Genomic DNA, 64,852 nt, shown 5'->3' on the forward strand with positions numbered 1-64,852 from the left:
CTTCTTTCTCTAGGATTGCAATTGAACTCACATGTAGTTTAAGTTTTTAATCTCTTTCTTACTTATTTTAATGGAATTTGAATTGTTTATTTCAATTTATTCTTAATGCTTTTAATTGCCTGATCACCAATTAAATTGATCTAGGAACCTAAACAAACTTGGGAAAGGGAGTTTAGAGTAAACTAAAATTGGGATAGCATATGATCAAATTAATTGATTTGCGTATAGGATAAGGATATACCTATAGGCCATATGTAGCCAGATTAGAGCTTGAACTTAATGAGTCTGTTGTAATTTCAATTCACATAGGGATATAGTGTTTTGATTAAAATAGATATTTTTAAAGGACGAGTCGGGAGACCCTTATAAATAATTTAGGACTCTAGGTTAGCAATTCAACCCATTGAAATAAGTTAAGGAAGAGAGGTAAGATTTAGATGAAGTGTGAGGGATATTGTAATCCTAGGTTTGTTTAATTTGATATTTTCTCAAGATTATTATTATTTTGATTTTTCTTATTAGTTTTAATTTCAGTTAATCAGTTTTAGTTAATTACTTAATTTTGATTGTTTGGATAAGATTGAATTGTTTTAATTTTAGTACTTAGTAAAGTTTTAGATCAATTCCTTGTGGGATCGATACTCTGCTTGCTAATATACTATCTATTCAATACGTATACTTGCGTAGTAAGATTTTAACTGACAAGTTTTTGGTGCCGTTGCCGGGGAATTAATTCTAGATTTATTACTAATACTAATACCAAACAATTTAGTCTTACTTCAAATTTTATTTTTCTTATTTTAATTTTAGCTTTTATTTTCTTGCAGATATCTTTGGTCATTGTATGCAAAGAAGAGACAACTTGAATCTTGTTCCTTTTGATCCTAAGATAGAAAGAACTTTCAGAAGGCGTCGAAGGGAGAATTTACAAGTTGCAGTTTTAAATCAGGCAATGGCCGAGGATAACATTAATAATGGTAATAATGCCATTAATGTGGTTCCCGAAGCAAATAGAGCATTGTGAGACTATGTAGTTCCTCTGTTGCAAGATTTCCACCAAAGCATTAGGAGACCTTCCATCAATGCATATAATTTTGAAATTAAACCAGCCTATATTCAGATGATTTAGTCTTCAGTCCAGTTTAGTGGGTTACCTAGTGATGATTCTAATGCTCATTTAGTAAATTTTCTGGAGATTTGTGATACCTTTAAATATAATAGAGTGACTGATGATGCTATTAGATTGAGACTGTTTCCATTCTCTCTAAGGGATAAAGCAGAAAGCTGGCTTAATTCACAGCCTAATGGGTCTATCATTACATGGGAAGAATTGGCTCAAAAGTTTCTCGCAAAGTTCTTTCCACCTGCAAAGACTACAAAGTTGAGGAACGATATCACCTCATTCACACAATTTGATGGTGAGTCCTTGTATGAAGCTTGGGAGAGATTTAAAGATCTACTGCGAAAATGCCCACATCACGGGCTTCTTGATTGGTTGCAAGTTCAGACATTCTATAATGGGCTTATTGGGTCAATTAAAACCACAATTGATGCTGCTGTTGGTGGGGCATTGATGAGTAAGAATGCGGCAGATGCTTATAAATTGTTGGAAGAGATGGCTTCAAATAATTATCAATGGCCTTCAGAAAGGTCGGGTTCGAGAAAAGCTTTTGGAGCCTATGAAGTTGATGCAATGAGCAACTTAGCCGCGCAAGTGGCTACACTGTCCAAAAAGATCGACACAATGGGAGTTCATGCAGTTCAAAATTCAATTTGTGAGATGTGTGGGGATGACCATTCAAATGATCAATGTCCATACAATTCTGAATTAGTTCAGTTTGTGGGGAACTTTAACAGACAGCAGAACAACCCATATTCTAATACTTATAATCCTGGTTGGAGAAACCATCCAAATTTTTCATGGAATAACAATGCAAGGCCTTCCAATCCAAAACCCAACATGCCTCCGGGATTTCAACAGCAAGTTAGACCACCACTTTCTGACAAGAAGCCCCAAGTGGAAGAACTACTTTTGCAGTATATATCCAAGAGTGATGTGATAATTCAAAGCTTTGGAGCATCCTTGAGAAATCTTGAAACTCAAGTGGGACAACTTGCAAATTCCGTCAATAGTAGACCTCAAGGTTCCTTACCTAGTGACACACAAATCAATCCTAAAGGTAAGGAACAATGCCAAGCAATCACCTTAAGGAATGGAAAAGAGATTGAAGGGGTGAATGAAAAAGTAGTTGAACTTGAGAATGAACATGTTGATAATGAAAGAATTTGTGAGAAAGAAAGTGAAGTTGAACAGAAAGAGAAGGTCAAGGCTGAAAATCAAGGAGTTTCTCAAGTCATCCATCTTCCACCACCTTTTCCCCAAAGGCTCCAAAAGCAAAAGCTTGAGAAGCAATTTCAGAAGTTCATTGATGTCTTCAAGAAATTACACATAAATATTCCTTTTGCTGAAGCTCTAGAACAAATGCCTAGTTATGTCAAGTTCTTGAAGGACATCCTCTCCAAAAAGAGAAAGTTATGTGAGTTTGAAATTGTCTCCCTTACAGAAGAGTGTAGTGCAATTCTCCAAAACAAGCTACCACCAAAACTCAAAGATCCAGGTAGTTTCACAATCCCTTGCACTATTGGTAATTTATTTTTTACAAAAGCTTTGAGTGATTTAGGTGCAAGTATCAATTTAATGCCTTGGTCAATTTTTGAGAAACTTGGTTTGGGGGAATGCATTGCAATTGGCTGATCGTTCTTATGTGTACCCAAGGGGAATTATTGAAGATGTTCTTGTCAAGGTAGATAAATTTATTTTTCCAGTTGATTTTATAATTCTTGACATGGAAGAAGATAGGCAAATTCCAATCATTCTTGGGAGGCCATTCTTAGCAACTGTTAGAGCTTTAATTGATGTTGAAAAAGGTGAGCTTACTTTGAGAGTTCAAGACCAACAGGTAACATTTAATATTTTCAAAGCTTTAAAATTGCCTGTGACATCTGAAGACTGTTTTTCTGTGAGTGTAGTGAACAATTTGACACATGATGTTTTCTTAGAAGAAAATCCCAATGATCCTCTTGAAGCATGTTTAATAGCTAACTCTGATAGAAATGATGATGAGTTTATTGAATATTCAAATTTGTTGAATGCTCACTTCAGATTTAGAACTAATCATCAATTTGAGTCTTTAGATATTTCAGCTTTTTTGGTGCCAACTTCTAAGCCTTCCGTTGAGGAGCCACCTACTTTGGAACTCAAACCTCTACCAGTACACTTGAGGTATGCTTTTCTTGGAAAATCTTCCACTCTTCCGGTTATTATTTCTGATGCTCTTACTAGCTTGCAATAGGAGAAGTTATTGCGAACACTAAGAGAATTCAAGAAAGCAATAGGGTGGACCATAGCTGATATTAAGGAAATTAGCCCTTCTATTTGCATGCACAAAATTCTTCTTGAAGAAGATCACAAAGCCACAATTGAACAGCAAAAAAGATTGAATCCCATCATGAAGAAAGTGGTCAAGAAAGAAATCATCAAGTGGTTGGATGCCGAAATAATCTACACTATCTCTGATAGCTCATGGGTAAGTCCAGTTCAATGTGTTCCTAAGAAATGAGGAATGACTGTGGTGGCCAATGACAATAATGAGCTCATTCCAACAAGAACGATGACTGGATGGAGAGTGTGCATGGACTACCGCAAGCTCAACAAAGCTACAAGGAAAGATCACTTCCCTCTTCCATTCATTGATCAAATGTTAGATCGCTTGGCTGGTAAGGAATATTATTGTTTTCTAGATGGTTATTCTGGCTATAACCAAATTGCTATTGCTCATGAAGATCAGGAAAAGACTACATTTACATGTCCTTATGGCACATTTGCTTTTAGAAGAATGCCATTTGGATTATGTAATGCACTTGCCACCTTTCAACGATGCATGATGGCCATATTCACAGACATAGTGGAAAAATGCCTAGAGGTATTTATGGATGATTTCTCAGTCTTTGGAAATAATTTTGATGATTGTCTTTTAAATTTTGCTAGGGTACTCAAGAGGTGCGAAGAGACAAATTTGGTGCTCAATTAAGAGAAATGTCACTTCATGGTGCGAGAAGGTATTATTCTTGGGCACAAGATCTCTAGTAATGGCATTGAGGTAGATAAAGCAAAAATTGAAGCAATTGAGAAATTACCACCTCCAATAAATGTCAAAGGTATTAGAAATTTTCTTGGTTATGCTGGTTTTTATAGAAAATTTATTAAGGACTTTTCAAAAATTTATAAACCACTTTGCAATTTATTGGAGAAAGATGTGCCATTTAAGTTTGATAATGAATGTCTTGTTGCTTTTGATGAATTGAAGAAAAGATTAATATCTGCACCTATCATAATTAGTCCCGATTGGACTTTTCCTTTTGAGCTAATGTGTGATGCGAGTGATTATGCAATGGGAGTTGTTTTGGGACAAAAGAAGGATAAAATATTCCATTCCATCTATTATGCTAGCAAGACTTTAAACGAGGCTCAGAAAAATTATACCACGACAGAAAAGGAGCTCTTAGCTGTGGTTTTTGCTTTTGACAAATTTCGCTCCTATCTCGTGGGGACAAAGGTGATAGTGTACACTGATCACTCAGCTATCAAGTATTTGATTGCCAAGAAAGATGCTAAGCCAAGATTGATAAGATGGATCCTCTTACTTCAAGAATTTGATCTTGAGATTCGTGATAGAAAAGGAACAGAAAATCAAGTTGTAAACCACCTCTCAAGATTAGAAATTGAAGCTCAAGGTAAGGATTCGACCATAATCAAAGAGACGTTTGCTGATGAACAAATCCTTCAAGTTGGTAAGAAATCACTTCCTTGGTATGCTGATTTTGTAAACTATTTGGTAAGTAATATTATTTCCCCTTATTTAAATTTTCATCAGAAAAAGAAATTTTTGCATGATGTTAAATTTTATTTTTGGGATGAGCCTTACTTGTTCAAATAGTGTAAAGACCAGATGTTCAGAAAATGCATCCCGGAGGAAGAGATTCAAAGTGTGCTTCACCATTGCCATTCTTTAGATTATGGAGGACATTTTGGAGGAACAAGGACTGCTGCTAAAGTCTTCCAATTAGGTTTGTATTGGCCTACATTATTTAAGGATGCTCATAATTTTGTATTGCATTGTGACAGGTGCCAAAAGGTGGGAAATATCTCAAGGCGACATGAGATACCTCTCAACAACATCATGGAGATAGAAATTTTTGATGTATGGGGTATTGACTTCATGGGTCCGTTCATATCCTCATATAACAACAAATACATTTTGCTTGCTGTGGATTATGTCTCCAAGTGGGTTGAAGCAGCAGCCTTTCCTCATAATGATTCGAAGGTGGTCATGAATTTCATCAAGAAAAATATTTTCACTCGATTCGGCACTCCAAGGGCAATCATTAGTGATGAGGGAAGTCACTTTTGCAACAAATATTTTGATGCCCTTCTGGCAAAATATGGAGTTAAACATAAGGTTGCCACTACGCACCATCCTCAGACTAATGGCCAAGCAGAAGTATCGAATCGTGAAATCAAGAGGATTTTGGAGAAAACCGTGTGTCCCACAAGAAAAGATTGGTCGAAGAGATTGGATGATGCACTGTGGGCATATAGGACTGCTTGTAAGACCCCGATTGGTATGTCTCCATATAAGTTGGTCTTTGGCAAAGCTTGTCACTTACCGGTGGAACTTGAACACAATGCTTATTGGGCTGTCAAGAAGTTAAATTTTGATCTACAAGCAACAGGTGAGCAAAGGTTGTTGCAGTTAAATGAGCTTGATGAATTTCGCTTTCAAGCTTATGAGAATGTCAAACTCTACAAAGAGAAAACGAAGCAATGGCATGATAAGAAGATATTGGCAAAAAGCTTTGAGCCAGGACAAGCAGTGTTGCTTTATAATTCTCGCTTAAAATTATTTTCGGGAAAGCTCAAATCAAGGTGGTCTGGTCCTTTTATTATCAATGAAGTATTCCCACATGGAGCGATCGAAGTTAGAGGGATAGATGGTCGAAAATTTAAAGTCAATGGACAAAGATTAAAGCATTATTGGGGAGGCGAAATTAATCGTCAACAGTCCTCAATTCACTTGCTTGATACGGCCTAGAGTCCAAGACAATCCAGCCGAAGACTATAAATGAAGCGCTTCTTGGGAGGCAACCCAAGCTTCTTAACTTTACTCAGTTTTGGTTTATTTTATTTTATTTCATTTTATTTTTATTTTTATTTTTATTTTATTTTTATTATTTTTATTATTTTTATTATTATTATTATTATTTTACTTTATTATTATTATTATTATTATCTATTCTTTTCCCTTTTTGCAAGTCAAAAAACCGATTCGGAGTGAGGGGAGTATTCTTGTCCCTTGTCTTTTATTTTCTTTTATCACATTGAGGACAATGTTCATTCTAAGTTTGGGAGAGTAGTTTAGAATTTTGTTAGTTTATTTACATGTTTTATTTGTGATTTGCATTGTTAGTTTATTTACATGTTTTATTTGTGATTTGCATGTTTTGTTGTGTTAAAAAAAAAAATTTGAGATAGTTATATCTTATTCTTGATTGTCCCAATCCTAGGATGATATTTTAATTATCTTTTGATTCTTAGCTTTTGGGAAGCATATAGTTATGATTTAATTCTATGTGATATTCTTGTGTTAGCTTTATTTTAGAATGTGACTTCCAATAATTTGAAGCACTATACTCTTTTACTTAGAATTTACGTGTGATTTAGAGAAATTTATATTGATGAAAAAGTATAGTAGAGTCAAGAATTCTATAATTTGTTTGATTCTCTCTCGAGGCGAAATCTTAGATAACATTTAGGATAGGAAGTTATTTAGGCAATCTTTGGATCGTTTAAGCTTTTTTGAGCCTACCTTGTTATATTTATCCTTAGTCACCCTTTTTGAGCCTAATTTACCTTTTCTTTGTAATCGCACAGTTATATTAGCCTTGGCCTATTTATTTAATTCCAACAATTTGAACCTCTCACCCCCTAAGTATGTTAATCATTCTAAAGAGTGATTTGAGCTTAAAGATAAATTGAGGGAGAGGTGTGAAAAAAAAAAAACACAAAAAGTGAAGCTTGTTAGTAAAATTACCCCTAGTCTATAATGGTCAAAAATAAGTTTGGGGGTTGAAAAAAAAAAGAAAAGAAAAGAAATAAAGTGTGTTGTACAAAGGAAAGTTTACTTCAAGTTTGGGGGTGCTATACAAAAAAAAAAATTTTGAGCTCTTTATATGATCTAGATTGATTAAGTGCTTAAGGTAAATTTGAGCCTAAATATATCCTTTATCATACCTTGACCCTAGCCTTACATTACAAGCTTGATAAAGACTTATTGATCCTTGAATAAGTGTTAATCTACATTAGTAGAGAGAGAAATGAAAAGCAAACCTATGGGATCCTAGTACTAATCTATGCTTAGAGTTGACATAAAACTAATCCGAATTGCATGATATTCTTTGTAAGAGAGCATTCACACACACAGAGGAAGTCCATTTGAAAAATAAGTTTTCACTTAAATTGATGCATGAATTTAAGAATTAGCTGTATGTTACCTTAAGTTGGAATTGGAGTTAATTTTTGAGGAAAAATTGAGAAATCATGATTTGGTATTTCTATCTCTCATTTAAGGATTTTTTTTTATGTTTTAGTTTTCTTTTTATAATTTTCTTTTACTCGAGGACTAGCAAAATCTTAAGTTTGGGGGTGTGATAATTCTATTTTATAAAATTATTTTACTCTAATTTTGTTATTAAATATTAGCTAAATCCTCAATTTTCAATTATAATTTACTTATTTTTAGTTATTTTTATAATTAGGTTACTTTTAAGTTAGTTATTTTAATTTTATGTTATTTCTTTTAATTTGTTTATTATTGATTAGTTTTTATATTTTTTGTAGGATTAAAGGTGATTTGGGCTTAATTTTGGAAAGTAAGATGTTGAAAGACCTAGAATCTACTTGCATATGTTTTAGTATTTTGGCCATATCTCGAGCTACAGAACTCCAAATGATGCGATTCTTGGACCAGTGAAAAGCTAAGAGACAGAGCTACAACTTTTGTGAGGATTACTTTGCCCAGTTCTTCCTCAAACATAGAGAAAATCGCATCGAAAAATAGTAGACGTACTATACCGGGAATGAAAATTTGTAAAGATTGACAATTTGAATTTTGGGCCTCTTATTATACTTTTAAACCCAATTAAACCCTAAGTCAGCTTAAAGAACTTTAGGTTTAGTCTATTAGTATAAATAGGATATGTTTGACAACATTAAAAAAGAGAGGAAGACAACCTTTGGGAGATTCAAGAAACTAGAAGTTGAGGCTGAAACTTGAAGATCAAGGCGGAGAATATTGTTTTGTTTTCTTCCTTAGCTTTTATCTTGATACTTTTATGGTTGAATTTTATACAATGTTATTTTATTTTGCAATTATGAGTAGCTAAACTTCTTTTTGTAGGATTGCAATTGAACTCACATGTAGTTTAAGTTTTTAATCTCTTTCTTACTTATTTTAATGGAATTTGAATTGTTTATTTCAATTTGTTCTTAATGCTTTTAATTGCCTGATCACCAATTAAATTGATCTAGAAACCTAAAAAAACTTGGGAAAGGGAGTTTAGAGTAAACTAAAATTGGGATAGCATATGATCAAATTAATTGATTTGCGTATAGGATAGGGATATACCTATAGGCCATATGCAGCCAGATTAGAGCCTGAACTTAATGAGTCTGTTTTAATTTCAATTCACATAGGGATATAGTGTTTTGATTAAAATAGATATTTTTATAGGACAAGTCGGGAGACCCTTATAAATAATTTAGGACTCTAGATTAGCAATTCAACCCATTGAAATAAGTTAAGGAAGAGAGGTAAGATTTAGATGAAGTGTGAGGGATATTGTAATCCTAGGTTTGTTTAATTTGATATTTTTTCAAGATTATTATTATTTTGATTTTTCTTATTAGTTTTAATTTCAGTTAATCAGTTTTATTTAATTACTTAATTTTGATTGTTTGGATAAGATTGAATTGTTTTAATTTTAAGACTTAGTAAAGTTTTAGATCAATTCCCTGTGAGATCGATACTCTAGTTGCTAATATACTATCTATTTGATACGTATACTTGCGTAATAAGATTTTAACTGACAAATTTTACTTACTGGAACACACAACAATGTAGCAACATCTGAGTCTGCATGTGGCCCTATGCCTGAAAACACTACCAGTCTCGTAACTACATTGGAAGAGAAAGTAGAAAATCTTTCAAAAAACTTGAGTAAGATACGTGATGAAATACGTGGGGAAATATGTGAAGAAATTAAAAATGCAATGGCAAAAAACATGAGTGAATTTATGGCACGTATGGAAAGCATGATCATGACTAATGCACTTTCAAAACAAGGAAATGCGGGACTTTCAAGCTAACATCTGGACAAGTAAGATCACATTTCATGATATGATGTCAATGTTTTACTGCTACACTTAGATACTTTTTAGTATAGCTGTTTAATAACAATTTTAGCTTTGTAATCATATGTGTTGAACTTTTTTAGATATTGCGTGTTAGGGTAATTTTGAATTGTATGAATTTGACTTTGAATTTTGGTTTTTAATGTGTGTTTCTTTTATATAATATGAAATTCAAATGTCGATGTGAATGGACATTTTATTATCGAAATGGAAATTGGTATTTTTTTTATTGGGAAAGCAATTTTTGGTAATTTTTTTGGGAAATTGGTAATCTAGTAAAATAATTTCCGTTGGAAAAACATTTCCAACGAAAAATTCCGTTGCAAATGCTTTTTTGAATATAAAAGAATTCCGTTGGAAATGCTTTTCCAATGGAATTTTCCGTCGAAATTTTTTTCCAACAGAAATCCAATCGGATACCCTACAAGAAGCTCATTTTTCCAATGAAAAGTATTACCAACTAGGCTTTTACCGACGAAATTTTTAATAGAATTTTCCGTTGAAAATCCGTTGGAAATAGGCATTTTCAATGGAATTTAGCCTTTTTCCAACGGAAAATTCCATTGGAAAAGGCTGATTTTTTTGTAATGAATGTCTCTTTATCTCTTTTTGGTGGAGGTTTAATTAACCTCCTAGTTATAAAATCTTATATGTCTTTCAAAAGCAAAAAAGAAAGGTAAAGCATATAATTAATTGTCTTTTTCCTTTTCATGTATACACTCAATTATAACCACTAATAATTTCTCTTGTATAAGAAAAATGTTATTTAACATATACTATAATAATTTACTGACTTAGAGACATTCATGGATTTTGAGATTATATTTATGAATATGGTTGTCTTTAAATTCATGAATTTGCTGAAGATATAGAGATGGAACAGTCCAAAATATCTACAAGCCTACACTTAAAGTGTTAAATCTATAGGCCTACCATCCCAAGAAAATGCCATTTTAACTAAAAAATTGACAATTAAATGAACCACTCAGAGGATGGAAATTAATTGCCATTGATGCTGAAATTGCAAAGTATCCAAAAGGCTAATGTTTCATACGACCATCAGGTACAGAGTTCGTCGTTCAAGTGTATGCAAAGGCATCCACACGAGAAACTGCAAACAGCTTAACCAACTCTTTCATGAAACTTGTTGATCAATTTCTAAGATTTGACAATTCTGAACAGTAGCTGTTTAATGGTTTTTTTATATAATATAAAAGAAGTCACATGACGTTGAACAGGTGGTTCTAATTTAACCAACTTAAGTTTTAAAGATGAATCAGCGCTAGAGGTAGAGATAGCTTTCGAGAATCTATACTAGTTTTATAATAGTAAAATTTGTCATCGTATTTTATTGTCATTGACATCAAATTGAGTTTTGCCTTTACTTGACATCAAATTGGATTTTATAACAATCAATAATAGACAATTAGGGTTCCAACCCAAAAACAAGAAGTTGTCAAAAAAAAAAAAACACCCAAAAGCAAGAGCCAAAGATAGTAAGCCCTAAATAAAAAAAATACCAGTGGCAAACAAAATAGGTCCCAAAGTGGTCACAAACACCAATTTTTATATTGAATAAGTCAAAGTGCACCATATTTCTTGGACTAACTTATTGAAATTTAATTTATCCCTCTCTTGATTCTTTCCCCTTTATTTCATTCCCTCCCTTTTCAAATATTCAATCTTTTTCTTGCAAAAAGAGAATCCATTAACCTTTAAATGCAATATTTTGCCAAAAGAAACAAATTAAATGAGATTGCAACAAAATATTTTTATTTACCAATCTAATCTTCAATAAAAAACATGCTGATTCAAAACAAGTTGAATCTTAAAAAATAAAACCCATTAACCCTTAAAACATATTATTTTCCCTATCTTCAATCTTGTATACAAAACCAAACACTACTATCCCTCTCTTAATTCTCCCTCTTGGATTGGTTTATTTTTGTTTGTTCGTTCTCTCTTAATTTTTTTTGTTAATCTCATTCAATTTAGGGTTAAAGTATTTTTATCAAGTCAGCATTTGTTATGTAAGAATTTTTGCCATGCCAGTAAATGCCACATCAACATAATCATGTCATGTCAACACAAATTCAACACCACGTCAGCATACTTAACAGTTAAATTTAACGGTGTTAGAGTCAAAAACTGAAATTAACAAATTGACAAAATACAAAGACTTGGCATATACAAATTATTGTACAAAGACTAAATCTATAGTTTTGTAAAGTATAAAGACCAATTACATAATTTAATCTTAAATAAAAAAGACACGCTTCAAAGAAGCATCTGAACTTGAATGTATCTAGGTAGCAATAGTTAACACTCTCAAGTTACACAATTCCTGTCGATTCCCCAATTAACTCTACTCACTAATCTGTTCCGTAAAACAAATATCTACAATCAATATGGACTATCACAAGTAAACCAAACCTTTCTTTTTTCTCTCTAGCAATACAAATTCCTTATTTTGGGATGATCCATGCAGTCCGATCCAGTGCTTCATTATTTGCATTTAACTTCTAAATTAATAAATCATCAAATATTTGACCTACAAAAGTAATAGTGAAACTAGTCATTTCAGGTTGCCAGTAATATCACTTGCTAGTAAGATTCAAAGACAATGTCATTTCTCAAAAAGCAAAAAATGCTTACATATAAAACATAGAGGAAATTGTGAGAAATGACCTTCATAGAAAGGTGACTTCAAAAATGACTGTCTCTATAATTTTAACTGTTTTTAGTCAGTTTTTGATATGACTTGACAATAATACGCTTTAAACAATTTCAAACAAATTAAAATGGTTTCAGTTTTCTCTCTCCCGCCATCCAGATAAAAATTTCAAAATTAAATCTCGATTTCTCTCTCTGCTCAAATATGTCTATTTCGCCATCCAATTCACAGATATAACATCAAGCTCTTTCTTATTGTGTTTTATTTTTTTGGATAGTGGATCTTGGGGTTCTTAAGGACGATGAACAGTGATTTTGCTCTTTGCAGGTAGTGATTTTGCTCAGGGAGAAAGAACAGTTAAAGCATGTTTGATGGATTTTATAGTGGTTCACGATTTTGTTGTGTCTAGGATTGGGATGATTGTTAAGCATATTTGCTAGGGATTTTGGATTTTTTTATGAGATTTTGAGTTGAAATTGTTTAGGGAATATTTTGTAAATAGGGTATATTTTGTTTTTGTATAAGGGAAGTGAGTAAGACCTCGTCATAGGGATATATTTTCTCTTGCTTTGGAGGGTTATGGAGTTTTGTAACCTATCTTTTATGAAATGCACAATTTCATGGCTTAGCAAAAAAAAAAAAAAAGTGTTTTACGTTCTTGAGTTTGTTGGTTTATTCATTGAACCCCAAAATTGAGTTTATTGGGTTTTAGGTATTGTGTAACTTAATCACCGTGTGACTAGTTTTTAGTCATTACGTGATTGATTTTAGGCATTACGTGACTAGTTTTTATATATTGCATGACTGATTTTTAAACAATGCCTAAGTCACACAATGCCTTACGAACTAGTCATGCAATGCCTTACTAACAAGTCATGCAATGCCTATCAACTAGTCATGCAATGCCTTATCAGAAACTAGTCACGCAATACCTTATCAAAAACTAGTCACGCAATGCCTTATCAGAAACTAGTCAAGCAATACCTTATAAAAAACTAGTCACGTAATGCCCAAAGTCAGTCACGCAATGCCTATTAACTAGTCAAGCATTGCTTTATCAGAAACTAGTCACTCAATGCCTTATTAAAAACTAGTCACATAATTCTAAAAAATCACCAAAACTACTAAATTCCATTTAACAAGATCAACAACTTCAAACAATACACCATATTCCATTTAACAACATAATTAACAAATATGAATGCTCAAAATGTTCGAAAGTTTTTCTTCATATATCAAAAATCACTCTAAAATGTTTAAAAATGCTCAAAACGCTCACAGGTTTTCTTCGTGTATCAAAAACTACTCCAAAATGCTCAAAATGCTTAAATGTTTTTCTTTCTGGTAAGAAATACTCCAAAGATGAATAGTCTGATGAGGAAAGCTCAAAAAATATGAGTCAGTTTGAGGTACAAACCTAAACATACTTGACCCGTTAATAGGTTTCGGGTTGAGGTGCAGAGCCTAGCGAATGGGTCGGTTTCATTAAGGATAATTTTGTCCAATTTTTTTTCTCTTGGTTAAAAATAGATAAAATTATAGGGAGGACTATTCTTAAAAACGTCTTATGCCTCAGGCCCATTTATGAAAAGCACTCTAAAACATACAATGAAGTTCTAGCAGGTTATGATTTGCTAAAACGGTTAAACTGCAAAACTAGCAAGCATAGTATCATTGTTTTCTTGAAAAGTGAATTTCATTGAAAAGGGAGTAGCTCTCTCTAGCAAGGTACAAAAATGAGGATTTAAGGTCGTTGTATGGCTAACATAACGACCTCAAAACCTCTACATTTTTTGTACGAAACACAGCATCAACAGATTCAAAATAACTCATTCCCCAGTCAGTCAAAACAGAAGAAAATCAGGCCAGCAGCACAGCACACAATGAACCCCGAAGCACCTATTCCCCGTCAAAAACAATCAACAGAACATAATTAAATACTAGAGACCAGCAAACACAATCAAGCAATAAAACAATAATGAATTCCTGCAATCAAAATGAGACCCCAACTCTCTCATCATGAATGTGTTGGTAGAACACCAGGTACGCCAACATCTAAGCAGCACTTCCAAATTAAATATTGCATGCTCTACCACTTTGACACACTTAGAGATAGTTTGAATAGAAATTTGTTAATTAGTTATCCAATTGAATTTTTCACAGCAAATAGTCCATATTTAATTAAGAAAATACTTAGGGTTTTATCATTCATGAACCTAACGTGATGTTATTGAGTCCTGGTCCATTAATAGCTAAGGTCCTTCATTAGATTCAAGCCCCCCAAATTAAGTTGTATAAGGATTACTGAATAAGTACGGATGACTTCATCAATGTTTAAATATACAATGTACAACTCATCCTTAGTCTTTTATTTCTCAACAACAGAATGAACTTTGAAAAGGTACATTCTTTTGGAAATAGTTATAATTATACTTAGCTATCATTATCACTTCGTGATACTTGCCTAATTTGGTTTACCAAGACTATACCATTATGATATTCGAAACTCTTGGGGCGAACAGCCACCAAATACCTCAAGCCTCTCTAGTCTCTAGATTTCCTACTTCTTGTGCAAGACAGAGTGAAACCAAGCCATCTGATTTTGAATGTCTGAAATTATGCACGCATCAATTCTTCTCATTTTATAGGAAATATATACAAGGTAAATTCATCAATAGTAAAAGGATATGTACTTATTACCTGCTGGTGGAAGCCTGATCTTTCTTTTTCCTTTTTTTTTTTTTGAAAGTTGGAATAATTCATTAACAAGAGTAACCAATGGTTAAACTCCAATCAAAAGTACAAAAGAACTGCAATTTTAAGACCTATGCACAATCTTGGAGGTGGCATAAACCTCAAAATTACATAAATGGGCAAAAGACAAGCCACAAACATAGAATTTTAAGCCAACATTTCCCATTCCCTCTCCTAAAAATGAAGTCTTTAAACTCACCCTTTCAGTCAGAGTTATCAGGCCAGTCTTAACTCCCCCCACACCCTATCTAGAAACCCCGTGGATAATCACAAACATCTTTCATAGCCATAACTAACAGCAGAACAAGCAAGCAAACCGCCTCCCTGTAACGACAATAAACAAAGATCACGCTAAAAGAAATCTTACTGACAAACCAACGCTTCCCCCACCTCCCTTCTGCACTAGAATGTCCTCCCAAGCATTCCACAAGTCCACTTCTCAACCAATTCGCCTAACACCCTTTTGCCTAAGCGTATCTCTGTGCATTAAAGTGAAGGCTAGATACGCAAATACTTGCCATTCACCACAAAATCACCATTCTGGACCTCAGTCCAAACATTGGCTAGATCAATATCTCTTCCTATTCCCGATTCTGCAAGGGTATCTGCTTGCTAGTTTGCCTCCCTTTTTACGTGTTTGATTTCCCACCTTTTCACTTTTCTTTCCAGCATTTCAATTTGGAGTATCCACTTTCTCATCCTCCAAAGAGCTTGATTAGGTGCTTGAATCCAACTCACCGCATTTGAGGAGTCACTCTCTATGACCAGAGAATGAGAACCATTCCAATTTGATGCGAAAAACATCATGAAGGCCTGTTTGATAGCCAGCACTTCTGCTAGGTTAGAATCTCCCATCCCTATTGACTTGGAAAACATCATTTTGGTTTCACCTGCAGAGTTCCTAAGGATCCCACCAATTCCAGCTTCTCTTGGGCATCCACTAGCTGCCCCATCCACGTTAAACTTCATAGAACCATCAACAGGATTCGTCCATTCGACCTTAGGTCTCGTCTTTTTGACACATATAAGAACCGCCCCTAACCTTGGCTCAATAAAGGTATCAAGAGTTCTGTTATAGTCTCTTGGCCATTTGGCCTTTGCCCATGTGGCTACCCTCAGCTTTACCAACTCGTAGGTTTGAGCCCTGTCCCAGGTTTGACCTCCGAAAATAATGTCGTTCCTAGCCAGCCAGAGAGACCAAATCACTGCAAAGAATCTTTCTTTTTCCTTGAGGGTCTGGATGAGGTGGATACAAATTTCAAACGACAAGCATCCTTAACGGCTTCATCATCCTAAATCAAACCATCCCACCATTGTCTTTCCTCTAATTTTTTGTAAGAATTTTGCAGTTTCCAAATCAAATGGAAGCTGTCTCAGCAACGAGCACTGAGATACTTCAATCTCTGACAGAGAAGGAAAGCACCTGGGTAATGGACAGATGCTTTCCAGATTTCTCAGACAAGTCAAAGAGATAGTTTTCAGCCCAGGGAATGCTATTATCTCGCTGGTAACGCTCTCCAGTGACTCACAGTCAAGAATGGTGAGAGTCACAAGGTTTCTAGCATAAGCGAGGAAGTCGAGGTTTAACAAGAGTGGGAAAACTCCGATGTAATCCTGACGAAGGTTGCCAAGTTTACACCATTCTGAAATTTTGAACTCCTTGAGTGAACAACAACGAAATATTTCAAGCCTCTCCAGATTACCCAATTCTTGTGTAAAACGTAGTGAAATCAAACCGTTACACTCCATGAATGTTAATTTTCTAATGCAACTCCTTAAAGTGTAGGATTTGATAATGTTGTCCACAGAAGGGGCAGCAAATATGGTTATACCAAGTTTATTTATGCGATTCAAGCACTCCAACGCCTGTAAGAAGGCAACTTCATCATCAGCTGGAACTTCTACTGGGTCAAACTACTCAAGGACTCCATTTATTTTACTGTAGACTTGCAAAAGTAAAAGACTAGATATCACCTCCTTTGGAACCCTTTTAAGATTAGTAGTATAATCTAGTAGCAAACACCTGAGGCTTCTTAAATTTGTTAGGCTGGCAGGCAACTCTACTTTGCTTGTTAATGACAAATTAAGATACTGCAACGTTTTCACATTTCCAATATCCAAAGGTAACTCAACTAAGCCTTGATTACCTGACAAATCCAAAACTTTCAATGCAGGCATAGAGCCAAAGAATTTGTTGGGAAATGATTTTAGCTATGTATCTCTAAAGAGCAAAGTGGAGAGATTGTTGCAAGAAGGTGAGTAATTTATGTTCACTCTGCTACGACTACCATATAAGGAGATCCAATTCGCCTCTTCCCATTTCTTGTGTTCCTCATATGTAATCGTTACACCTTTTGTTACCAAAACCTTCTTTCTTTTTCCTTGATCTCGGACTAACCACAAGGCCATGTCATGGACTACGTCGTGCATACCAATAAATTGTTTATATTCATCGCTTTCCAGCAAATATGCAAGCTTTAAAGTCCCGACTATAAATTCTGCCTGATCGCGTGGATTGGATCCATCGAAAAAGCCTTCTCCTATCCAGAGGCCAATAAGTTCATCAATTCTGACGTTATAATCCTTTGGAAATATGTAACAATATCGAAAACACTTTTGAGCAGTGGCATTGTTCAAGCCATCGTAGCTAAACTTGAGTAGAGGAAAAACACGATCCCCAAAACCATCAATCTCGGATGGGTTGCTATGTATCAGCTCAACTGCGAGGTGCCACTCACGAGGATTTCTCCGACTAGCCATGGCCCGACCGACAGTGAGGAAAGCAAGTGGCAACCCTCCACACGTTAAGGCAATAATTTCGGCTAATTCTGAAAGCTCTGGATCATTATTCAGGATATTTTCACCTACCATCATCCTGAATAATTTCAAGGCTTGTTGCGGTGGCAAACATTTTACTTCAATTGTCTCCAGAGCTTCCACGGCGTTGCATAACTCCATTGAACGGGTTGTGTATATTACTTTGGATGAATTCTGATTTCCCATCTGCAGGTGGATGCCCAGTCTTAGGAGGTCGAACTGCTCCCTGATATCGTCTAACAGTAGAACAAACTTTTTATCTTCAAGACGCTAAATATCTGAGCACCCTTCTCGTCCTCGCTTGAACACTCATTCCATAGGGCATCAGAGATATCTAATTTCTTCCAAATGACCTCTTGAAGTTTCTCTATATAATCCTTCTTCTTGTCTCGACACCTCAGCCCAAATGACAACGTCAAAATCATGGTTTCGTATGTGGAATTCATTGCTAAGTTTCTTCGAGAGGGTCGATTTTCCGACACCCCCGATTCCACATAACCTTATAACTTGAGTATTTTCATCCTTATTGCATCTCCATACCCTTTCCACTGCGGAGTCTAGGCCAACAGTGTTTTCCACAAGCAACTCAGGCATCAAAAGCCGCAAACCTGGCAATCTCTCTACAATGGTGAAGTCCGATATCGAAAAGAAGCTTTCACTCATATGCCTCAAGTCTCTTGCAGATCCCAACCTGTTAACTATTCGCTTTCCAATCTTGTAGGTAGATGGCAGGTTCTTGGGACAGAAACTTCCGAGACATGTATCTTGGAGTTGTTGATGGCCTTGTTCAATAACTCCATTTATTTCATTCACAAATCTTTCTACACTTGTCAGCCATCTTTCCACTTGTTCTGTACGTCTCATTCGTGGGTCTCGTTCGATGGTTTCCACTCTGCGCTGTATAAAACTTCTGCGGCTGTTCAACCGGTTCCTTAATTTCTTCTAGCAAAAGTTCAAGATTTTGTTTAAGATTATGCGTATAGGACATATGTTTGGAAGTGCAAACGTGGCGATATCCAGTACTGGACTCAGGTAATCCATGACTACTTTTGGACCTCAAACCGATGAGGGGAGAAGCTTAAACGGGAAAAAATTTCCATTTTCGTTTTTGCTGCCAACAAAGAAGCGGGGAGAGCCAAGAGCGTTGAGACAGGGAGGCGGGGGAATTGGGAAATTTCTTTGTACGTTATTTTAAAGACCAAAGCCAAATGCGAATATAAATTAAATTTATTCCATTTCCATACAATCATCGAGTGTGGTGGCCAGCTGCTTGCCACTTGCCACTTGCCACTGACACCAAGCATTATTTAGACTGACATATCTGACTGTTTTGTGTACGAATTACGGGGATTGTTGATTGTAGTCATCAACTGCAACATACGAGGCATGACTTTGGATTATTCCCCCTTTACTAGCAGCATTTTCCCTGCTAATCTCCCTCAAGACCACAGATTACTGCAACTACCATCTCTCGTATAATGCATGCATTACATCTGAAACAGAAAAGAATTAATTATAAATTTGATATCTCAAATCTTGTAATATTTTTGTTTAATAATTAATATGGTTGACTCCATCTAACAAATAAAAATTTTGACGTTATTTACAAATTCTCGTGTGGATGTCACGTGATGGTGAAACGTTTTTGTTCCCTAAAACAGAAAACAAAAATGGTCTGCTGCTCCACCATCCAGCAAACCTGCAACCCTGATGGCGTGAATTCTTCCATCTAATTAAGCTGTGCTGAGTTTGAACTTGTTATTCAAATTCGGCTTAGTAAATGATGAGGCAAAGCTCCTTGCCGTCCCTAACATAAGGTATTTCCCTTTGTTAACATTATTCTCCAGGTCAAAAACACCAACTCCTCCCCCACTGTTACAAGCTACTTTCTGGTTAGCGTGCAGTGTTTTATATAATGAGTGCACCAAACTAATCATGAGACCAAAATTCTTCATTGGTTCATGAGCTGAACTACTATGAGCTACATATCTACTTCAACTGGGTGAAGCAAAGGCACTCATTTCCTGACAAACACGATACCTGTGAATATTGCCAACTCCATTGGGCTTAGAGTGATACAAATTTCAATATTCCCCCCATTGTTTCTGTTGATAAAAAACAAAACAATTAAAGAATGATATGATAGTGTCCAATACGTGATGCTATTTGATTCTCATACACCTGGTGAGAACCTCTACAAATCTCTTGTACATGTGCCGCTTCAAATACTTTCTTTCTACCTTTTTTCTTCCTTCCATCCCCATTTGCTTCCTCGCAGACGGGTTCTTTAGCAAAAACCTCAGATTCCCGGCAAGAGCTTGGGCCCCAGGGTGCCCCATGGGGTGAAAAAGGCCTGTTACATTGTTCTCAACTATCTCTTTTGTGCCTCCAGCGTCAGTCCCTAACACCTGTGCCCATACCGTATACATATTTGTCAATATACATATTTGTTTCCACTTCCAAATCCAGACAGTGCCAAATAAATATGCTATATTCTCAATTTTCATCACTAAAATAAACAAGAAAATCACATAACTTACTTTTTATGCATGGTGCAAATTTTTCTAATTGTACATGATTCTGTCTCTTTAACATACATGTTTTGCTCTGTGTTTACTAGCTGATTTGTCCATCAGAGAAAAAGGTTGGCACATGTCTTCTCCACAAAAGTGCTAACAAAACCATAGGCCAGTATCTAGTAGTGATGTCAAGTGCCTTAAATGCACATATCTCCACAATCAACAATACCTTACCCGGCAATTTTTCTATCGAGTGGACATTATGAAGTTTACTACTCAAGATTTAGTCTCAAAAAAGGAACATTTCAGGAATAATCTTGCCCCAACAAAAAATAATCATAAAGGAATTCATAGTTTTATACATGAGATACCTGATTCATGAAATTGTCTGGATTTAACTTTGTTCGTGTGGTCAAGATGATAAAACAAATTCTAAACTAGTCCACATGTATGCACTTACATTTAAAAGTAAGTGCCCACACATGCACAAAAAGGTCAACAGGACTAATGCAATGAGTATCAGCAAACATAATAATGTTATAGACTTGCTCAATGACATATAAGAGGAAGAAGAGGATGAAGGCAGTACAAATGCATCTTCACACATTAGGAGGAAACACCATGCTGTCAAACATAGGATCTGTCTTTAATATATAGCAGGTGAGATTTCGAAAGCACATGTTATCACAAGCTTAAGCAGGCATCATCCAACAACAGCCGTCACATTGCAGGCATAAACAAAGCCAAGGTAAATGAGTTAGTTGTCTTACCGGAAGGCCAAATGCCATTGCTTCAACAGTCACTCTCCCAAACGTTTCTCCTAGTCCCTGTACATAAAATTTAGACATCATTACATGTTTTCCATTTAATTCAGAAGAAACTTAGATTTAAGATAGAAGTGTTAATTAAGTGACATCATCACCTGGGAGTTCATGACATATACATCTGCAGCTGAATATAGTGAAGCGACATGTGTAGTTGCAGGAGTCCAGAGTACAGACTCCGACAACTTTGCATGCTGAGACAAAAATCTTAAAATTTCCTTAACATAAGGCATCTTATTGCTCTTAGATCCAACAGAACCAATAAGAATTTTAAGAGCTTGTTCCTGTGTTCCTTTGCTATCAAACAACATATTCCTTCTTCTGTGACTGCTGTCAATGCTGACAGCATTTGTGCCATTTACAGACGCAAATAACCTCAAATCTGTAGAAGATACATCAACATCGCTCGACTTTTGAAGCAAACCTCTTAAATGATGCTTTACAGTCAAGGTAGATTGATCTTGCCTGATATCCAATGACTTTGTAACTTCAGAATCAGTTTGCAAAGGATCTTGATCAATCATGAGGCCTGCTGCTTCAAGAAGCAAGAGCTGGCCCTTTCCAGTATTTATGCTACTTAGAGACATCACAAGCATATCATTATCTGTCAAACCCATCTCTTTTCTTACTGCATCCCGCAACAATTGCCTTTTCTCTAGCATCTTTTCAGGGCTAGCAGATGGAGTATTTAAAGAACAAGGAATGCCAGCTACAAAAGCCAGCTCATCATTAACAGCAAGTGGAACAAGAGCAGGCTGAGATCTCAACTTAATATTTTCTTCTTGGCACCAGGTAAGCCACTGTTTACTCTGCAATTCAGATAAGAAAATAAGCATTTTCACTCGGTGTAAAACAAGCTTTGACCGATCAAAGTATTCTCTTCTATTTTCCATGATCCACCAAGCAATTTGACTTCCCCCAGCTGGAAAATGAGCAATATATTGATCTGAAACCAACACATTGCATCCAATATTAAATTACAGTCACATATAAGCAGGGTATTATGACTCAAAACTCTAGGGAACTATGATGATTGTACTTTACTGGAAATGACTGAGAAAGATAACAATGTAAGGCAGCCCAACCAGCAGAAAAATCAAGTTTTTTAGAGAATTTTATAGCAAACTAAAATAAGTAGACACACATACACAGTTATGAAAAGATTTCAATAGCTTTTCACATGGTTTTTAGGTTATAATAACAGGGAGTTAAGAGGACTAATGTCAAATAAAGATTAAGAAAATTTTTACATTGACCTCAAAAGCTTTAATTAGATGCCTATTGCTATTCCACATACAGGTGAACAAACAACGATAATCAGTAAAATGCATACAACTGCCTATATGCTTGTGTTTGGGTGAGACAGCGAGACATAGGTCTGCTTTGGTAATAGGACTGGTGAATCCAGTACGTTGTTAGAGAAAACTTTTTGCATTGTGAATCAAACCAGTGTATAACAGAATTGAACAATTCATGAAAGAGTATACTCCATCAACTTAAGCAATAAGGCAGTTATTATAATTTGTTGAAGGCTTGAAGCCATATATACTAATATAGGAACATGTTGGATCATCTTAATTAAAGGCATGTACATTGTTTCCTACAATAATATGTAATTTTCTACAGATTAAAAAATAGTAGCCTTCCAACTGACAATGACCTTAATTTCTATGGAGGCCAGCTGGTGCTTGAAGGAGGTACAAGAAGATGCTATTTTTACTCAATAAAATCACATGACGTTGCCAAAATATTGAAACTGAAATCAACTATCCTTTTCGATTATCTTATTATAGTATAAAAATGGATCAATAATCTCAATGGAAATATTATTATTATACACAAGCTAAGGCATGATATCAGATTTCATGTTGAATGAGAAGTGAATTATATATATCTCAGCACCACAAGTTTAAAACACTATGCAGCTAAAAGGAAAAATCCTGCAAGCTTGTATTGGATAGTATCTGATCTTCATATCTGCTAAGCAATTACTTTCAATTTAGAGGAAAAATTTAAACAATTTTCCAATAAATATCTCACCAATCCATGATGCACAGACTGCTGATCCCGCGATCACAAGGTCTGCCTTCATGGCAGTTTTGAAGCTAAGATCTGCTCTGTCCTCAATCACTTTGATCCTTCTCCTTGCAAGCTCAGACATCAGTCCTCCCTTTTTACTGAGAACTACAGCAGATACTGTAGCTCCACAGCTCAAAAGCTCTGTTGCCAACTCCATCATTGAAATTGGAGCCCCAGTCATTGAGAGTTCATGGAATACCAATACTAATCTTCTTGACCAAACAAGGCGTGCAAAGTCCCCCTTCCTATCACATGTTCCAGACCGCTTTTCAGGACTCCACTCCAAAATTCTGTCCTCCACTGACCCAAATGGTCCAACAAGCAATCCATAAGTAGAATTTTTCTGCAGAATTTCATGTTCTTGCCCCTCTGTTTCTCCATTTTCAATGTTTATTGTTGCTTTCCGCTTCCCGCGCATCTTGCTCAAATTACGCCCTGCTCTTTTACTCCTTCTACTCCTTTTCTTGTTAAATGAAACCTCATTCCTCTTCTTGGCCAAAATCACATCAAACTTTCTATCGCTGTAGACCTGAGTTTTGTTAGTTCCATTATTCACTGCCACCAAACTGTCATCAGCAAGCAAATCTCGTCGTGGGTTCTGTTCAGCATCAATTAGTCCATTTCTTGGATTACCACTAAAACCCAAAAATTCCTCTTTGTTATGACCATGAGCCCACCTGGATTGGACATAAAATCCAAGGTAAGCCCAAAGAGTAATTAAAAGCAACCAATACACTAAGCGGTTGCTCCTAAACCACTGAATGCCACCAGCACCACTTCTAGCTTCTCTTCTTGGAGTTCGGCTTGAATTCAATCTCCGAAATGTAGGAGAACTCTTTGGAGTTGATCTTCCTGACAGACTGGACTTAAAGCTACCTTGCCTTAATGACGATGGTCCCTTGCTGACACTTTCCTCCATTGGCTTCCAGCTAGGTATATTGCTGACAACCTAAATCAGTAGTCTTCATATGTTAGCCAATACCAAAAACATACAGCACTTTAAGGTCTATGTCTGTTCTTATAGCTCCAAAATGCTTACAAGCTCCTTCTTCTACAGCTTTCTAAACTCCTAACCTACATCAATGAAGAAAATACAGGTTTGTCAGACAACAGCATCAATATATAACGCATGAAGACTGCAAAATATGGTTTGCATAAAAACAGGTAAGGAAAACATAAAAAATACAAATTCATAAAAGTATTGAATCTTGCATTAATTCTCGATAATGTAACGAATAAACAATGGCCTGGGGTTATTTGAGCAAATTACAGCTATCAGACATGATGTTCTATATTTCGGACTACCAGAAGATTGAAAAGCAAGATTCTGATTTCCTTATTTTTCTTGCTTTATATGCTTTTATTATCAGTAACTAAACAATTAAACTGATAAAGAACCATGCGTAAGATTTTCAAAAGTATCCTCAGGCTCTAAAGAAACCTCAAATTTACAAACAACCAAACTAGATCATAAAACTACATTTTTTTTTTCAATGATCATACATTTACAATTCAAAAGTCAATTTTCCTTACACTTTCTTAGAAATCAATCAAAGTTTATAATAATCAAGAACCAAATCAAAGAATAAAAAATTATATTCTTTGTAACTCAATATCTAAAATATCAAGGCAATAAAAATCAAGGATTTGATCAGACAGCAATTTACATTCTTCAAAGTTCAAGAAATACTAAAACATCATTATAAAAAAAGAATAATGTGTTTCCTACCGAACAATGCCTAGACAAAAGCTACTTTCAAATTACTATTTGCACTCATTCCGTAACACTTTCTTAGTAACCAATCATCATCTTGAAAATGAAAAGCCACATTCAATAAACCTTAAAAAGTCGAGATCGTTTTTTTTTCTTTTCACGTACTTTCTCAGAAACCAAACAGTTCTTATTATAAAAAAAAAAACGCAACAAGCTCTTCAAATTTCATTACATTCTACATTTTCTTTTCTTTCATTTTCTCCACAACCAAACGCATCTTTATGCTTCTAACCAACTTAGCACTCGAATATCAAAGCTAGAAAAAAAAAAAAAAAACAAGAAACCAACTAATCAAACTTGTAACAGTTACAGGAGCTTAAGAACAGTAAAAACAGAGCACTAGAACTTAAGATCACAAAGTATTCAAGAAAATCTCTTAATAATAAACATAAAACCAAAAAAACAAAAAAAAAAAAAAAGCAGCTAGTTTAGCTTACACTAAAAGATTCGAAGAAAATGAAGAAATCATTCCTTTTTTCTGTTTTTGATCTCTGTTGTTGATTGATCTAAGTTTACATTAAAGAAAACAGTTGCAAAGAGAGAGAAAGAGAGAGAGAGTTAAAAAAGAAAAAATGGTTGCAGAGAGAGAGAGAGAGAAGGAGGGAGATGGGAGGTGTTAGAGAGAGAGAGAGAGAGAGAGAGAAATGTCTGAACTTTTCCTTTCGTTGAAACGGATCGCACGTGCGGGCAGCACGTAAGAAACGGGTCTGGAAAAAATTTTGAAGATTGGCGGGGGTTGTTTTAGTGCAAACAGCTGTACGGGAAGTTCAGTATGCTCCGTTGCTTTGTGGATCGTCAGATGACGCGCGCGGAGGCTGTTTATATAAATCCAACGGTGAGGACGTTACAGCGGGGAATTATTAGGAGAACGCGTGGAATACTGGAGATTGCTGTGAACAATTTGGCATTGTTTTTGACACAATGAGCCGTCGGTGGATTAATTTGATGATTTTGGCCGTTGGATGTAGTAGCATAAAGATTGTTGAAATTGCTATGATTAATGAAGCTCACCAAACTCTGGGTCCCACTAGCTTCATTTATTATATAGCCTAAAATTTCATGTAACTATCAATTGAATGATTATTAGATACAAAAATACACATGTCCATCTTTATAGTCAGACACAAAATAATAATAATAATAATAATAATCTATAACATAAGTAAAAGGAAGCCCCAAAAAGGCTTCCTCCCTCAATTTGCCACGTTTTAGTTTTTTTATTTTACCACGTGGCAGCTTATAGTGTGGTTAAAAAAAACAAATTACCACTTAATGAGTCAAACAAAAATAATGAAAATGCTCTTAAAAGGTGCCCATGCTAGGAGTGAGCAAATTTGGTATCGGTTCGATTTCGGTCGATTTTTCGTAAAATCGACAAAAAATTTTAACTAAATTAACCGACCGAACCGCACCTTCCTACAAAATCTGTTTCGGTCGGTTTTTAGGATAGACGGGTCGGTCGGTTACGGTTCGATTTTTTAGACTGTGGGCTTAATTTGATTTGGGCTTGGGTTGTGAAAGTTTCATGAAATTAACTTGGACTGTGAAGGTTTATATGGGTCGTAAAAGATCCATAGATTTAATTTATTTTTCCATGAGTACTAGTAGTAATTCAAGGATAGAATATTGTCACTTTTTAAAACAAGGCAAATCAAATTTTAAAACAATTATATTTTTTTGTATATAAATCACAAAGATTTCTACTTTTGATATAGTTAAATAATTTGATCCTTTTTTTTGTTTGACATAAGCCTTTTGTATATAATTTGTTACAAAGAGTTTTTTTAAGTCTTCTTTTTGACCTATTTATTTATTTTTCAAATAATTAATAATATTAATCTTCATGCAATAAATTAACATTAATCTTTATAGAATAAATAAACATTAGTTTAAAAAGTTCTATAATTAAATATGATCTCAAAGAAACTAACATTAATCTTCATACAATAAATAAACAAAGAAGAGTTCCACAACTTAAAGCTTAATGACATAAATTACTAAATTTCAAAATATGAATCTCCAAGGCTCCAACTTCAAATTTTAATGATTTTGTAGAACATGCTCCTAAAAAGATTAAAAACAAATATATAATTAGTGTAAATTTTTGTAGTAAGATAACCTAAATGAATTATAAATAACATATAAATATTGCATAATACCAAATGATAACATTACCTGAAAATATTAATCCGACTCAGGCTCAGACTCAGCTATTGTCTCCAACGCAATAGTAGCCAACTCTAAAAAATAAAATAACAAATATGGTAAATTAATTTTTGACAAATCAAATAAATTAAATTATAAATAAAACTATAAATAAAACTATAAAAAGAAATAAAATAGTTACCAAAATCAAGTTTATCAAGCTTGTCCAGATCATCTTCAATCAAATCTGGATCACCACGTGCCTTTCCAAGTAACCAATCTTGAGCACAAATAAGTGCTTGCACAGCCTTAGGAGTCAAAGAACTCCTATATGCATCAAGCACACGTCCACCGATACTAAAAGCAGATTCCGAAGCAACTGTTGATAGGGGAACAGCCAAAACATCACGAGCAATAGCGGCAAGTATAGGAAACCTAAACTGATTAAGTTTCCACCACACGAGAACATCAAACTCATCATCATCGAAACCCTCATCATCCACAGGCTCAGATAAATATTTCTCCAATTTCGTTTTCAGTTCTTTTGATCCAGTGTTTAACCGGTGCTTCTTGAACCTGTCCAATCTTTTTTTAGTTCGTTCTGTGTCCTTGTCAATCAAAGTTGAAACAACATTATCATTACAACCACCACTAGTGCCTTGACCCATGGACGTTAGACACTGTTGACCACTTTCACCAACATCACGAGGTGAAGGTTGTAACATATTTCTATAACAACGAAACAACTCATCCATTGTTTGTGTCACCAAAGAAAACATCATTAAAGCTTGAGTTGGAGGATACATGTCTAACAAAGTGAATTCAACATAAGAAAGTTTTTTCCTCGGATCAAGTATAGCAACAATAAATAACACCAAATTTATTTTTTCCACATTACCCCAATACTTGTCATATTTCTCTTTCATCCTAATTGCCATAGACTGTAAATCAACATCATCACCATTTTGCCATTCAATCAAAGTCGTATACACATCATAAATGGAATCCAAAAAAGCATTAGCAGTTATGTAAGATGTGCCTGAAACACTCAAAGTCAAATCATAAAATTCTCTCAAAAAACGAGAAATCCTCTTAACATTTGCCCAATCTCTGTCATCGGGCACCCCATCTCCCGACCTTATGAGCTCAGGTATGTAGCCATTATCACATAATTCAAATGATGCAAACGCCCTCTGAAATTTCAAAGTTGTATCCAACATCAAAAAGTAGTAGAATTCCATCTAGTGCTCACATCTAAACACAATAAACACTTGCTCTCAACTCCTGCACTAACAGCACACTCCTTAAACTTAACTAATCTAGTAGGGGATTGTCTAATATATCTCACTGCCCCTCTAACACGAGCAATTGAGGTATTCATATCCTTCAATCCATCAGAGACCACAAGATTCACAATATGAGTAATGCATCTCACATGAAAAAATCTACCACCTAAAATACTAGTTCCAGCAACATTATATTTTTTCTTCAAATGCCCTACTGCAACATCATTTGAACTAGCATTATCAACAGTGATAGAAAAAATCTTTTGGATCCCCCAATCCCCTAAACATTTACTAATTGCTTTACCCATGGCCTCGCCTTTGTGACTAGTGATCGGACAAAAATTCAAAATTTTTTTTTGCAACTTCCAATCATTATCAATAAAATGGGCAGTTAGACACATATAATTAATTCTTTGAATCGAAGTCCATGTGTCAGTGGTGAGACACATTCTACCAAGACATGATCTTAACTATATTCTCATTCGAGTTTTTTCATCAGTATAAACCTTATAGCAATCCCTAGCAATAGTCCATCATGAAGGTATACGAAATCTAGGACATGCTTCGTTTATGTGTCTCCTATATTCATTAGTTTCCACAAATTTAAAAGGCAATTCATCTAAAACAATCATCATAGCTAAACTCCTCCTAACTGCCTCTTGATCAAACTGCCAACTACCTAACCCATCCCCTCTCGAAGCAAAAACTAATTCCATCTGCCTTTTCTCCTCACTATCACGCACAAATTTCAACTTATGACAAACTTTAATATGATTTTTCAAAGAAGATGTTCCATTCTTTTTTGTATCAGCACACAATTCTTTACCACAATGAGAACATTTAGCTTTCTTATTACCTTTCTTATCAACAAATTTGGTGAAGTGATCCCACACAATCGATGTAGATTGAGACGACTCCATTTGCTTCCGCACCTGACTTACAACTTCACACGTTTTGTTGGGATCGATAGAACTAGCAGTAACATGAGGTGTAGATGTTGATGGTGTTGGTGTCTCATTAATTGCGAAATTTGTTTCCTCATTAGTTGACATCTACAAAAAAAAAATACCCAAATATTAATTTCAATATTTAATTTTAATATATTGTCAATCATTTTAATTAAAAATCCAAATAATAATTTACCAAACTCTTATTATTTCTCTATTTTTGGTCTGTCTGTTTCTCTTGCATGTGTAGTGTTTTATTCTATGTTTTCTGAAACAACAATGTGACAACCGGGGTGGAGAAACAGACAGATGAGGGGTGTGTAGGGTTGCGGCACAAAGGCGCAGGCTGGCTAGGGCAAGCTAGACTTGTCTCGATACTATATATATATAGCTTGGGGCGGGTGATGGAACTTGGAAGGTAAAGCTATTATTGAATATTAGAAAACCAAAAAGATAAAAAAAAAAAACAAAGAGATAAATGCAGAGCAGAGGCCCCATTCTTTACACGCTTGATAAAATCATGCAAATAATAATGACTTAGCCAAAGAAAGCGATAGAGACACTGAGAAGCAGAGAAAGAACGAGGGAGGGAGAGCTTGGTTTAACTCACAACTCCGATGATAAACAAGTTTATTGCCAATATGTTGAAACAATTGCTCAGATAACATCAAAACAGATAATTACTCTTTAAGAGTAGTGCTAATAATTACTCTTCAAAACACAACCATCCCAAACTCATAATTTTTAACATATTTTCTCTCAAACTTTCTCTCTCTGTTTATTTTCACAAAATAACTTCAAAAATAAAAACTATTGTTTACCTTTCAATGGCAGCAATTTTGACTGAGAAACACAATTGATAGCAACTAAGAAGCACCTATGGCTGTATGAGACGACTGTTGGCTGTATGAAGTGGAAAGGGAATGGAGAAAATAGGGGGTTGTCGGGGGAAAGGCCGAACGGCTGCTGGTTTGTGAGATCTGCAGAAGCTCACTCCTAGTTTACAGGTTTAGGGTCTTTTGAAGGGGGTTTTACAATTTTAGCCTTATGGGGGGCAGAAGAGAAAGTGTTTAATGAGGGGTATTTAAGTGCTTTCACCTGCAATGGAAACTAAGGCAATCAATGCTCGGGTTTTCAGTGGGCTCGGGGGGGAAGGAGTCCCCCCCGAGGGCGGAGCCGATCGACAGACGAGGTCGATCGGCATGACCAACGATTGCAATAGCAACCGTCGGTTGTAACCGATGGTGACAAAAACCCACGGTCGCGGTCGGTTGCTCAGTTGCAACCAACCGCTGCATAGTCCTAGCCCATGCCTAGCTTTGAGGACAGGGGTTTTAAATGGAATTTTAAATTTGTGGCAGGACTTCTAAAAGAAAACCCAGGAGAAGAACGGTGGCTAGGCTTTTTAAGATAGAGAGGAAACTGGCGGCAGAAGGAAGGGGAAGAGAAGAAAAGAGGAAAGGGAAAGAAAGAGGGAGCTGTTGCCAGAAAGGCTTAGTGCAACAAGGGCGACGACGCCGGGGACTAAGTGATGGAGAAAGGGGTTGGCTGTTGCCAGTGGAAGAAGAAGAGAGCAAAAATGACGAAAAGAGAAAGGGTTGGCAACTAGGGTTAGGTTAAAATTAAAATCATTTATGAAGGATACAAAAAAAAAAAAAAAGAGTGGGTTGGATTCATCCAAGTCCAACCCAGGTTTAGTTAATTTATTTTTTTATATATGAATTTAACTTATGAAAATAGGATAAGAATAAAAAGTAAAACAATTTTTTTGATAAATAATAAAAAATGAACAATTAACTAAATAAAGTTAATAATGACTTATCAAAATTATTGAAGGATCTCAAAATTATTTTCAGAAGGTGAATTAATTCTAAATAATTATAAAAACATAAGATAAGAAAGTAGTAATTAAAATTGAAGATAATTTAGAAAATTTCATCATTAAAAATAATAAAATTTTAATAAGTGTAATTAATATTCATTTTATTTTGACTTTAAAAAAAAATTCATTTTATATTATTAATTTTATTGTATAAATTATGTAGCTTATCAATAATTACTTTATAAATATTATATTTTCTCAACATAAATTCTATTTTACTGTTAGAATCATGTAATTAACAAAATATAATTATATCAACATTAGCATATATTAAGATATAAAAAACCAAAATTTTTTAAAAAAATTTACTTAAATAAAAACTTTTACTTAGTAAGACATCAAAAAATATTTTTAAAATATTAAATTTTTTAAAAAATTATCTTTAATTTATTATTATTACTATTATTTATAAATATTTTTAAATTTAAAATTATTTTTTTATTTTTATTTTTATTTATAATATTATATAATTTAAAATTACTTTTATTAAAAAAATCAACACCCACGCGAAGCGGGGCACCACTCTAGTTTAAGTAAAAGGAAGGACAACACTTTTAACAATTTAATACATGTCAAACTAAGTAATACCATATCCAGAATATTAAATTTAATTTCATTATCTCTTGAGAAGAGGTTTTCTTTAAAAAAAAATAAAACAAAAATACACAAGGCACGAGAAGAACTGGCTGGCATGTGTGCTTGTGAGAGTCTATATGGGTTGCTAATTAAGATTCCAAACCTTTCAAAATCATTTTAAAAATAATCTTCTGTCTGACAACAACATCAACAATAATAACAACCAAAAAAAAAAAAGAAAGAGCTGAAAACGAAGATAGAGATGCAGGTGGTAGAATTCTCTGGTGGGCAGTAAGGTCAAATGCCAAGGGAGAGAAATGGACGGCTTGGTCATCACTCCATCGACCAAATTCCAAGCTTTGGGAATGCCACAATTCATTTTTGGTCTAAACTCCAAACAGAAACGCGTTCATTAAATGAACAACTAACACTCCAAGGTTATTAATAAAGCGGATGTGCTACTCACTTCAATCAATCATATTATTATTTATACAGCTAAATCATCATTAAAAACTTATTATCGCACGTTCAATTGCTTGGAACTATACGAATCCTATGTAGATTATATTACTAGGAATTATATTCTTTATATGAAAAATATCCAATAAGTTGTTCAAACATCTATTTCCTCAAGCCCACCACCACTTTGGCTCATCATTCTTCTATTCATACAAGTTTTAATATGAAAAAAGATCAATTTCAAGAAGAACTACGAAAATAAAGCTTCAAAACCACTGATTAAATTAAAGAATCCACAGTATCTCAAGTAACTAGCCAGCCTTAAGAATAGAATAAGAAACATGACAATGAACACTCTCAAAACCAGGCTTAACTCATCAACCAAAGACAACAAATAAACAACACCATCTATGCAAATTAAAAACTAAAAAGTTGGCCAAGCAAACAGCTGCTGCACAATAATTCTTGTTCATATTTTTTATGGAGAAGCCAGCCAGTCTACATTTCTCACAAGCTTCATTACAAAATCAAGCCACAAGAAAAACCTGTATGACACAATAATTACCAGTTTTAGGAATTTTCACTGTGTTACTGAGGGGGATAAAAAAGATATTTTCTCTAATATATATTCATACCGCACATTTAAAGAAGGGAATGCCACCCGTCAAGCCACAGTAATATTCTTAAACTGAATGTAGCATGAACAGGCGTTTGTCATATATAACTGCCAGAAGAAAATCAAGAGAGCGAGACAGAGAAAGAGTTAGGTTAGAATGAATGAATGAACAAGGATACCTCTGATTAGTGGGAGAAAAAAAAAAAACTACTGCACATAATATACTGATTTGAACTCATTAAAGCACAAATGCCAAGAAAACGTCAAAACTGCCAAAAATGGGGCCTTGTTAATCAATGCCACAGTCTCTGAAATAGTCATCAACATTATAACTACGTAGATTACTTCTTTATTGATCAAGACCTTAACCTTTTCACATGTACCAGTAGTTACAACAGAAATTTCCAAATCTCTCATTGGGGGTAGAGGAGGTAGAGGTGATGCATACGTATAAACTGAATTGTTACTTTTGCTTTTCATTTTTTTTTTTTTGGGACATGAAACAATTGCTGGATAAATTACATCTTTCTTCTTAAAACAAAGATAATTTAAAATCTCAAACAGATTAAGCAACATTAGCTAGAGGTGAAGCATAATTTACCTACAATATCCTTGAACAAATTGCAGCCCAAAGTGCTCCAGGTCACAAGGCTGGAGTTCACAAAGGGCCTGGAAGAAAGGCCTGCACCACCAAGTAATTCACACAGATAAGAAATTCCAAACATCCACGAAACCAATGAAAACTTTCTTGGCAAAATTTTAACCTTTATCAATTTATTGGGACAGGATCCATCTTAAACAAGTAAATCACTTGCTAAAGCTCATCTCAGAATATCTGCATGTAAAGGAAGGATAAACCAAATCAAGAAACTTGCAGGTAGCAGACAATAGAAACAGAGTGAAAAATTATCAACCCATTCAGAGAAACAGCTTAAAAATTTCGACTTGCCTGCGAGGCTTATTTGGGTTATTTTGTCGTTGCCCAAATTCATCACTCACAAGCTCTGCAAAGGAGACCGATTGTTTAACTACTAAAACAAAAAATTGGCAAAGGGCTGTGTTCAGAAGTCCACCAAATCTAAGATCAAGGCAAGATCATTGCTTACCAGGTCTTTGAGAAGGCTTCCATTCATTATTTGGTTTGTTAGAAGTATTTTCTTTGCTGCAAAGGATGGGATATTATATATTATTAAAACAATCAGCAAGCAACAATAATAACCACTTATCATAATAAAAAAAACAATAATAACCACTTGAAATTTTAGAAAACATAACCAGTTACACTGTCTGTCATCTTTAGATTTCATTAGTTTTTTGTTCTCTCTCTCTCTCAAACACACACAACACACACAAACACCCCTAAGTATGTATAAAAGAGGAAGTCTCAAACATTGCACTTAAGCTAAGCATCTATCTTTAAGGGTGCAAAATGTTGATCATCAACCAATCTACCACGTAAAACATTGCAATATGGAGGCATAAGGGTGCCATTATAGAGATAAAATAACATGGGCATCAAACCAACAAAGACTCATTTAAAACAACTTCCAACAATTATTTTCCATTCCATTTTTTATCTGCACAAAATGCCAATAGTTCAATGTAAACCCATAAAGTACTATCATCCTCCAAACAACCTGTTATTTTACACCAAATCAATTGATTTGGTTTCTATAAAGACAAAGATACAGCCATGTTAAATAAACAGAACCATGCACTGAACTAAAACACAATCAACTCTATGTCATGTCTTATTCCTGATTAAAGGGGGTTTCTTGCAAAAACATTCCAACCAGATGTCAACATTCAAAACTGACAACAAAGTGGCAAATATTGAATGCTTCCAGTTTCCAAGACTAATGAGGACAGTTAACATTTCCCTCCCTACTCATGGCAAGCAGATGGAAAACAATAACAATCAATGCTATTTAAGGCAAGCAGGTTGAAGAAACCATGCTACTAACCTTGAGGATCCTGTTGAAGATGCCTGTCCTGACGGACGAGCATGATAAGACCCATCAACAGCAATATAAGGTGAACAATATGTTGCCCCTAAAGCCCCTGCCGCACCTGTAAGTACTGGTAGCCTAAACATGAAAATGGAAATCATTAATGCTTTTAGATCAAATAGATAAAATAAATCAGAATAACAAGAATGAAAATAAGCAATCAAGTGAGAGATTTAGTAGTAAAAAATGTACAAGATCAAAGCGATTCCCACCTTACCCTTTCACTACAGTCAAAAGCTGTAGCAAAAAGGAGATTAGCCATAAAGGGCTTATCTTAAAATATGGGGCATATGAGAAGCTGACAATAAGTCATATGTAAATAAGCTAAGTTTCACTACGGAGAGGTAACTTCGTCCATAAGAAGATCAATTGCCAGTTCTGAACTGACCAAGAGATCACCTTCATTTCTCAAAGGAAACCAGATACACAAAAGAAACTTTTGTACAGGGAAAGAATTACTGTACCATGTCATTTCTGAATTTCCCATACCAAGTTGTGGCTGGGCAACATATCCAGGAAATGCCATGCCAACAGCAGGAACACTGAGACCACCAGGGTGCTGGCCCCCAAATTGCATAACTGCATGCCGACCATTCAGACAAAAGCATGAAGAAATTGAGCTTACAAAAAAGTTTAATACAAGGAAAGAATTAAACTGTCTGAGAGAAAATATAGAATAATAGACCTGAAATCTAAACAACTCAGTAGATAAAAGCTATTAACTAACACACCACAGTATCAATTGCAAAGATAAATAAACTCAAACAATCTCCAAAATCTAGCCAACTCAGAAAAAGCATATCTCCTACACATTCCAGGAATTTTATCTGATCTTAGCCAAAAGGCCATTACAGGTATTCAATGACAAGTACATCTAATATTTACTAATTTAATTCATACAAAAATTTGAAAAAATACAGCCCAGGATTTAGCATGCACCGTTCCAGATAAAACGCATTTTACCCATTTTCCTTTTTACCTTGTATCGTAGATTAAATTATCCAGATATATTAAAGATTAAAAATATGAAAAGCTCTACCTGGCAAAAAGGCAGGAAAATTTTGATCACCATGGCTGACAGCCATACTCCCTGTAGCTCCCATAATCTGAGCTCCACCATACATAAAAGAGCCCCTACTAGCTCCTTGAACACTGCTTTTCCCCTTGCTCACCAATGCACCCTTGGATTTACTTGTTTCTGAAGATTCAACCTCTCCAGATTCATATGAACTGACTGACATAGCTGTTTTTGGAGGAGAGGAAGCTTGAGACCCAATACCAGGATGCTGGCTCAACTGCTGAGCAGCTGATTGTACAGAAGACTGAACCCTGCCCTGAACAGGACTTCTCTGGCCAGCATTGACCTGCGTTGGTGGAGAAACTCTGTTGACTTGGCTCTGATGTGGAGCTGGCTGATAAGCCTTCTGTCCTGGAATAGCCATGCCTCTACCCTGTACCCTGGACTGAGAAGGTTGACTAGTATTACCCAATGAAGATCCAGAAGGTAGCATTTGCAAGTTGGTCAAAGGCTTTCCAGAAGCTGACGTGCTGGAATCATCTATATAAAGCTTCGCCATGCTGAGAGAATCAAGTACATTCTTCCCTCGCAATGAATTGGATTGTGACACAGATGAATTATCATCTGTAACAGAAGGGCGAAGATTCCTGCTCACACTTCCAGTTTGCACATCCTTCTTCGGAGTCAAAGTAATGTCTTTGTTGGAAGACCCAGATGGATAAAAAGGTGGGGAAGCAGAACTCAAGCTTGATGCAAAAACATGTTTCCTAGCAGGAACTGATGTAGTGTCTGCATTTGTTGCAGGTGTTAAAGCTCTACTTGAATTGGCTTGTGAAGTTTTCTCAAGAGGCTTCCCAGACCTGAAATATTTCACTCATATGTTATGCACATTTAATCATGGTAGGAATAGATGAAAACCAAAGAAAACTAATGCATACAAAATCAGAGGTAATACTCACAATTTGTTCTGTGTTGGAGGCGCCTGACTGCTGTTTTTCACAGTAGGTTCATACCTCCTAGGTCCTCTCCCTCTCACACCCTTAGGAGCCTGGTTCTGATTGTTGTTTTTCTCAAATGCTTTGGACCTACTTCCCCTAGGATAACCATGATCTGGTCCCCGATTTTTACTCCGAGCTCGATACCTACCTCTAGAAGATCTTCTTCCCTGAATGTGGAAGAAAAAACATATCAGTAGGGAAAAAGAGAAGATCAAAGAAATTAAGAAAGAAAGAAACAATTCATGCAAGTTGAATATGTACAAAACCATTACCCCTTCATAATGCTTTTCCTGCAAAGTCATCTCCTCAAACTTGTCATGTCCCCATTTCCTATCATCTTTGGATTCCCACAATTTCCTTGCACCATGTGTTCGCCTAAAAAGGACAATCAAGATGATATTGATATAACTTGAACAACAAGGACATGGTGACACAAACCTAACAGTGAAAGAAAAACCAAAATGGAACAGGGAGGATTGAACCCATAAAAAGATTAAACCTGGGCAAGAAATTGAGCCCATGATAGCACAGAGTCATCAGGTTATTGGTTCAACTGTCCCAATTCTAAAGTTAATGGTTGGATTACATGCCTAATTTTTACAATATATGCAGACAGACTATAAATATGGTTAGTCTTTAATTACATACATGTGTGTGTATATATACATGTATATTAATGATAAATGAATTAAAAAATATAGATAGAAAAAACCATTTGGTCCATAAATGCTTATTCTTATTAAAATTTCATATACCTGTCACAGTGTTGACAGTATAGATTAAAGTATGTTCAGAATTAAAAGTTACATTTTCATACACAGAAGCAAACAAACTCAAGGAAGAGTAGTTATAAGCAGTCATGATGTCTTTGACACCAAGGTTCAAATATTGGCCACAATTTAGATCAGATCAGGTCACAGTCTATGTTTTATAACCAAGGTCCTGATCAACTAGCTCATGCCTGGATCAAACCAGGTAGCTTTTATGCTCTTGAAATGAATGAACAATGACAATCAGAAAATAAAATAAAAATAAAAGAAAAATCCTAAAGCAAGTACAAGAGCTTTTGGTATGTAGGTCTACTTGTGTAACACTATGCTTGAGTAGATTATGACATCTCAAGTCCTTACTTCTCAACCCTGACTGTTAAAATTACATACTTAAATTTCATCACCAATTATATTTGTCAGCAAGTAAGCTAAGCTCTCATGTACATTACAACCTTACATTTCCTTATCCTGACAAATACTGGACCCTATCCACTGCAAGATTCATTGTTCAAGATAATAAAACAAAACAGCTGCATACCGAGCATGAACATCATAGGTGTCAAAAACCTAAAACATTTGTTATCTAACAAAAGTCTAATTGCTATCAATTTCAATTGTGTGCATGGGGAAGTACATGGTTGGGGAAAGTGAGCAATCCAAGTCCAATCATTACACAGAAAAAGCTAAAATGCATAACAAATGATCTTATTGAAACACAATGTTTTAATACTTTGCCATAACTGCCATTACTTGGTAATTGATTACTTAAATGTAACTTAAACAAACAGTTAAACATATTACCAATTAACATAGCAATTACCATGAAACAGCATAGCGAAAAAAAAAACACAAAATGAAAAATGAATACCTATGACGACCGCCAGCATTATCTCGAAATCGATCATCGTGCATATAAAACGCCCCAGCAGTTGGTACAGCAAATGGCTCATTCTCTTTCTTCTCCTCTTCATCTTCATCTTCCTCTCCCAAATGATTGTTATTATTATTATTATTATTATTATTATAATTGTTATTATTATTACCATTAATAATATTATTATTAATCTCCAATCCGTCCTCCACATTCCTACTCCCATCACCCACCACCGCTTCCTCCACATCTTCCCCAGTTCTCTCAACATTCCCTTTCATTTCACCTTTGCCCACTTCCTCAGTCTCCTCTTCATCAATTTCTTCCTCCTCTTCCTCTTCTTCATCATAAGCTCCTTCTTCTTCTTCATCCTCTTCTAAGTCCAATTCTTCATCGTCATCATCATAATCCGCAGCACCGCCCTGACCGTCGGATTCCTCAGAGTGAATCACTGCCCGCCGATCCATCCTCGCCTTAGTATTATTATCCTCTCCCCTTTCGCCTTCCTCATCGTCACTAGCCGCCTCTCTCCTCCGCATCGCCAACGACCGCTTCACCTCCTCTGGATCACTCTCGTACTCCACATCTTCTTCTCCCGCCGTAGCCATCACTTTCTCTTTATTTTTCGCGAACTCGTTGTAAACTCCGGAAATTATTCAAAAAGAAAAAGAGCAAACTTTGCAAAGAAGCAAAAGACCAATTTCAAAACCAATCGCCTAAAAATCGAAGAGAATCAAAACCCTAGGCACCTTGAAATTGAAGGAACAATTAGGGGTTTTATTTATTATTTTCATAGGATAGGATCTAGGGAGTTGCGTTAGTTAGGAAAACCCTAGATTTTTATAGAGAGAGATCTTTTTGCGGATTTTTGTGTAAAAATTGAATGGAGAGGGAGGACTTTGTTTTGTTACGAAAGAGTGTTTCTTTCCCTTTTTTTTTTTTTTTTTTTCTCTCTCTCTCTCTCAGTTTTTGGGCTTTGGGAGTTGCTTCGGGACGGATAGGGGTATTTTGGAGAATTTACGAGTTGTAAGTCGTAAGATTAGTTTACTGTTGGAGTTGGATTCTGATACGGACGTGAATCACGTGAGGTCTTTGGGGTCCTGTTGGGTAAAGAAGTTTCCCCCCTGGGACCAATGGGGTTTTGCCACGTTTGCATATGAAATTGAGATATTATCTTGTACACTTCTTCGGGTCTGCATTTTGCTCAACCAACAGATGTTGAAAACTATACATCCAACTAAATATATCTCTATAGGAATATTAATTTATTTTGTAAAAATAATAATAATACTAACAATAGCTTAGCTAAGGATTTATAGTTACACTATTCCATTAATTTTGATAATCTATTCATGTTAAGCATGCGTGCAAAGCTTAAACCTTTAAATGTGTATGGTTAAGACTTAAAAGCATTATTTATATTTGGTGAAACTATGATTGAAATCGGATTGCCTTATAAACAAATTGTGAAATGGGGTAAACCTACTTAACTTTTTGTGTATCGTTGTAACTTGATGGTTCCTTTTTCTTCCTCTTTTGGACAAATATTTAGTGTCATGTCGTACCCTTGTGTATTGTTCACTTTAAGGAAATATTTTAAGTTAACTCTATATCATCTTTTATAATATATATATATATATATATATATATATATATATGTAAAAGGAGGTTCAATTTACGCTAGTATTTAGTTTTGAATCTTTTTATAACTTTATGTATAAATACCATTTTAACAAACCAACTATTAAATTCAAAATTTAATAACTTCCTCGTACTTGTGATACATGTAAAGTTTTAAGTTATTCTAATATCTATATCATCATATTTTATTTTACAAAATATGATAAAATATTTTGTATAACAAATATCATCATACTTCATCATACATGTAAATAAAATATGATATTGAACATTGGATTAACAAAATATAATTCATATAACAAATTAATTATTCATTGGAATAAGTGGATCCCTCCTTCTACACACAAATATTTTTATTTGTCTATGTATTTTATTTTTATATTCATATATAAACTAATATAATTATATATGTTTGTACTACTAATAAGTTTCTCAACATCACTATTTAATACAAAGAGTATAATCTCACTCTCAAAAGTTAAATACAGTTCTTATATTGATGTATTAATTTTGTTTCTTAAGTTAGCAAAGTTAAAGCTATATAATTTTTACTATTTAATATGTAAATGACCAATAAGAATAACTTTTTTGGTTTTTGACTCAATTATATGTAAAATTAATTTGTTCTCTAAGGTAATTCTAGTTAATCTATTTTACTTATACTTGTTTTTCCCATTGTACAGTCAAAACCTTTCAAAAATATTTTTAATCATGTAATATTTAATTTCATTTCAAAATTTCATTAAAATTTATTTTAATTTACCTTTTATAAGTAATTTTATTAACAATTCAACCTATTTGAGATACTAATATTTATTACATCAATTTTGTATACCTTGTTACTCCAATGTTAAGATCCTTAACTTAAATTTATATAAAGTTAATCGTAAAAGTTAATTGTTTTTAACATGTTACATCATCACATACATAAAACTACACTTTATAAATTACTTTTATATAAAAAATAATCGTGCTTAGTTTAAACAATGAAAATTTTGATGTTACGTTATAATTTTTCATTAATTTGTACTATTGTATTAGGTTACTTGATATATTGTATATGCGATTATTATTTAGTGTAAAAATAAATTAACCTTTAATATTATATATATAATATAATATAATATATATAATCCGTTTCGTACTCTACGTACTCCAATCAACTTCCTCAAGAGTAAGTCCTGTATCACACAAAAATCAAGTCCAAAAATAAGAAGACAATTCAAGTTATGAGTTGTTTTGCTTACAAATAGTAAATTAAAACAAAAATCAAGCACGCCAAGATCTGTATCCATGGTTAAATTATGCCTAATATTCACTTGACCCATAACGTGTACTAGCACAGTATCACCATTTGAGATTTGGACATGTGGAATATTTGAATTTTTAACCATGTTGAATAAATTGTCAATTTGATGAGTGATATTGTAACGACCCACTCACACGGCCGTTACCGGCACACAAGTCATATAAACAAGCCTACACAACCTGGTTAGCCTTTTAAGCATTTTATTTTGCCTATATTTATTTTCCTCACATTTTCATTACTGCTCCAATTAAATTTGTCAATCATCAATATCATTGTCTCATCCATAATTCACATCAAAATAATAATAACCAAGTAATAGTTCAAAGTGTATCTATGGCATAACTCCACATATTTAATTTACAATATTTAAAGATCTTAGTCTCAAAATAGTTCTAAACACGTTATTTATTACAACTTTAAAATGACTGGACAATTAGACAGCGGAGCAACGCGAAGAAAGCTAACAGATGCCATTACCTACACAGCTGCAAAAGGATTCCTCGCCAATGATGTCCTCAACAAGTTATTTATCTGCACATTAAATAACGTGGGTGAGTCTCACATACTCAGTGATCATCGACTCCGTAAGCAGGTAGGGAGGGGAAACAAACATAAAGATGGAATATTTATAAATCCAAGAGTAAACGTAGAAAACATACTCCATTAAATTGAGAGATTTTTATACCTTGCAAGTCTTAAGAATAATGAATCACAAGTAAACACATATGAAAACGGTTATATTTATGATGCTAAAAAATCTTTCAACCTCAATATTCTTTCAACAGTAAATCCAATGGCAAGTGTAAAATGAAAAGTCTCAAACATAAAAATGTGAAATAACTAGTCACCAATGAATATGCAAATTTCACTTGCCATTTAATGATAAATTTTAAGTGTTAATGCCATGCCATGTATAATAAAAATCAACAAGTGAGCATCATCCTCGGGTAGGTTTAATATAGCCTTTAGGCTACTCTCTCATACATCATCACCTACTTATGGGAACTGCCCACGTCACCATATAAAAATTGGGGTTTAGGTCCCTCTTTACCTACTCGTGGGAACTGCCCACACCACTTAATGCAAATCGGGGCTTCAGATCTCCCTTTACCTACTCGTGGGAACTGCCCACGCCACCCAATATGAATTGGGGCTTCAGATCCCTCTTTTACAATCAAATATCAATAATCAACAATCACTACTTTGTGCACAAAGACCACACTTGACTTGGTGTGGTAACAGGTCTTACCCTAGAGTATCTTAACCACGTTAAACTAAAAAATCATTGCAATTTAATGCATTTGCAAAAAATGATAGATCAAAAACAATATAATCATAAATCGAATGTTGTGCATAATTTATTTCAAGGCATAGCATATCCATCAAATCAGCAATCGATAATTTATCATCAAATCCCATGAATCAAGTAATGGCCATTGGCCTAAACATCACATAAGCTTGCAAGGTATGATTTTGAAGCGAAAAGCCATTCAAAGCTTTGTTTCCTCGTTAGTAAAAGCGTGTAAATATATACTTATGTGTAATATAGAGAAAACGGATTTAAAATCCTTTTTGCAATCACAAACAACCTAGGGCTTTATAATAACTCATGCTTTCCACAATTTCGTCAACTATCAAATGCAACATATATAATATCTATTTATAAGGATATAGTTTTGAAATTTAGCACCCACTCACCTTAATTGGTCTGATTTTTCACCAATATTTATCTTTTGAGTCTTAGCTTAATTTTGTTTCAATTCTGCCACAAAGTTTAGCATTTTTCGAACTAGCATCATCATCCTAGCCTTCATGGGTTCAATGCCTCAAATTTGGTAGAATTTCCAACAATCAAAGTGCCATTTCAACAATCCTTAACAACCCATATTTGGCATTCATCAATATTTTTCTAAAATTAAGTACTTAATACAGAAAGGCAGTAGAAATTGTACTCAATGTTCAATTAAATTTTTATTTCTCAAACTTTGCAACAGCATTCAGACATCGCATTGTAAATCCATACTATTAAGGCTTCCCTATTCAACCTATGGCCAATTAATATAAATCACCCAGAGATAGGCCCAAGCATTCACTGTAGTTGATGGTTTAGCCCATCAAAACTAAACTTTCAGCATCTTTCAACCCCCAATATTAAATCTGTCATAAAGATTAAATGATTATTACCTACTTGAATTTATAAATAAACAGCTCGAAGATGAAATCTCATACCCTACAGTCAACTTTCAGCTTAAAGATAGAGTTTAGAAAGCTTTATCTCCTTCAAAATGTGGTGGTTTATGTTGGGTGAGGGTTGATCATGCATCAAATACAAATAAAATGTAGCGAAAATAAATTTAAAAAATTAAATTACGCTTCACCTTCCTAAAATCTCTTTCATGTCAAATTGAGTACAAAATTAAATTAAAATAAAAGTATGTGATCATATCACTTTACCTAAATAACAAAGGTTGATGAATTCTTTGTTAAACCACCAAATAAGGCTTAAAAAAGCTCAACCACCTTAGCCCGGTTGTTGCAAACCAAAGTTGTCCAAGGAATCCTTGTGCAGCCTCTAATGGTGATCCACACCAATGAATAATAAAATCTTTCTTTAAGGATTCAGAATGCTATGCCTTGACAATGTGCTAGCAAAGATGAGTTTCATAAACTCATAATCCACACAAAATTGTGGGGCTGAACACGCAAAAGAAATGAATGAAAAACTATTTTTTCTTCACATAAGGAATGGCAAGACAAAAGAATTTCTAATGTGCCGTTCACTCTCCTTTTTTTTTTTAGCCATTTTCCACACTCTTGTTTGGAGGCTATAGCAAGGTATTTATACCTTAGATTAATTTTAAACCCTAATTACAAAACAATTTTGTAATTACCAATTAATCCAATAATTTGATTAAATAATTTAATTAAGTCCTTAAGAAGCACAATTAACTTAATTATTTAATTTAATCGATTAGGCCCAATAACTTAATTAAATAATTTAATTAATTAAGCCTAACAATTTAATTAAACAATTTTAATCAATTAGGCCCAATGACTTAATTAAATAAATTTAATCAATTAGGCCAAATAACTTAATTATTTAATTTAATTAATTAGGCTCAATGACTTAATTAAACAATTTAATTAATTAGGTCCAATCATTTAATTAAACAATTTAATTAATTAGGCACAACTTAATTAAACAATTTTAATCAAGTGCTTGAGAAGGTCATAACTTCTAATTTGATTAAGTCCAACTTAATTACCTCTCCCATTTTATTTTCAACATTCATTTTAGGTGTGTAACCCATTAGGCTTCTAACATGTTGGCAATGAACTCAACATATAATTCTTAAGTTAAATTTAGATTAGATAAATTTAAACTACTTTAAATTTATCATTGATCATGTTAACTACCTAGAGTTCATAGACCAAGATTGGGATCTAGTAATCCATCATGGCCACCCAAATGTTAGAAGAGTCAAGATGGTTTGACTCAACCTTTCAATGATAAGCCTTTCAGTGTAATTCATTCCTTCATCATATATCCCGGAGATGATAAGAGTATGGTGCAGTGTCTACTCTTATTGATCTCCATATTCGTTCTTAAAATTTGATCATCAGCTTTATAAAGACTTATGAAACTCCTTTCATAATCTTCAAGTCGCCTTGGCCAAGGACTTCAATAAGCTAATATCAACCAAGAAAAGCTACGATATGTCCCCTGCATCACTTGGGGTGATGATTCCTATCTTGACCACTCATTTGCCTTCACATGCTTCATACTAAAACCAAAAGCATCCTGTTTTGGCATCCTTGGTTAGGCACCCGTAGGATGAAATCCAAGCATAGCACTCCACATATAAGATAACCTGGTGTCTCAAGTCTAGGGAGTATTTACACAATTGACACATGAGAAGTATTGCATAGACACTTGAGTAAAATACCAAATGCACTTCTCATGGCGAGTCATGTTTAGTGAACTTGCTCTCTTAGGCAAGCACCTACATTCTAGTTCCAAGTATCTCTATACTTCAACTTATGAGATTGGTAGCAATCAAGAGAAAAACCTTTTTTTTTTGTTTCTTTCCCTAAAAAAAGAGTGGCTATAATGTGATATTTATATCTAGGTTTAACTTATTAAAATTTACAAAATAAGTTGTTAATATTATAACAATTATAATATTTAACCAATGCCTAATTCAACTATTTTAAATAGGTCTTTAGTAGTCAAAACCTAGAATTTGATTTAAGCCTAACTTAAATTATCACACTCTCAATTTAATCCAAATTGCCACCTTTGTGTGTGACCCATTAGGTTCCTAACATGTTGGCAATGGAATTGAATTGTAATATTATTAATTAATTAATTTAAATGAATCATATTCAATTTTAAATTAACTAATTCAATTTCATAGATCATGATTGGCATCTAGCAACGCATCATGGCCACCCAATTGTTAGGAGAGTTAAAGGATTCTTTGACAACCTTTCAGTGTATAGTTTTTCAGTGTAATTCATTCCCTCATCATATATCTCGAAGATGATAAGAGTTTGGTGCAGTGCCTACTCTTATTGATCTCCATATTTGTTCTTGCAGTTAGATCATTAATTTTATAGAGACTTATGAGACTCATTTCATAATCTCCTAATCACCTTGGCCAAGGATTTGATTAAGCTAATGTCAACTAAGAACTAATGAGATATTTCCCCTTGAATCACTTGGGGTGATGATTCCTATCTTAACCACTCATTTGCCTTCATATGCTTCATACTATACTAAAAAACATCCTGTTTTGGCATATGAAAAGTATGCCATAAGGATGAAATCAAACCATAATACTCCACATACAAAACAACCTTGTGTCTCAAGTCTAGGGAGTAGTTACACAACTAACATATGAAAAGTATTGCATAGACACTTGATTGAGGTACCAAATGCGCTTCTCATGGTGGGTCATGTTCAGTGAGCTCGTTCTCCCATGGCAAGCACCCAGATGCTAGTTCCAAGTATCTTTATACTTCAACTTATGAAACTGATTGCTTATTTCACAAGTAAGGAACATAACATGTGTCAATCTTTGAGCATTATTGATGCCCTGTCTCAATAATACAATGATCAGGAACTTTTAGGAACAATGCTTTAATGCATAAAGATGTCATAATTGTATCTCAATACAATTCCTTTGCAAGACATATATAGTTCTATGGGCTTTATCTACATAAGTACAAAAAGTAATTAAATCACAAACTAATGGATAAAGAACTACCTCAATGTTATTATGAATAACAAAATGTCATACATGAGTATCTCAAAATTGCAATTCCTACACAATCACAGATTGGCTTGTAGGGCTTATACTAATAGTCTCCCACTAGCATTAAAGTCAATCGCCTATTTATCTAATACCAATATTCTCAACATGACGATTATGTTTCTGCTGGGACAATGCTTTAGTGAGAGGATCAGCAATATTATCCTCAGTGGGTATACATTCTATGCAAATGTCTCATATTTCAATGATCTCCCTGATCACATGGTAACGCCACAATACATGTTTGGATTTCTGATGAGACTTTGGTTCCTTTGCTTGTGCAATGGCTCCATTGTTATCACAATACAAAAGGTATTGGATCAACAATGCTAGGAACCACATCTAGTTTAATAATGAACTTTTTAATCCAAATTACTTTTTTCGCTACCTCAGATGTAGAGATGTATTCGACTTCAATTGTAGAATTCGCAATCGTCTCTTGTTTGGAACTCATCCAACTCACTGCATCTCCATTGAGTGTGAACACATATCCACTTTGCGACTTGCTATCATCTTTGTCAATTTGAAAGCTTGCATCCGTATAACCCGTACTTGGAGTTCACCTTTTTCATAAACCAGAAATACATCTTTAATTCTTCGTAAGTACTTCAGGATGTTTTTAACAGTTATCTAGTGACTTTCACTAGGATTAGCTTGGTGTCTACTTATGACACTTAGAGCTTAAGATACATCTGGTCTAGTGTAAAGCATCACATTCATGATAGATCCTATTGCTAAAGCATATGGGATTTTATCCATGCGATCTCTCTCTTTTTGATTCTTTGGACACATGTCCTTGGAGAGATAGATGCGTTGCGACATAAGCAAGTGTCCCTTCTTAGACTCCATCATGCTAAACCTTTTTAGCACCTTTTCTATGTATGTGGATTGGGAAAGTCCTAGCAACCTTTTAGATCTATCTCTATAGATCTTTATTCCTAGAATGTAAGTTGCTTCTCCCAAATCCTTCATGGAGAATTGTTTGGATAGCCAAATCTTCGTAAATTGCAACAATGATATATTATCTCCTATGAGCAATATGTCATCAACATATAGCACTAGGAAAATTATGGCACTCCCACTAACCTTTTTATAGACACATGGTTCATCCTTATTTTTGATGAGGTCAAACCCTTTTACAGGTTCATCAAAATGGATGTTCCAACTCTGATAATCTTGCTTAAGTCCATAAATGGACTTTTGAAGGTTGCACACCTTATTAGCATTAACATTGGATATAAAACCTTCGGGTTGTGTCATGTACACTTCCTCTTGCAAGTTTCCATTAAGGAATGCAGTTTTTACATCTATTTGCCATATTTCATAATCATGGTATGTAGTAATTGCAAGCAAAATTCTAATGGATTTAAGCATAGCAACTGGTGAAAAGGTTTTTTCAAAGTCAATACATTTTCTTTGTTTGTAACCTTTTACTACCAGTCTAGCTTTAAAGGTTTGCACCTTGCCATCTACATTGGTCTTTCTTTTAAAGACCCACTTGCCCTCAATGGGTTTTATCCCTTCAAGTGCATCCACCAAAGTCCATACTTGGTTGGTATCCATGGCATCCATTTTAGATTTCATGGCTTCTAGCCATTTCTCAAAATCGATGTCCAACATCGCATCCTCATAGGTTGTAGGCTCATCATTTATGGGCAATGCGTCCCTTTCCAAGAGAAATCCATATCTCTTTAAAGCTTGACGTATTCTACTAGACCTTTTAAGTGGTTGTGCCTCTTGAGATTGTGGTTGTATATAAGATGTCACAATCTCAGGCTCAAGTTCCAATGGAATGTCAATTTGTGGGTCTCGAACTTCTTCGAGTACAACTTTACTCCCACTAACCATTTCATTTAAGAACTCTTTTTCAAAAAAAGTGGCATGCCTTTAGACAAACACCTTTTACTAAGTGGGATTATAAAAATAATATCCGTGTGTTTCTTCAGGATATCCAATAAATTTACATTTGTTTGATCTTGCTTTTAGCTTATCAGACATTGTACGTGTAACGAACCCTTCCTTGGTCGCTACCAACGTCCGAGATTTCTGAGGAATTTTCGCTAAGTCCAGAACAAGCCTCATTTAAGACTTCCGTTAAATTCATTAAATACATATAATCACGAGCGTAAACAATTATTAATAATTAAATTACTATATACTCCATTCAAAATAATAACAATTCACATTTATAAGTTAACAACATTTTTCAACATCTAGCAAATTTCGTTCTAACACAACCCTAAATAGCGGAGTAACTCAGAACAGGGTTAGGAGATGCCTTTACCTACTCTGCAGTGGATCGTATGCACCAATGGTTACACATTAGACTGATCTCTATCTGCAAAAAGGGAAAATAAGAGGGGTGTGAGTCTCATAGACTCAGTGATCATCATCGACCCCGTGAGCAAGCGAAGAAGGGAAACAAACATAACGGTGGAATGTTTATAAACTCAAGAGTAAGCGTAGAAAATACATTCCATAAAATTGAGAGATTTTGTTTTTATACCTAGCAATTCTTAAAAATAATAATTCCCAAGTAAACATATATGAAAACAACTGTATTTAGGATACTAGAAAATTTTTCAACCTCGACATCCAATCAACATTAAATTCAATGACAAGTGAAAAATGAAAATTCTCAAATATAAAAAAGCGAATTAATTGATCACCAATGAATAGGTAAATTCCACTTACCATCAAATAAATAAAAATTTTCAATTATTAATGCTATGCATAGTGAAATAAAAATCTACAAGTGAGCATCATCATCGGGTAGGTTTAATATAGCCCTTAGGCTTGCTCTCTTAGACATCATCACCTACTCGTGGGAACTGCCTACGCCATCATATGAATTGGGGCTTCAGGTCCCCCTTTACCTATTCGTGGGAACTACCCACGCCATCATATATAAATCGGGATTTCAGGTCCCCCTTTACCTACTCGTGGGAACTACCCACGCCATCATATATAAATTGAGGCTTCAGATCCCTCTTTTTAAATTAAATATCAATAATCGACAATTACTACTTTGTGCACAAAGACCACACTTGACCTGGTGTGGTAACAGGTCCTACTAAAAGTATCTCAATAATGTTAAAATAAAATCATTGCAATTTAATACATTTGCATAACATGACAGATTAAAAGTCGTATAATCATAAAATGAATGTTATGCATAATTTATTTCAAAGCATGACATATTTATCAAATCAGCATGCTAAGTGAAATAAATAATTATCATCGAGTTTTATGAATCAGTGCAAAGGCTATTGGCCTAAACTTCACACAAACTTGCAAGGTATGATTTTGAAGTGAAAGCCAGTCAAAGGTTTGTTTCCCCATACTTAAAGACATGTAGATATATATATATATATATATATATATATATATATATATATTTATATATTATAAAGAAAAACAGATTTAAAATCCTCATCACAAACACACACAACCTAAGACTTTGTACCAACTCATGTTGTCCATAATTTCGTTAACTATCAAATGTAACATATATATTATGTTATAGGGGCATAGTTTTGAAATTTAGCACCCACTCACCTCATAATAACGGGACACTACTTCTCTATTTCTACTTGTTGATCTCTCGTTATTTCCTCCGACTTGCCTTCACAGTGCACTATCTTTATTTATTTCTTTTTAATCTTGCAACCCACTTGATATATATATAATATTTTTTCCACCCATTTTCTCTCTCTACAGTCGACTTCTTCTCCTTTCTCTTTAACCCCAAAATTTCTCCTTTTTTCCTTGCTAATCGACCAGCCAACTAGATCTCCCTTTTTTTTTCTTTTTTTTTCTCCTTTCTTTCCTCTTTCTATCGCCACTTAGGTTCGCATTTCTTTTCCTTCACCAAATTTCTTTCTCACCATAGTTGCAACCCTCATCCTTCCTCATTCACTCTCAAAACCGGCAGCACAAGCTTTCCTTTCTCCCTCACAAACCCGGTAGCACAACCCTTCTTTTTTCCCTCACAAACCCGATAGCAAAACCCCTTCTTTCTCTCTCTCAAACCAACAATAATAACTCCTATTTTCTCCCTCACAAACCCGGTAGCACCAGCCCTTACTTTCTCTCCCTTTTTCGTGCTCTCGGTTGTAATATTTCAAAGCTTTTTTTTTCTTCTTCTCGGGTTTTCTAACTCTTCTAAATCTCTCTCTTTCTTTTTCCTCCCTCACATGGCCGACCCCCACCTTCATTTCCTTTCTTTACTTTCTCTATTCTTTATTATTTTATCTTATCCGTCTCTCCATTTGGTCACATGGGCGGCTAGCCCATGAACCCATGCCTTTCTTTGACTTTTCCTTGCCTTTCTCTCTTTCATCTCTTGTATATCACTTGGCCGGCCCCTACCTCCTTCACTTGATTAAAAATGAATTTAGATCCCTTTTTAATTAACACATGGGTGGCTACCCATCACCTTTTACCATTTTTTTTATATTGATGTGCTGCCATTCTTTTTGGGAGAAACTGACTTGCCTTGTCCCCATCACTTTCTTTTTATTTTCTTTTCATTTCTTTACTCCATTTCACCCCTAACTCTTTTTGTTTCTTTATTATTTTATCATTTATTTTATTTCCTCAAAATAATAAAATTTACATATCAACTATCAATTTCATTTATTTACTACACCACCCTTCAACTTTTGTATTTTAAAATTCAGTCTTTCTGACGAGTTTAAAAATTCTAATTTTCGTCTATCTCTCTTCCTTTACACGCGTACAATCAAAATATTGAAATTGCACTTCAACGCGATGTCACCATAATATTTTAAATATTTACTTACCCGCGCTAACTCAATTTAATAAAATCACGCGGACACAATTATCTTCGTTTTTCTTCAAAATTCTTTCTTATTTTTTCTCCTCCACTTAGATTAGTCATATAATCCTTTTTTATGATTAATTCTGATAACAGATAAAATATTAATATTTTAATATTATTTTAATTATAAAAAATAATATTTTATTTTAAAATATTTTTCTCACCCGTAACCGCTTTTCGATGCTTAATTTACATCAAGTGACTCTTCGTTTTATCGATAGGGTCTTATTGACGATTAAACGAGGGTACAGGGTGTTACAGTATGCTTCACATAAGGAATACATCCCCAAATCCTAGCATAAGACAAGTTGGGCCTTTTCCCACTTTATATCTCATATGGTGTCTTATCAACTGATTTGGTAGGAACCTGGTTTAATATGCGAGCAACAATTTCTAAGGCATATCCCAAGAAAGATATAGGAAGATTTACATGACTCATCATGGATCAAATCATGTCTAATAATGTTCGATTCTTTCTCTCAGACACCCCATTGTGCTGGGGAGTCCCTAAAGAAGTCCATTGTGTGAGAATCCCATTCTTTTTTAGATAATCCTGAAACTCCTGGCTAAGATATTCTCCTCCTCAATAAGATCTAAGAGTGAGAATACTCTTCCCAGTTTGTTTCTCAAACTTTGCTCTATATTCTTTGAACTTGTCAAAGGATTCAGATTTATATTTCATCAAATATACATAACCATAACGAGAATGGTCATTTGTGAAGGTGATAAAGTAAGAGTATCCTCCTCTAGCACTAGTATTCATAGGATCACATACATCTGAATGTACAAGTCCTAGTAACACCTCAGCTCATTCACCCTTCTTGGTGAAAGGCGACTTGGTCATCTTACTAAGGAGACAACACTCACATGTTCCATAAGATTCATAATTAAATGGATCAATATAACCTTGTTTGTGTAACTTGGTTAAACGAGTCTCATTGATGTGTCCAAGCCTACATTGCCAGATTTAGGATAGTTTTGGACCATCTTTCTTTGCTTTCTTGACCTCTATATTGAGTATGGGTCTCTTAGGATAAGAATATAGAGACCGTTCGAATGTGTCCCTGCACCATAATGCATCTCTCCCTTCAAGAAAAAACAACAGTTGCCCTTAATGCAAAATTCAATATCATCATATAATACCAAGTATGACACATATATGATATTTCAAGATATGGAAGGACCATAGTAGCAATCTCTTAATTCCAAGATCAACCCAAAAGGTAAAGGTATGGTAACTGTCCCCACAGCCGATGCAACGACCTTTACTCCATTTCCTACTCTTAAGACCACCTTTCCCTTCGTTAATCTTCTACTCGTTTCCAGCACCTTCATGTCATTACATAAGTGTGACCCACATCCAATATCTAATACCCATGATGATGGATCAATAGTAGACAGATTTACTTCAATCATATACATAGTCAAAGGTGAAACTTCCACAAGTTTCCCATTCTTTGACATTGTAAAAAAGGTTAGGATATATTCCTTAATGACATCTATTCTTAATAGATATTTGAGAACGTTTCTCAACTTGATATACCAATCAAAACATTTTGGCCCGAATTTCATGATGATATCAAGTATGCTGCGCAAAGTAATGTGCATTCACATTCTAACAACCAAGACATTTAAAGAACATTTATGAGTAATCATGTATTATAATCAATTAAGATGAGATAGTAAATCTTAAATTGATTGCTCCCACTATTTTCTTCAGGATGATAACCCTTTAAATCGCCTCAAGAGATCTCTACAAGGATTTTCTTAGTGGGCTAGGATCCTTATCCATTATAATCATGACCTTGAGTGTGCTCAACAAACCATGATAGGTGGATTAGGTAGGTAACTAAGCTTACCAATTGTATCTCTATACAACTCCTAGATCAGCTAAGTGACAACACATTGCCTTTACATATCATATATGTTTCGCCTAGCCATTGCCTCTAGCTTCCATAATAATCAAGTTTCCAAGCATCTGAATTTTATGAAACTAGTTCAGTAAGACCAACCAATAGCTTAAACATACTCGTGTAAAAGTGTGACCTTGAGTGTGCTCAACAAGCCTTCGATTAAAAGAGTAGCCAGATTATCTTGCTATATGGTGGAAGGAGACTTAATCATGCGTGGCATATGACTCAATATTTACTGAGGGATTTTCTTATTTTTAACTTAGTTAAGGTCTCATCTTTGCATGCATAGCATTTATTAATTGCATAAATAAATCTATCTCATGCATACTACTTTGGATGATTATGAACTTTATCTATACTAATTTTCTTGAGCCATCGAAGGAAATTAGCTTGGTCAAACTTAAGGGATAACATACAACATATTGTAATTGTGAGACCCTGTCAAGCTCGATTAAAAGACGGTATCGTACCGAGTGGTACAACTAAGTTAAATCGAGTCATGAACTAGTTCAAATAGAAATTCTAAGAGGAATTTGAAAATTCTAAAACCCACAGAATAGCTTAGAATAGTGATTCGGAGTTCAATGTCCAGTTTGGAGTCCATCAGAAAAATTGATCGATTAGGGATAAAACGGTCATTTTACCATTTGATGATAAAATAGAGATTTTTAGCCAAGATTTGATCACATTTGACCAAGAATAATTATATGAAATATAATTATGATTATTGGAGTATAAAATGATATTTAGCAGTGAAAAATTATGATTCTCGAAATTTTTGGAACACAAGGGCAAAATGGTAATTTTGCCACTAGAGGACTAAACGAGAATTTTTATAAAACGATTTTTGTCCCATTTGGTTAATATTGATCAATATTAGTGTTATTTGAGGTTAAAAAGTAGAAATAATGTGATTTCGATACATTTCGGAGTATAGGGGCAAAATCGTAATTTTCCATCTCGGGGGCAAATCGGTAAATTTTTTGCCCCAGCACTTGTCAAGACCAAAAGATTTTAATTGTCGTAGGATTGGATAAATACCAGAATATTTGTGGTGGAAAATTAAGAAGAAAAAGTCAAAAAGTTAAAAAATTGGGCCAATAAGCATGTGACACATGGCATGCTTGATTATTTTATTATTTTCTATAGAAATCAGCCCATTAAATCCCCAATTTTCTCACCATATTCGGCCTAGGCAACCAGTAACAAGAACAAAGGAAGAACAAAGGGAAAAACAAGAAAAACTTAGGTGAAAATTCAAAGAAAAAGTGAAGAAATCAAGGAATAAGCTAGGTAAGTTAGAATTTCTTTAATTCTCCTTGATACCTAGCTTACCCATGCTTTTGTTCTTGATTTTCATGGTTGAATATTGAGTTATCATGATGAATTCAATTCTGAAAAATGGGTATGGAAGAGGAATTGTTGTTGGAATAATTTGATTTTAGACTATGTTAGTGTTTAAGGATAGTTAAGCATGATTATGAACAAAAATACAAAATAAATATTCAATTTCTCTAGGGTTCCTTGTTGGTCGAACCATGAGGGCTAAATATCAATGGGGGATTGTTTTTATTTCAAGGAAAATGGCTTGGAAAAATATGAATTAAGGTGGAACGATTATGTAGAAAAAATTTCGGTGCTAGTGCACCAAATGACTGAATTTTTCTATAAGGAACTGTGAAGGTTCTAATGCTGAATTTGACTTTATTTAAATGGTATGTGGTAAATTAAGGTATTAGAGGAGAAATGGATTAATTTGGAGGTGATTTGGACACAATCTCCAATTAATCGGTGATTGATCGAATTTAATCGATACCGCGATTAAGCGATAATTGGACGTATTTTTGCATTCACATATCAAGAATTAGTAATTTAAATTAGTTTATATCAATTTAGGGACAATATAGTAAATTCCTTGATTTTGTTATTTGTCAAGGTAGTGAGATGTCCGAAAAAAGTAAAGGAATTGCACTTGAGGACTATTAGTCCGAGTGCACCCGAAATCCAGATTTTCGATATCCGTGAGTGGACTTGTATTTCAAACTTGTTTTGGGGAATATGAAAGATTCTATCCAACTTGTCTTAGAAAATGTACCTTGGGAACAAGCTTTTGTTAAATGGTTTGATGTTGTGATATGTGATTGCTATGGATTCATGCATTATTGCAATATGATGATATATATATGTGTGTTGTGCATGATGAATGATATTGTGTATAATGACTGTAACCGTGTGTGTGCACGATGTGGGGGGATGCACATGCCGGTGATGATGGTGGCGTGAGAGATGGATGATGATAGTGCCCGTGTGCATGATGTGGGGGGATGTACACGATGGCACTGATTGTGCACGATGTGGGGGGATGCACATGATGGTGCCGGCTATGTGCACGATGTGGGGGGATGTACATGAGTCGGGTGTGATTATGATGATATTGATGTTTGTCTATCTAATTATGCATATCTAGACTTATGAAATGAAAGCTCATGAATGTGATATATGGTTGACATATATGTGAAATTTGATACATTGCACTTTGGGAATTTTCATGAGTTTTATGTTGATTTTGTTAGTTTAGTAGGATGGCCTTTTTGTTGAGTGAAGGGAAACTTTTCTCTTGTTGCTCTGTTTCGCTGCAGCGAGAAACTCTCGGGTTTGAGGGCCTTCACCATAACTGGTTCTCGCTACAGCAAGAAACTTTTTGTCCATTTTGCTAACTTGTGGATTTTTGCCATATTTTCCATTTCTTTGGTACCATAGTTGAGCATGGATTTTTGTAAAGTGATTTACTCATGTGGGGTTTACATGAGGGGTTTAAAAGAGCTAAAACAATTGCATGGTTTTGAGAAAATGAATGCATCATGATTTCGATAAACATTCTTTATGGTATGCTTGTTCCCTTCTTGTTCACTCACTAAGTATTGTACTCACGTTTTATAAATATTCATGTTTTAAGATCAGGTGACTGTTGGACCCTAGATCGAGGAGTCCTCGTAGTGCATCTCCTAGGTATGTGTCTGGCATTCGATAGTAATCCCTTTTATTGTAAATGTCTCCGCTAGAAGTCATGGGTCCTTTTGTATTGTGAATACAATCTAACAATGTGAATATGTGTATGCAATGTAAATTGCTAAATACATGACTGGTATAGTGCATGTATATTATTATTGATAATGCCATTGTGTTTTGGCTATGTTCACACCCGGGAAAAGGTGTGTGTGTGTATGCATGATATGATAAATTTGTTAAGCAAAAGTAAATTGATAGGCTTGCTTGGGCTTAGTGAGTTATGCTCATTGAGCTCATGCGCCGATCATGGTCCGAAAAATTGGGTCGTGACAGTAATCTTCCTCCTTGTATCTTCATGGTGCCTTTAGGTCTTCATCTTCGAATTGTAAAATAACTCCAAAAACTAATCCTAATTCTACACTTATATGTAACTAATTACATTTTAGTAAAGAAACTTCGTGGTACATTCGAGGGGAGTTAGGTGAGGAAAGAATTTTACAATCCTTGAAAATCAAGAGAAAGCCAAGTTGCGTAGACCCTATTTAATAAATAAATACCATGATAAAATTTAACCATACATTCACGATCATATTGGGCCTAGTCCATAATCATCCATATTCATCCATCCACATGAGCATAAAATTAAATCTATGTCTTGTTCAAATTGTTAATCACATGATTTATTTGAAATTAGTTATATTCAATTTTTGAATTAACTTAATTTCAAATTTTTGGGTCTCAATTTATTCCATGTATAAAGAAACAATTTCCATATATAGAAATCCTAACTAATGAATATAAATAACCTTTATCCATATTCTAATCTTATTAAGATAGGATTTATTACAAATTAAAACAATTTTAATTTACTTTTTTCAAATATTTAAGGTTATCCTTTACCAATAAGATATTAAAGATTTTTATGTCTTAAATCACCTAATCTCATGTGGTAATTTTAAGACAATAAAGTCTTCATTTATCCAATTGTTAAATCTGAATTCCATAGCTAATATCATGGAGATATTCCTCTGATTTTAAATTGCCTATTTATTCTTAGACTCCTATAATATATAGGAATCTAATTCCTTAATTTATGGAAGATTTTAAAATAATTTTGACTTCAATAAAATTAGGAAACCGATTCTTAAATTTAATATGTCAAATTATTTTAACTTGTCAATTGATTAAAATAATTTCCATATTTTGTAAGAATCAATTTCCTTATTTTGTGAAAACTTTCAAAATCATTTTTGATTTGTTGATTTTATGGAACTACTTCCATGAAATATCTGATAATCAATTGATTTTTAAATTGCATCAAATTAAGATGCAAGACAAGGCAATTGAAAAATGCCAAAACCGTGGCATTCAATAAACTACTTGCAGCAATTTTATTGACCACCTTTCTTGGCCATTAAAGTGGCATAAAATTTTAAGATTTTATCCCTTATCTTAATCCTCTAATCAACTAAGGTATGAAACCTCTTTCACCATCATTAGCATTAATTTTGGATGCCTTTTGCCTACTGAAAACAAACAAACTCGTGACTCAAAGTCTGCTGCTGGCAGCAGTAATTGATCATGGTTTCAAGGCTTCATGCTCACTTTGTGGTATTGGTTTTCAGCCACATTTGAAACATTAACAAAGGACATCAACTTAACATCATTTTTGCTGAATTTCAGAATTTTTAGGACTCATTTGCTTGCTGAAATGAATCAAAAACCAAACCTGTACAAAATCAAAATCTGCCCTTAATACCCATATCTCCATTCCTCCACGAACGCAAATTCCTTTGCTGATTTTTGTGCATCTTATGCAAACTTTAATATGCAAATTATTAACATTAAAACATGTTTAATTTTCATTAATAAGAATATAAAATTTTACAAAATAAAACTATTCAGAAATATCAAATAATTTCAAAATAGAATTATGTAAACTTGAACTCACCATTTAATACTCGAATTTTCACATTTATGTTGAACATAGTATTAATAACAACAAGACATACCTTTGTATTAAAACGAGCCAAGGGAGGCTCTGATACCATTGTTAGGAACGATATGATTAGAGCATCAACGTAGTGAAATAAAAAAATTGAAATAAAATAAAAAACCATGCCTTCTACCTTTGGATCACCTTGGTTGTTTAATGCAAAGTTAAGCACTACATAAAATCAAAAAGGTTTTACCTTTCCAAGTGATATCGTAATCAAAAGGATTCCTTTTAGTGACAAAATGTGAACACCTTTTGTGTGAAAGAATCCCAGCCACTTAATCGCTTGGCCTCTAATGTTGCACACACGATTGCAATGAATCCTTCTTAAGGAGAAAGCTTTATGCCACTGGCTTGTGCTAGCAAGTGGATAACTATTTGTCTTCTTTTCCGTTTTGATTTCCAGTAAAGAATCAAAGGAGAAGTTTTCAAAAATTAAAAAAAATAAACTTCTCAAGAGTGGCAGCACTCAAGAGAAAAACATTTTTTTTTTGTTTTCTTCTCCAAAAAAATAGTGGCTATAATGTGATATTTATATTTGGGTTTAACTTATTAAAATTTACAAAATAAGTCCTTAATATTATAACAATTATAATATTTAACCAATACCTAATTAAACTCTTTTAATTATGTCCTTAGTAGTTAAAACCTAGAATTTGATTTAAGTCTAACTTAAATCATCACACTCTCAATTTAATCCAAATTGCAACCTTTGTGTGTGACCCATTAGGTTCTTAACATGTTGGCAATGAATTGAATTATAATATTATTAATTAATTAATTTAAATGAATCATATTTAATTTTAAATTAACTAATTCAATATCATAAACCATGGTTGGTATTTAGCAATGCATCATGGCCACCCAATTGTTAAGAGAGTCAAAGGATTCTTTGACAACTTTTCAGTGTACAGTTTTTCAATGTAATTCATTCTCTCATCATATATCCCGAAGATGATAAGAGCTTGGTGCAGTGCCTACTCTTATTGATTTCCATATTTGTTCACGCAGTTAGATCATTAGTTTTATGGAGACTTATGAACTCATTTCATAATCTCTTAATCACCTTGGCCAAGGATTTGATTCAGCTAATGTCAACCAAGAACTAATGAGATATTTCCCCTTGAATCACTTGGGTTGATGATTCCTATCTTGACTACTCATTCGCCTTCATATGCTTCATACTATACTCAAAAACATCCTGTTTTGGCATTTTTGATTAGGCACCCATAAGGATGAAATCAAACCATAATACTCCACATACAAAACAACCTAGTGTCTCAAGTTTAGGAAATAGTTACACAACTGACACATGAAAAGTATTGCATAGACACTTGATTGAGGTACCAAATGCACTTCTCATGGCGGGTCATGTTCAGTGAACTTGCTCTCCCATGGCAAGCACCCACATGCTAGTTCCAAGTATCTTTATATTTCAACCTATGAAAGCGATTGCTTACTTCACAAGCAAGGAACATAACATGTGCCAATCTTTGAGTATTATTGATGCCCTGTCAAAATAATACAATGATTAGGAACTTTTAGAAACAATGCTTTAATGCATAAGGATCTCATAATTGTATCTCAATATAATTCTTTTGCAAGGCATATATAGTTCCATAGGCTTTATCTACATGAGTACAAAAAGTAATTAAATCACAAACTTATGGATAAAGAACTACCTCAATGTTATTATGAATAACAAAATGTCATACATGAGTATCTTAAAATTGTAATTCCCATACAACCACAGATTAGCTTGTAAGGCTTATACTAACACATGGCACACTTCAACAACTTTCCACCTGTGACATCATAGGCTGCCATAAAGAATTTCAAATGTCATTAACCCTTTGAACTTGTATCCAATGCCCACAAGGAAGAACTTTTTACTTATACAATAAATTTCCAGCCTTGAAATATGATTTGGGAACCCTTTAAAAATGATTAGGTATGCTTCAGTTGGTGCCTAAATGAGCCAATTAAGACTCATTCTTCTTAATTGAGAGTTTAGCAATCATTCTCCTTCATTCAACCTCCTTCTTCCCTCCTTTATTTTCTTAACTCAAAAAAATGGTTTAGATGGAGATTTGGTACTCTTCTATGGCCAAGGAAGCTCGGGTTTAAAGGCTAAAAGTCCTACTAACATTTTATACTTTCATCTCTTACTATTTCTTGCAAATCCACTCAAAGATAACACCATCAAAGCTCTCTGGTTCATTTGGAAAAACAAAAAGGGAAGCTGAATATTTTTGTGTTCTAAGGGGTGGAATTCTCAATGTTTGCCCTCACGTCACTTGTTTCCTTTATTTATTCCATTTATCTCCATGAAATCCTCATTGTTCAACCATGTGGCCATTTGCCATGTTCTATATTGGCCAACTTAAATTTACATTGCTTTATCTATTACATGCCATTGTTAATTTATCCATTCAAACTCCAAATGCAATTCTTTTAAACATGTGGCCACATGGTCTTCAAGACATGGCTTTGCATGCCTTTTTCTTTTATTCTTAATTCTGCACACGGTGGGGGACTCACATGTCCCCCATTATCCCATTTCTAACCCATGATTTAAAGTAGTTTTACATAGGCAACAGTCCACGATTTCATTCTTTATTTTTTTTATTTTTTTTGAATTATAAATTCTTAATTAATTAATTAATTTTAAATATTGTTTTTACACATATACAAATAAAATATCAAATTCACATTGCACAAAATTATCACCATAACATTTAAAAATATATTTACTTTTATACCTTATTTAATCACAACAAGTGGACTCCCAACAATACTCTGTTCTTTAAAATTTTTCTTAGTCTCTCCCACTTTGACCAAACCCAACTCCTCAAAATTGTCTTCCGACATTACGCCGTTTTTTGTCACTTAACATAAAATTAATATTATTTACATTATTATTTATTATTAAGATATTATTTTACTTCCCATGTTACCACCTTCAATTGCACATATCTTCTTACATACCAACACTCGTAATTCACCTTAATTAGTGAAATAATTTCCATTAGATTAACATCTCAGGGGTGGGATGTTACAGATATAATCCGTGGCTCTAGTGTTAAATATCCACGAGTTGTCTTTCTTACCTAAGGAATTACTAGAAAAGTTTGCATTAAAAGCATTTGTGGCCATGTTGACTGTTGGTCCAATATTAGAATTGGATTCATTTGATTGCTGGCCTAGTAGGTCTATTAGCTGTTGGTATTGGGCCTGTGTAAGCCCAAGCACAGATGGATAAGGCCTGTGACTCGTGTTTGCTTTTTTCTTGGATTTTTATCTTCGCAACCAATCTGGTGGGTAATCAATGATCTCGTAGCAGGAATCATGGGTATGAATGACTTTATCACAGTGAGTGCAACGAAGAAGAGATCTTTCCCCCCTCCACGATGATCTAGCCGATCGCCTACCTTTTGTCCACTACCATGCTTCGCACTGCTGATTACTTGGTTTCTTGACATTAAAGTAGCTCCTTTAGGCACCATAGATCGTGATGCAGCCACTGTCAGTTGATTCTCCTTTTGTGCCATGATTGCATAAGCCAGACCAACAGACAACGAGGGTTTTAAGTTGAGAATTTGGGAGCGCACGATTTTGTAGCTTTCATCCAATCCCATCAAAAAGTCGAATACCTTTTTTTCCTTGTGCATATCCTACATTTGTCTTGAGACACCACAAGTACACTTTCCATAAGTGCAAATCGATAAGGGTCGAAAGGTTTGTGCTTCATTCTATAAAGCTTTCAATTTTCCATAATAAGTAAAGATTGGAACCCTCCCTTGTTGCAAAAGTGTGATTGCTCGCTTGAGTTCATAGACCCTAGGTGCAATGTCTTCAGTGAACCATTCCTTCAGATTTGCCCATATTTCACTTGCATTTTTTGTATGTACTGCTTCTCTCTGTAATTCCTTTGAAATAACATTAATTAGCCAAGATAGTACATTGCATTACATTGTACCTAGTTTTGAAATTCTAGAGAGTTGATTTTTGGTTTTAGAATCAATCCATCATGAACCCTGCTTTATTCTAGGATTGAAAAGCATTCAGGAAACCACACCTCCAAATGAAATAGTTATCCTTAATTTCACTTAGTGGATGTGTAATAGATATTAGGCCAAGATGATTTGAGGGATGTAGGTAATAGGGCGATTTGGTATCAACCAAGGTATTGTTTGATGCATTTTCACCTATGATGGATACCAAATTCTTGTTACCCTTATTTACCCCTTCCCACTTTTATAAATCATTAGAGAATTTTAATTTATGTTGTTTGCAACCTTGCTATGATACCATAAAGAGTTTGAATACTCTCTTGAAATAATTTTAGTGATTAGTATTCGACTCTTTATACATACTTTATATCATCAATATAAAAGGAAAAACATTTTTTGTATTGAAGTGTATTGTCTTAATAAAGGTTGTAACGTGTCTTGTAACTAAGTCTACGATTAAGGGAATCAGATTAGGAAATTAAGTCACTTAGTCAAGGAGAATATCTGTCATGTTCCTCCATTATCCGTCATTAAACTATGAAAATGTCTATACACCAGACTCATTGTATTAAAATATAAGACTTCCACCCTTCAAATTAAAAATTCTAGTCCCCCTATTTCATCTAATAAATATATTAAATTACTTTTCAAGATTTAAATTTGACTATTAAAATGTATGCTGTATATTTTTTAATCCTTCATTTTAAAAAATTGACCTCATTGACCCCCAATATCTCATCTTAATTATAAAGAATTTTGTCATAAAAAAAATAAAGAAGACTGAAGCAAAGAGGAAACTAATCCCACCAGAGATATTTAAATATTAATTAATTTGTGCGATAACTGTGAAAGAATGAGGCAATAGTTGGTGTTGTAGTTATGCTAGGCCAGGAGTACCCCATCCCTTCCTTGATTGCTCATCTTAAGTCTTCCACACCAAACTCTCATACCTTTTTCATTCTAGGACCACCACCACCGCCACTACACTCACTCAAATATTTTATTAAGTCGAATTCTTTTTGGTCCCCTTATGAAAAGCCTGGGGAGAATAATATTATTTTATACTAAATAAAAGGTAAATAGACTAACATTCATGGTGATTTTTATTGTGTACTTTTCCTTTTTCTTTATTTTTTCAGAGAGAAAAGAAAGTATAAACAACTATTAAATTATGATTTGACATCCATCTTTGTGTTGATTATTTATTAATTAATTAGAAGGTTATACAATTTAGTTACTAAGCTCTTTCTCCTTATCTAGAGGCATGGATATATGAATTTGGCCTATAAGCTTTGTCTAAATATCAATACTTTATTTTTTTTTCCTTTATATTTTCATTTGCTTATTGTACGGCTTGTGTTTAAGCCCGCTTTTCGGCCCAACCGTTATTTTTATTCGAACCAATCAAATGAGGTCAATTTTTGGGTCTAACCCTCTGAGCTTACAACTTTTTTGGGTTTTTTGAAAGGTAAACTTACAACTTGACCTCGCCATGGATTGATTAAATTTATTAATTTATTTATTGGATTTATGAATTTGGTTAATGAGTATTAATACATTTTAAATAAGGATAATTAATATATTATTATTTAAAAGTCATATTTAATATATTACTTTCACTCTTTTAAAAAAAATAATATATTGATTACAAATTTCTTTCTTTAAATATAACTTTAATTAACGTTATATTTCTTTTTATTTATTTATTTAAATTTTTATTTTTATTTTATAAAAAATATTTTATTTGATTAAAATAATTAAATAAAATAGAATGTAAAACTTAAGCATGATGAAAAAGACAAAGGTGTGCTACAAGTTAGTTAGTCATAAAGATAAACTCTTAATCTTTTTATTAACTACATGAGTATTATTGATTTTAGTCTAAAAAAATATTTCTAAAAAGAAATAGATAAAAGTAACAACTAACCAGTGAACCACATTAAAATTTTTTCCTTTTTTTTTCGAATGAATGAGATTAGAAATTTAGAATTCGACCGGCGGTAAAAAAAAAAAAGCGCAGTAAGAGTTACACATTACAGGATAACAAAGATTCTTGTCAAAAAAGAATAAAAAAAAAGGCATAAAAATTTTCTTCCCTAGTAAAAAGTAGACTGCTAAGTCAGTCCCGTCAATTTCTTGTTCCCTTCCAATCTCATTACCCCAATGGCATTTGCGTAAATAAAGACTGGCAAAAATCATTAACGGTCACTATCCGCCAGCCCGACGTCGTTCCCCTGAGCCCCTCTGCCATGCACTTTCTCTTTCA

At 34.2% G+C, this 64,852-nt stretch overlaps 4 protein-coding genes, 1 long non-coding RNA gene, 1 other non-coding gene and 1 pseudogene across 7 annotated transcripts in view; 2 read left to right on the top strand and 5 right to left on the bottom strand.

Moving 5' to 3' along the window:
- Window positions 1–6,152, top strand: part of LOC108662440 (uncharacterized) — an 8,375-nt gene extending 2,223 nt beyond the window's left edge. The window contains 6 exon segments of the mRNA XM_088807652.1: window positions 890–1,020; window positions 1,222–2,736; window positions 2,738–2,928; window positions 3,031–3,350; window positions 4,464–4,757; window positions 4,935–6,152. Of these exon segments, the coding sequence (XP_088663778.1) occupies window positions 890–1,020; window positions 1,222–2,736; window positions 2,738–2,928; window positions 3,031–3,350; window positions 4,464–4,757; window positions 4,935–6,152 (3,669 nt within the window).
- On the bottom strand, window positions 1,379–1,485 carry LOC148762155 (small nucleolar RNA R71). The gene has a single exon (XR_016027286.1). It is a non-coding gene; the product is annotated as a small nucleolar RNA R71 (small nucleolar RNA).
- A 9,072-nt stretch (window positions 6,153–15,224) lies between the features above and the next one.
- On the bottom strand, window positions 15,225–19,563 carry LOC18595872 (disease resistance protein RPS5-like; annotated as a pseudogene).
- A 214-nt stretch (window positions 19,564–19,777) lies between these two features.
- On the bottom strand, window positions 19,778–25,635 carry LOC18595873 (UDP-Glycosyltransferase superfamily protein). Its single transcript, XM_088807716.1, has 5 exons — window positions 25,408–25,635; window positions 23,158–24,265; window positions 21,216–22,063; window positions 21,064–21,120; window positions 19,778–20,182 (listed from the first exon to the last, which is right to left on the bottom strand). Exons 2-5 carry the CDS (start codon window positions 24,113–24,115, stop codon window positions 19,937–19,939), a joined length of 2,109 nt encoding a protein of 702 aa, XP_088663842.1. The 5' UTR covers window positions 24,116–24,265; window positions 25,408–25,635; the 3' UTR covers window positions 19,778–19,936.
- Window positions 25,636–26,987: 1,352 nt separating this feature from the next.
- LOC148762156 (uncharacterized) lies at window positions 26,988–27,375 on the bottom strand. The gene is made up of 3 exons (XR_016026919.1): window positions 27,318–27,375; window positions 27,146–27,210; window positions 26,988–27,034 (listed from the first exon to the last, which is right to left on the bottom strand). It is a non-coding gene; the product is annotated as an uncharacterized LOC148762156 (long non-coding RNA).
- Window positions 27,376–32,524: 5,149 nt separating this feature from the next.
- LOC18595874 (CASC3/Barentsz eIF4AIII binding protein) lies at window positions 32,525–39,526 on the bottom strand. Of its 2 annotated transcripts, none has more exons than XM_018123649.2 (12): window positions 38,545–39,526; window positions 37,179–37,281; window positions 36,868–37,073; window positions 35,930–36,768; window positions 35,355–35,469; window positions 34,846–34,968; window positions 33,988–34,043; window positions 33,831–33,885; window positions 33,646–33,716; window positions 33,483–33,563; window positions 32,906–32,989; window positions 32,525–32,810 (listed from the first exon to the last, which is right to left on the bottom strand). In XM_018123649.2, the coding sequence occupies exons 1-9, from the start codon at window positions 39,153–39,155 to the stop codon at window positions 33,689–33,691; spliced, it is 2,136 nt and encodes a 711-aa protein (XP_017979138.2). In that variant the 5' UTR covers window positions 39,156–39,526; the 3' UTR covers window positions 32,525–32,810; window positions 32,906–32,989; window positions 33,483–33,563; window positions 33,646–33,688. The 2 variants fall into 2 exon arrangements, with proteins under 2 accessions (XP_017979138.2, XP_007024058.3); XM_007023996.3 differs by having other exon boundaries at window positions 32,901–32,989.
- Window positions 39,527–64,801: 25,275 nt separating this feature from the next.
- LOC18595875 (uncharacterized) overlaps window positions 64,802–64,852 on the top strand; it is a 6,082-nt gene continuing 6,031 nt past the window's right edge. The window contains exon 1 of the mRNA XM_007024003.3: window positions 64,802–64,852. This exon is cut by the window's right edge and continues 228 nt beyond it. The gene's annotated coding sequence lies outside the window, so the exon portion shown is untranslated.

The sequence above is a fragment of the Theobroma cacao genome, chromosome 6 (genome assembly GCF_053813885.1).
Source record: "Theobroma cacao isolate CCN51 chromosome 6, ASM5381388v1, whole genome shotgun sequence".
In the NCBI taxonomy this organism is placed as follows: Eukaryota; Viridiplantae; Streptophyta; class Magnoliopsida; order Malvales; family Malvaceae; genus Theobroma; species Theobroma cacao.

Bases quoted from the DNA above. Each gene is read 5' to 3' on its own strand.
- LOC18595873 (XM_088807716.1), bottom strand. From the start codon at position 24,115: ATGGAGGAAAGTGTCAGCAAGGGACCATCGTCATTAAGGCAAGGTAGC. The intron at 21,121-21,215 runs GTGATGATGTCA...TTTTATGTACAG, and splicing joins TATATGTCATGAACTCCCAG to GGACTAGGAGAAACGTTTGG. The intron at 20,183-21,063 runs GTAAGACAACTA...GTATGGGCACAG, and splicing joins CAATGGCATTTGGCCTTCCG to GTGTTAGGGACTGACGCTGG.
- LOC18595874 (XM_018123649.2), bottom strand. From the start codon at position 39,155: ATGGCTACGGCGGGAGAAGAAGATGTGGAGTACGAGAGTGATCCAGAG. The intron at 37,282-38,544 runs GTATTCATTTTT...TGTCCTTTTTAG, and splicing joins AATGCTGGCGGTCGTCATAG to GCGAACACATGGTGCAAGGA. The intron at 33,886-33,987 runs GTAAGCAATGAT...TCTCCTTTGCAG, and splicing joins GAAGCCTTCTCAAAGACCTG to AGCTTGTGAGTGATGAATTT.